The sequence below is a fragment of the Medicago truncatula genome, chromosome 4, assembly GCF_003473485.1.
Source record: "Medicago truncatula cultivar Jemalong A17 chromosome 4, MtrunA17r5.0-ANR, whole genome shotgun sequence".
In the NCBI taxonomy this organism is placed as follows: Eukaryota; Viridiplantae; Streptophyta; class Magnoliopsida; order Fabales; family Fabaceae; genus Medicago; species Medicago truncatula.
In genome coordinates, this window is record NC_053045.1 from 39,380,524 (window position 1) to 39,432,317 (window position 51,794).

The 51,794-nt window shown below is 33.3% G+C and overlaps 6 protein-coding genes and 1 long non-coding RNA gene across 8 annotated transcripts; 5 read left to right on the forward strand and 2 right to left on the reverse strand.

Moving 5' to 3' along the window:
* Positions 1-2,430: 2,430 nt before the first annotated feature.
* Positions 2,431-5,200, forward strand: LOC11441351 (trafficking protein particle complex subunit 3). Its single transcript, XM_003607635.4, has 4 exons — positions 2,431-2,668; positions 2,749-2,848; positions 4,148-4,330; positions 4,851-5,200. The coding sequence occupies exons 1-4, from the start codon at positions 2,514-2,516 to the stop codon at positions 4,971-4,973; spliced, it is 561 nt and encodes a 186-aa protein (XP_003607683.1). The 5' UTR covers positions 2,431-2,513; the 3' UTR covers positions 4,974-5,200.
* Positions 5,201-8,213: 3,013 nt separating this feature from the next.
* Positions 8,214-9,473, reverse strand: LOC11441897 (40S ribosomal protein S28-1). Its single transcript, XM_024781529.2, has 2 exons — positions 9,335-9,473; positions 8,214-8,562 (listed from the first exon to the last, which is right to left on the reverse strand). The coding sequence occupies exon 2, from the start codon at positions 8,559-8,561 to the stop codon at positions 8,364-8,366; it is 198 nt and encodes a 65-aa protein (XP_024637297.1). The 5' UTR covers position 8,562; positions 9,335-9,473; the 3' UTR covers positions 8,214-8,363.
* Positions 9,474-14,300: 4,827 nt separating this feature from the next.
* On the forward strand, positions 14,301-19,865 carry LOC11445674 (putative multidrug resistance protein). Its single transcript, XM_039833910.1, has 7 exons — positions 14,301-14,880; positions 15,021-15,075; positions 15,228-15,415; positions 15,943-16,400; positions 16,554-17,094; positions 17,267-19,227; positions 19,330-19,865. Exons 1-7 carry the CDS (start codon positions 14,701-14,703, stop codon positions 19,700-19,702), a joined length of 3,756 nt encoding a protein of 1,251 aa, XP_039689844.1. The 5' UTR covers positions 14,301-14,700; the 3' UTR covers positions 19,703-19,865.
* Positions 19,866-20,090: 225 nt separating this feature from the next.
* On the reverse strand, positions 20,091-20,765 carry LOC11446148 (protein NDR1). The gene has a single exon (XM_003607638.3). It carries the CDS (start codon positions 20,763-20,765, stop codon positions 20,091-20,093), a length of 675 nt encoding a protein of 224 aa, XP_003607686.1.
* A 2,389-nt stretch (positions 20,766-23,154) lies between these two features.
* Positions 23,155-25,014, forward strand: LOC11446149 (pentatricopeptide repeat-containing protein At4g21880, mitochondrial). The gene is made up of 4 exons (XM_024781656.2): positions 23,155-23,389; positions 23,507-23,530; positions 23,674-24,282; positions 24,767-25,014. The coding sequence occupies exons 1-4, from the start codon at positions 23,239-23,241 to the stop codon at positions 25,012-25,014; spliced, it is 1,032 nt and encodes a 343-aa protein (XP_024637424.2). The 5' UTR covers positions 23,155-23,238.
* Positions 25,015-25,374: 360 nt separating this feature from the next.
* Positions 25,375-31,160, forward strand: LOC120580032 (uncharacterized). Of its 2 annotated transcripts, none has more exons than XR_005645657.1 (4): positions 25,375-26,807; positions 27,205-27,303; positions 27,553-28,760; positions 29,824-31,160. It is a non-coding gene; the product is annotated as an uncharacterized lncRNA (long non-coding RNA). The 2 variants fall into 2 exon arrangements; XR_005645658.1 differs by having other exon boundaries at positions 28,641-28,760.
* A 2,027-nt stretch (positions 31,161-33,187) lies between these two features.
* Positions 33,188-45,503, forward strand: LOC11446150 (pentatricopeptide repeat-containing protein At4g04790, mitochondrial). The gene is made up of 16 exons (XM_003607640.4): positions 33,188-33,571; positions 33,779-33,832; positions 33,970-34,593; positions 35,068-35,247; positions 36,883-36,947; positions 38,710-38,817; positions 39,339-39,452; positions 40,039-40,140; positions 40,449-40,547; positions 41,729-41,848; positions 42,788-42,892; positions 43,730-43,891; positions 43,966-44,096; positions 44,182-44,260; positions 44,483-44,700; positions 44,783-45,503. Exons 1-16 carry the CDS (start codon positions 33,388-33,390, stop codon positions 45,057-45,059), a joined length of 2,622 nt encoding a protein of 873 aa, XP_003607688.2. The 5' UTR covers positions 33,188-33,387; the 3' UTR covers positions 45,060-45,503.
* The last annotated feature ends 6,291 nt before the right edge of the window (positions 45,504-51,794 follow it).

Sequence of the window (51,794 nt, forward strand, 5' to 3'; positions counted from 1 at the left end):
TGGTTTTTCTTTATGTTAAAATATTTTCTTTAAATGTGTGTTTGTTTTTATTATTATATCCACCTCTATATGTGTTTTTTTTTAATTCTTTTTCTTTAGAATTAATTATTTTCTTTAAATGTGTGTTTGTTTTAATTATTATATACACTGTTATATGTTTATTTTTTTAATTCTATTTTTTATGTTTAATTGTTTTGTTTATATGTGTTTTTAATTATTATATACACTGTTATACATTGTTATGTGTTTTTATGTTTAATTATTATATCCATATTTTTTTTTTCTATTATTTCAGGTTCGTAAGACCCGCGTGCTTAAACCGATTAATCATGGGGCGAAGATTCTCACTCTCGGACGCCCTAACGGGAATGAGAATTGGTTTTGGGATGCGCTTCAGCAGAGCGGGCTACATGACTTGGTCTACTTGGGGTACTCCACCGTGCCTCATGCCCTGCTGCTTACTTTATGCGAGAGGTGGCATCCGGAGACCAGCACCTTCCACATGCCGATGGGGGAGATGACTGCGACATTGGATGATGTCGCATGTCTCACGCATCTTCCTATTGAGGGGCGGATGTTGGCCCATGGGAAGAAGATGCCCAAGCATGAGGGAGCGGCACTGCTGATGACGTATCTGGGTGTGGCCCAGCATGAGGCTGAGAAGATCTGCAACCAGGAGTACGGTGGGTACATTAGCTACCCCAGGCTGAGGGACTTCTATACCTCGTACCTTGGTAGGGCCAACTTATTGGCGGGTACGGAGGATCCTGAGGAGGTTGAGGAGCTGGAGAGGGTCAGGACATACTGCGTCCGGTGTTACCTTCTGTACTTGGTCGGATGCTTGTTGTTTGGCGATAGAAGCAACAAGCGCATCGAGCTGATATATTTGACGACCATGGCGGACGGCTACGCAGGGATGCGTAATTATTCCTCGGGAGCTATGACCCTCGCCTACCTATACGGCGAGTTGGCGGATGCATGTAGGCCTGGACACAAAGCGCTTGGGGGGAGCGTGACACTGCTCACTGTAAGAAAACTGAAATTTTATATTTATGTTAACTTTATTTTTTTGTGAACTTTTAATTTTTTGTTATATTTTTCCGTGCGTAATAATTTATAAATGTTATTTGTTTGGTTTGTGCAGACATGGTTTTTGGCGCATTTTCCAGGGTTTTTCAGTGTTGATCTCAACACTGACTACCTAGAAAACTATCCGGTTGCAGCGAGGTGGAAGCTCCAGAAGGGTCATGGGGAGGGGATCACGTATCGGTCACTGCTCGATCGTATACAGTTAGATGATGTATGCTGGAGGCCGTACGAGGAGCACAGAGAGATTCAGGACTTCGAGGAGGTTTTCTGGTATTCTGGATGGATTATGTGCGGCGTCCGTAGGGTGTACCGTCACTTGCCCGAGAGGGTTTTGAGGCAGTACGGATACGTGCAGACCATCCCCAGACATCCGACTGATGTTAAGGACCTCCCCCCGCCTTCCATTGTGCAGATGTTCGTCGACTTCCGCACTCACACGCTTAAGGCGGACGCTCGGGGTGAGCAGGCAGGAGAGGATACATGGCGGGTGGCGGATGGCTATGTCCTGTGGCACACTAGGGTGTCTCACCCTCAGATCTTGCCACCTATTCCAGGAGATCTTCCGAGGCCTGCAAATGAAGAGCAGATCATTGCAGAGCAGTGGCAGCGGTATGAGGCGAGAAGCTCGTCTGACACCTGTGACATGGTTAGTGGCGCTGTTGCCTACGCTGATGCGCAGTTAGGCCAGGAGGAGGTCATGAGCATGACCCCTCAGCAGTGGTATGAGGCCATGACCCATATGAGGGAGCAGATCACGCCGATTTTGACCAGGAGGAGAGCCCAGAGGCCGAGGAGGAGGCACCATCATCAGGATCAGGACCAGTAGTACTATTTTCCTTTTTTAGGACTTATTTTTTAGTTTTAGTCTTTTGATGACATTGAGTTATGTATATTTGTATATTTCTACTTTGATGACATTATTTTTAATTTCATGGGCTTTTTTTACTTTGTTTAATGTACAAAAATGTTGGTTTAATTAAGTTGTGCATTTGCACAAATATTTATTTGTTATTTGAACTGTTATGATGAATTTTAAAACTTTGTGTAAAAATACTGTTAGAATGATTTTGAAATGTTTTATAGATGAAGATTTCCTCGGCAGTTTACTACCGAAATTGTTTAAGTTCAGATTTCCTCGGCAGTTAACTACCGAGGTTTTCCTCGGCAGTTAACTGCCGCCGGTTGCCTAAAAACTTCGGTAGCAAACTGCCGAAGGACATTTTCGTATTTTACTCGTGTGGCACAGCCAAACAACATGTGGGAACAACAATTCTCATTATAAACATGCTTCAGCGCAGTAGAAAAAGCGGAGTAAATAAATAATACAAAAATAGCCCCAAATAATATATCTGAGTGAATCGCGCAAAGCAGAAGCTAACAGTATCATCATCAGTGATCAAAACAAATCTGAGTTCGCTTTAACGATGGCTCCTGTTGCTCCTCGAACTGGCGATGCAATATTTGCTAACATTGAACGCGTTAATGCGGAGCTCTTTACTCTCACATATGGTGCAATTGTTCGTCAATTGCTCACAGATCTCGAAGAGGTTGATGAAGTCAACAAGCAGCTAGATCAAATGTACAATTCTCAATTCTCAATTTCTATTTCCATTTCAGATTTTTACTTTTTACCGATCTGGATTTGATTTGTATTTTCAGGGGTTATAATATTGGAATCCGTTTGATTGATGAGTTTTTGGCTAAATCTAATGTCTCAAGGTGTGTTGATTTCAGAGAGACTGCTGATGTCATTGCAAAGGTATTGTATTGTTGTTTTCTTTTCTTTATGATGTGTGTATGCTTAAGAAGAAGGGATTAGAGTGATGCACATGGTCAATTTATAGAGCCGTGGTCTCTGTGAATCGGCGCTTATCGTCAAGTCTTCTAATAAAGATATAATTTCTCATCAAAATGATTGATAGGTTACCCCCTTAGTCAGTTGGGTTAGATTGTAATGTGAATATACACAAGAGATAGGGATTAGATAGAATCATCTTGTCAATTGAGAGAGTGAAGGGTCTTTGGGCATTGCAGCGGACTAACTGTCAAAGTTCTGCAATCTATCTGTAATATGGGAAATTTTCCTTAGATCTAGGATCAATGGCGATGATGATAATGATAATGGATGGCAGATTAGTAGAATCAATGGATTGAGAAGTATAGTGTCCTGGAATCAAGACAGAGAAGGAGACGTAGACACTTCAAATTCTGCATAAGCCAAATTCAGATTAACAAGTATGTTTGTAGATTTATTAATTTTATTGAAATGAATGTTGTCGATATATACTATTCGAAAACATTAGACTAGATGCAATAGAGGGGCACCTGCCACATAAATTGTCATTATCATTATTTTCCTCTTATGAGTTTGTAGTTGCTTTGCATTCATTCAAATCGGCAAAATGTGTTGGACTTGGGGGGCAGTCAACTGATTTCAGAACAAGGATGAAATACAGTCTGGTTTTGAGAGTGTTGTTAGTTGTTACTTGTATATGAAGATAGAATTCCCAAAACTAAACTATTCTGGTTTGAGCCCGACATAATGGTCAGTAAACATAAAAAGCTATCATTATGGAGTGCGTTGTATATCCCATTATAAGTTATGCCGTCCAAAGAAATGTGACTTAGATATATAATGACATTTGCTAATCACAAAATAAGACATTTGCTTTCATTAAGAATGCTGTTTGGCTTTTTGTTTCCTTTCTAATCTTGCCACAAGTCCAAAGTTTGTTTTCATGAACTATCTTTATAATCTCGTCTTGGCTCATTGTTGTTGGACGACCCTAAATTCGTATATGTGTTAATTAGATTTTCTTGCCTTTTGTTTCACGTTGTAGTTGGTTTGTGCTACTTGTGTTTAATTTCAGTATGTAATAATTGGATGACTGTGAGCACATTTTGATTGGTATATATTTACAAGAGGGATCTATGTGCTGCTACTTGGTTTTGCGACCAACATTTTTTGTTTTTTTACGAATTTAATTATATTACATAAAACATATTTAAAGCAGAAGGTGTCTTTATTTTTATCAACCTTAATTGTTCGTTTATACAGGTTGGTTTTAAAATGTTCCTCGGTGTTACCGCATCCGTGACCAATTGGGATGCTGAAGGGACTACTTGTAGTATTATTTTGGAGGATAATCCTTTGGTAGACTTTGTTGAGCTTCCTGACAACTATCAAGGTCTATACTACTGCAACATATTAAGTGGAGTCATTAGAGGAGCCTTAGATATGGTTAGCTTTTATTTCTTATTTAATTTTACATATTATACTTTATAAATCTCCCATTCACCAGCTTTTTAATCAGATTTTATGTCGTTGCTTTCAAAACTTGAAATATAATAGTTTGATTGCCGTTCTTCTGAAATTTGAGTGTTTTCTCAAATATGCAATAGATTACTCATGATTTTATATAGTTTATATTTTATCCTTGTTTGGAAAGAGACAAAGTTTTCAAAAATTTTGCTTCCTTAGCCGCTATTTCTCATCAGAACAAACCATTCTTTATTTTCTGAAAGCAAGTTTCTTTACCTCCTCTTTCTTAGCAATGAAAGATGCCATGTTTAACTTTGAAAATCAATAATGTAATTGGGAAAACAAGTTAACAACTTTATCATAGTCATTTTTCCTAGTGGAAAAAGTGACATGACATGCAATGTTAATCGGGTGACATGATGAAGTGCAATACTAGTTGTCTTCAGCATATGCTTCACTCGTTTTTTACTTGTTCTGATTCTTCTACATTCATACTCAGGTGTCAATGAAGGCTGAGGTCACTTGGCTACGAGATGCGCTTCGAGGTGATGATGTGTTTGAGTTGCAAGTAAAACTTCTCAAGCAAGTTCCAGAAGAGTATCCATATAAGGATGATGAGTAATATGTTTTGTAATGTTGTACTTCATAATTTCCCAAGTATTAGATTATCATCTTTCTGCCTTTGAAACTATAAATACAACAGAAAATCTTTAATTAACTCATTATGATATTGCCTTTGACAGCCGGTTAGGATCTGTACTTATTTTCGAAAAGCCCTTTAAATGCTTAAAACTGTTCTTTGTTCTCTTCATCCTTGTTATGTCATAGACTTGAGGCGTTTCACACCTATTATTGGATATATTGTATGATTAGCCAACACTTTTCACAGTTGAAATTGATTTGTAAAGTTTAGAGCCCTTTGGCTTGAGAAAATGTTTTCTATTTTTTATCCAAACATTTACAATTTAATTGTTTCCATCTCAAAATAAAATAAAATAGTTATACTATCTATCCACTTATTTTTACACTTCAATATTAGCTTCCATTCATAAAAAAAATATTGGTGAATGTATGTTTACTTTGCTTGTGAAGAATATTTTTCTTCAGTATATTACTTATCGCGGAAAATGTACTTTAATTGCACCTTATCAAGTGATAATATTTCAATAGTATACCACATTTTTATATGATTAGTGCTAATAAAATACCCCTTTATAACTAAGTGGTTCTACTAAAAAAAATTCTAAGTGCTAGTTTGGAGAGGAAGGGAGGGAAGGGGGTTGAAAAAAAGAAAGGAGCAAATAGAAAAAATAGATGATATTGAGAGGGGAAAGCTTTTGGGAGTTTATTTTTATTCGTAATACAAAACCCTCTTCATTTGGGGGAATTAAAAAATTGTATTGGAAGATGGTTTTGGAGGATTTACATGAATTCTTTTAATTTAATCTATGTTGTTATAATATTCTTAAAATTATAAATATATTAACCATAAACGTTAATTTATCTTTCTCTAAAAATTACTCTTTCAAAAAATATGATTTTTCTTTTTTCTACTTTTCCCTATGATTGGGGAAACCTTATCGTACTGGTCTATTTTGCGACACCTTTTCCTAAATGCACAAGTGCGAAAAATTGAAACTTTAAATAATAATTCATTCGCCATTCAAAAAATAATAATTATAATTATTAAAACAATAAGAGGTTATACATTTTATTTGGAAAAAAAAAATGTTATACATATTTGAAAGAGAATCACACCTAAAATGCGATTCTACTTATTTATTTACAATAATATAATTTATTACAAAGAGTTTTGTTAACGAGTGCCCCCGAAAAAGCATTCCATATTTAAAAATTATTCTTTTAAAAAATCAACTATTACAATTTCCAATGCATTCAATACACAACTTTTCATTTAAAACTTACTAATTAAAGTGCTTAAAAAATGTCATGGAAGCACTCGATAACATTTCTCTATTACAAAAATCAATACCTATGCAATATGGTCACAACTTATACAACAGAGGACTTAAAACAAGCAGGTCATAATTTGAAGGAGGGAGCCCCTCTTTGGAAAAAGAAGCTAAACTACAGCAACAGCTGCTTCTGTCATCCTTTCAAACTCCCATCCACACATAATTGATGAAAACAACAATCCTTGTCAATTATCCTTAAACATTTGTTACTTAGTTGTCATCATGTATTGGTTTATTCTTCCCAGTGAATGCTTTTCATTCTTAGGTTGCGTTTGGCCCTACTTTTTTAAGGTTTAAAAGTTACTTTTAGAATAAAGTTGAAAATTAAAACTTTTAAATTAAAGTTAAAGTTGTTTGGTAATTATTGTTTTTTGCAACTTAATTAGTATTTTTAAGTTTATTTTTTGACAAAAATTAGTATTTTTAAGTTGAAATTTGTTTGTTAAAATACTTTTTATAAATCTTTGAGATTTTATTATAAATTATCATAAATGAAATAAAAGAATTTTCTTTATATAAAACTAAATTATGTAAAGACCTGATTATATAAAACATTGTTATAAAATAAATTGAAAGATTCTGTCAAAAAAAAAATGAAAGAGTTTGGAAAATAATCCATTGTTAGAAACATAATTCATCATCTATTAAAAAAAATACACAAGAACAGGTTTGATTAATTGAGGATCATTTGTTTTTCTATTTGTACCAGTTTTTCTTTTCGTACTGGTTTGGTAATGATCCAATAAAATATGAGCAATCGCAAGGTACTAAAGAAAATGCAACGAATAGGATCCAGTAAAATAAAGTTTTGGTAAGTTTCCTTAAAAAAAAATAGTGGGAATAATAAAATAAAATAAAAAATGGTTTATGTGGGAATCGATGGGTGGGAGCCCAACAGTAGCTCCGAAGAAGTTATGCAAAAGTTCAATTTTATATCTTATTTTGGAAGTCACTTTTATTTGATTTCATTCTTTAAAAAAAAAAGATACTTCTATTATTAAGAACTTTATTAAAATTATGTTTGGCCCTACTTCTCGGGTAGCACTTGGGTGACATAGAGTTGGGTGACATTGACCAATCACAATGTCACAATGCTTATGAAAGAGAGAGAAACACAAACGTGGCATTGTAATTGGCCAATGTCACCCAACTCTATGTCACCCAAGTATTTTCCCTTCTCCTTAGAAGTAGAAGAGAAGTGGAAAATAAGGAGGGCCAAACATGCTCTTAGTGCATGCTTATTATGTATATCACATTCTTGGATTAGATTGACTTCCCAAAACTAATCCTCAAATCCTATTGCAAATTAATTAAGCAGTGTAATAATTCAATTTTTGCTTGTCTTTAGTTCTTAATGTTATATCCATTTTGCGTAAATTGGGAGATTTGGACAAGGCTAACTATGGGATGGGATGAATTCCACCTTTTCATACTAAGTGTGTGTTTGGTTCTGAGGTGTGTAGAATTGATTCTGACAGAATTGATTCTGAAAGAATTGATTTTGACAGAATTGATTCTGACGAACGCGATCCATCTCTGACGACGAAACTACATTTAATAAGACTGCAGAAAGAAAAAATTCGGTTGGAGAAGGGTTAGAAAAATTAATGAGGGCAGGGATGGAATTAATAGAATTGAGGGTGTAGAATTGATTCTAGGAAAGTAAGAAGCTAGGAATTGTAGCTTCAACTAGAATTGCTTTTGGAGGATAAAAGCTATTTTGAAAAGCCAAACCAAACATGTTAAATATTGCAGAATTGCTTTTGAAATGCTCCAGAATTGATTCTGGCTTTGCAAAAGCCAAACCAAACAGAGGCTAATACTTGGGTAGATAGTCTTTTATGAGATTTAAGCCAGCACATATTTTAGAGTATAAAGAAGTTGCATATCAAATAAAAGTAAAATTTTATTAAAAATTCAAGCAAATAAAAGGTGCAAAATTGAAGTGTTTGACAATAACATTTGACATCTACTAAATAATCCCCAAAAAACAAATGTTTATTGAATCCTGCACCAGACCAAACCGCTGAGTTTCTCTAGCGCAACCTTCTTGCTTCTCTTTCAGACTCAAGCAGGGTGAGGGTGTCTCCTTCTCTAACTGGTCCCTTCACGTTCCTCATGATGTGACGGTTCGAATCATCATTAAACTTGACCCTAACTTGAGTCACCTGTCCTCTAGAACCAGTACGACCTATTACCTTGACAACAACAGCATTCTTGATTTGAGAATCCATTCTGCTCAAACACAAAGCACATTTACAATGTCAATAAATGGGAACAATAGCATAACAATATGAAATGAGTTACACATGAACTTTTTTAGTACAAACTACGATTAATTATTGACAAGAATCAATTCCAACATATTCAGAACAAAATTCAAAAACAACATAAAAGATCATGCAATCAATTTCAAGTTCTTCTACCGAGGTCATTCAATTCAGAATACAACTAAACCAAAACCAAATTACTAGTCATCTAGATCAAAAATAGATAATAAAACTATTTAACCTTTTGAAAAACAATAACAATAGAACAATTCATTTCAAAATTTGTTAAGTAAATTAAAATTAGTTGGCTACCACATTTCATTTGGGAATCCAAACAAAGCCCACAACACTGAAGAAATATCACAAACAAACAAATTCAACATGGGTCAACAATTTTGAACTAAAAAAAAAAAAAAAGACTTTCAAACAGGTTAAACATAAAATAAAGGTTTAGCAGAGAAAAACACAATGATCACTCCAATTTCCGGTTCATGATCACTAGAATCGTAATTGCAACATGAAATAATAATACTTGATAAAAATTCGGTGCAATCACATAAATTTAAACATAATTCTCTCAGAATCACATAACGTTCAACAGGATCAGATAATCAAAAACAATTATTTAAAAAAAAAGAAAAAAAAGGAAAAGCAAGACGTAGGTAAATGAGAAATTGAGCAATGAGAATGAATGAAATTGAAAAAAATGAAGAGATAGAGATGAAGGAGAAAACTACCTTTGGTTGCGGTGGACAGAGAAAGAGAAGATCTCAATCAAGCTCTGCGGCGAAAAGACAAGACACTGAAACCCTACTTTTCGCTTTATGCTTTCTCTTATTTATTTATTTATTTATTTTATTAAAACCCTAAACAAATTCATGGGTTGGCCCAATAATGTCGTCAATTATCTACCACAACCTTAAAAGAAAATTGCTTTTTTGACATAAAAAAAAGATCACATTGACACCAAAATACAAGAAGTAGTTAACTGCTGCTGGTCCCAAAGATAGTTAATTGCAACTTTACTCCACTTAAATGCAGTTTTAGTTGTGATTTTACGTATTTCGGTCGAAAAATTAAAATAAATTAAAATTTATTCAGAATTCTACGAAACTTTACAGACCATCTATATATATTTTTTTAAAGTTGTCTGTAAAAATTCATACTTAATCTAGATTGACGTTTTGATGTTTATTTTCTTGAGTTATTGGCGCGTTAAAAATTCATACTTAATCTATCCGTTGTCGAAAAATTCTAATTTTTTGCGGGAATTTTTTTTTATGTTCTTAATATGTGTGCAAAAAATAATGAAAAAATTCAACCTCCATATAACTTTTCTGGACGCACGGTTGGAAAAATATTGCAATTTTACATTTTTCAGTAAAAAATTCAAAATAAATTGAGGATTAGTCTAAATACTACGAAAATTTTCAGATCCTCTATATGTATTTTTATAGAGGTGTCTGCAAAAAACATCTCAAAATTTAATTTTTAAGTTGATGTTTTCGTGTCTTAAATTTTAGGCACGTTAAAAAATCTTATTTAATCCGTACCTTGTCGAAAAATTTAATTTTTTTGTGGGAGATGCTATTTTTTTGTTATAAACATGAGTGCAAAAAATCGTGAAAAAATTCAACCTCTAGGACACTTTTTCGGACTCGCACTTGAAAAAAAATTGTGATTTTGCATGGTTCGGTCGAAAAATCAAAATAAACCGAGACTTGGTCGAAGTGCTACGAAACTTTAGAGACACCTCTATAAAAATACATATAGATGATGTGAAAAGTTTCGTATCATTTCAAATAAGTGGCGATTTTTCTTATTTTTTCAATTGCGATTTTGCGCGTTTTGGTCGAAAAAATAACAAAAATCGAGACTTATTCGGAATGTTACGAAACTTTTCACATCATCTATATGTATTTTTATGGAGGTGTGTGTAAAATTTCATAGAATTCTGAATGAGTTTCGATTTATTTTGATTTTTTGATCGAAACGCGTAAAATCACAACTGGAACTTAAGTGCAGCAAAGCCAGAGGCAGTTAACTACCTCTGGGGCCAGCGACACTTATATTTGTCATTTAATTGTGTCAATGTGAACTTTTTTATGTCAGAAAAGCAATTTTCACCTGAAAATTATACTCATACCCTGACTTCCCTAAATACCCTTTAAATCCAACAAATTTTAAAAAATATTCAAAAACTATATGCCACAAATGAACCTAAAAAACATTTTTATTGGATTACACACGCTTGTGTTTATGTTTGGGAAGAGACAAGGAAGTAATTTTATTGCTCAACTTTTTTTTAGATCATATTGTTAAATTATAATTGTAGCAACAAGAAGAGGTTATGTAACCTGTTATACTACTTGGGTTTTTTGGTACTTATATATTATGTTGGTTGGATAAAAGATAGTACTATTTTAATCAAGTTTTTTTTAAAGAAAAAATGGCTTGCTTGCGTGCATGCATGCAAGTGGAAGACAATCCTTTTTTTTTTTTTGTTTATTTTTTTTATAAGCAAGGAGAGAGGACAGACATCAGTAGGCATCATCGACATCCTAACTAGGCTGCCACTCCGAAATACCTCAATCCTATGCCACCAAACTCGTAAATTTATTAAAAAGGGGGGGGGGGGGGGGGGGGGGAATATTTACAAAAGGAGGGGGGACTATACCAAAACCCTAAAAATAAAAAGAAGTTAGAAATAGAAAAACAAGAAAACAGCCCAAAAATATATTAAGGGAATCTATAATTAGGTAACCCACTTCTGGCCCTAAAAAAAAAAAAAAAAATCAATCTTCACCTCATCTGGAAGAAGAGTTCGAGAGAAAATTCATTGAGTAGGCAGTTGAGTGTCACCCCGTGCACGAGATTTGGATGGCTTCTTTGATAAGATGTATTGTACCTTAAGCTTATGTTTCTGATTTCGTGTAAGAACAGGCATGAAACCATCAGTTGCTTCAGCTGCTGATCTTGCATCATAAGCACGGACTCGTTCCCATAAAATCTAAACCATGCTGGATATTCTTGCTGGGATGAACCTCTTGTCTTTGCAAAATGACCACATTTTGTTCCTTTGCCGTGGACATACCCCCATCAACCACACTTGATTCTTCGGTAACCACAGGTGATTTCAAGGCTTGTGAAACAGCAAGAACATCATCTATACCATCCAGAGACCCATCAGAGTTCTCAAGGGTATAATTAGGAAGACAATCCTTGCTAGAACCAAGAAACAAAAAGAAGCTTTATGTCTTTCCCCATTCTTCCACAACTACGGCAAGGCCAAAAAATGAGTTTATAGTTTATAGCGAATGACTTATAAGCTTGTCTGACAAAAAAAGTTATGTTTGGTAACAGCTTTTACAACGAGCTTATAGCTTATTTCACGAGTTTATAAGTTATTTTTCATACGCTATTCCAAGTAGCGTTTGAGGTTATAACTTATCATCTTTTATTCCATTTTTACCTTTATTAGTTTAATTAAATTCCATTTTTTACCCTTTAACATACATTATATTATAAATTAAAATACATATGGTTTAAACATGCATATATGAATGATTTTTTTTTTTAATGAAAGATATTTTTTTACTGTTATGTTTATGTTTTTTTTTTACAATTGTTACGTTTTTTTTATAACCATTTCAATATTTATTGTCATTGTATTGTTACGACAGAACATTATTTTTACGCTTTACTTTTTTTTTTTTTTTTTTTTTGAGTACAAACTACTATTACGTTTAAAATATGTAATTGTTTAAAAGGATGTAATTTTATTTACTGTTAATATATTTTTTAACACTTTATATGTAATTTTTCTAGACAAATGAAAATAAATATAAATTAATATTTAGGGATTAAAAATTAATTTAATAGTAATATTAAACTAATAAATTTAAATTATTAAATTTTAAGTACTTAAATATTAGTTGATATAAACTTTATTATGAATTAAAAATGTTCTTTTATGTCATTTTACATTTATCAGCTAGTTGAACTGTTAATTTTACCAAACGCTTCAAGTAGCTTATCAGCTATAAGCTATCAGCTATAAGTCATCATCTATCAATTATAATTTTAGGGGCTAAAATTGTAACTATTGCAAAGGGGCTAAATCTAAGGGGGGTTAAAGTTTTCATTTTTTTTAATAGGGGGTCAAAATCGCAACATTGGCAAACATAAGGGCCAAAACTGTAGTTTAGCCTTTTTTTTTTAGATAGACGGAATGACAAAACCATTATAAACTCACACACACAAGTGGAGGTACCGGGGTTCGAACCCCAATCATGACATCCGGCCTAACAATTTCGGCATTTTACCAGTTGAACTAGGACTTGTGGATAATAAACATGTACATCTGAGAGCAAATGAAATCTCTATTAGAGTTTTAAAATCGTTGGTGATTTTTTATATTTAATTTTAAAGAACAATCATACTTATTATGAAAGTTAGACGCCACGTCAATAAATGATGTTAACTCAGCGTAAAATTGAGGAGAAGTTGAAAGGATAAGTTAAATGTTTTTGAGTCCAAATATCTTCCATGCCTTAAATAAAGTATCACCTCTCAACCTAAATTTGTATTAGAAAAAAAAAAACTACCTATTCACAAAAGTGAAAAAGATAAGAGGCTAAAATCGCTAAAAAAGGGTGAAAGGTGAAATTTAATCTAATTTATTTATTTGAATTTTATGAACAAGCATGTATATGTTAGATTAAACTTTATTTTCAAAGAATAAATATTTTCAATAATAATTGTTATATATATATTTTTTTAAAACTTCAATTGTTTTTACAATTTTTTTTTCCAATAGACTAATTGTTTGTTATTGTTGACTCTTTTAATATATGAAGTTAATCTTTATAGATTTATGTTCTTAATTAGTCATTGGTCTAGTGACCAACACATATTCAAATAAACATACATAAAAGGGAAGAAGTATCAAGACTTCAAATCTAACCTGAACACTCACATAAAATATCATCACAGTTAAATTACAGTCAAATTACTTGGTTGTAACAACAAAGAAAATCATCATACATTTTAATAATAACATATTAAATATTTTTTTTTTATAAACTTTTGATCCAACGATCAATTTTGTAAAATATTTATGTAAAAGAAAAACATTATTAAATAATGTAATATTACATCGGTGTAATTCAATGTCTTTGATGTATAATATGGTTAATGTTGATGTCAAATGAAGGGGAATCTCCAATGGCAAAGTTGCTTTATACTAAACACAAAACCTTGTGTAATATAATAACAGTCGAAAAAACATACGACTAATATAACCTTTCTAGGAAGGACGGCAGCATATTTTAATGTGACACAAGATTATATTCCTTCGTTACAAATGGCACAAAAGTAGAGACAATTGGATCATCCTAGAACAAAGTATGTACTTTCATAATATTTTATATACATATTATTATATAATATATTTGATTGAATAATTGATAATATCTTTGTAGATTTTTTGGCAAGAATGATACTCGAGTGAAGTACAAAGTTTGCACATCTTATGTCACAATGTCCCTACATAACAATGCAAAGGTAGAAAGACACTTCCAACAAACATGCCTAAGAAATATCAAATAATTGCCTTATTAAGTTGTCAATTGTACATGACTAGGTCCAATTGGTTACATTATAAATCTCATCCATCATCAAAGATAATAACAGGTGAATGATTCTTTGCAGGTATTTAGAATTGTAATAAAACAAATTAAAATGTGACCAAATGGAATCATTTGCCGAACTAAGTAACTAAGAAGAACATAACCACAATAACAAACAAATTAAAACAGCATATTATTATGTCACACAAACAAAGTTCAAGTTGAACAATATCTTAGGAATGTCAATTCATGAATCTTCTATATAGTAGTATATATATTGAGAACGGCTTTGTTTGTAAAAAGACAATAGTAAGAGTCACATGCTGGCTGCTGATTTTCCTACTTGTCTAAGAGCATCTTAATAAGTTTATATAAGTCTTTTCAAGTTGTTTTTTGTACTGAGATTGTTGATCAAGCTTAGTGAACCTTTCTAAGAAAAGGTATCTCTCCAAAAGGGAGAGTCTATAGGGAAAATGGGGAGCAATAGCATGTTTCGTTATGCAGATGGATTCGATAAATTGTTGATGTTCTTCGGGACTCTTGGAAGTCTTGGTGATGGTCTGCAGAATCCTCTCATGATGTACATTCTTAGTGATGTGATCAATGCTTATGGAGATAAGAATAGCCGTTTAAATCAACATGATGTGAACAAGGTGAGCTTGTTCAATAAAATTACTACTCTTTTTTCATTTATGTCTAAGGAGTCGTGAAACTTTATTTATGTCACAATTTTATTTTCCGGACATGATTAATCAACAGTTTTTGATATAACATTTTACTTTCCTTTTTTCAGTTTGCATTGAAGCTATTATGTGTTGCAATTGGAGTTGGAATTTCAGCTTTTATTGGTAAGCTGCACACTTCATAGCTCAGATCAATTTTCTTCCTTGTAGAACTCAATTAAACTTTGAATTAATGCAAACATCATTATGGCTAGAATTTAGAAAAATAAACTAACTAGTTTTCTTGATTGATACCAATTTGATAATGGCTACTACAGAAGGAATATGTTGGAATAGAACAGCAGAGAGACAGGCTTCAAGAATGAGAGTGGAATACCTAAAATCAGTCTTAAGACAAGAAGTTGGTTTCTTTGACACACAAACTGCTGGTTCTTCAACAACATACCAAGTTGTCTCACTCATCTCCTCTGATGCAAATACAGTCCAATCTGCCTTGTGTGAGAAGGTTTGTCACAAACTTCTCAAAATCCAAAAAATCATGTACGTTTGAACACAATCGGGATGATTATAATATATATCACGTATATTTGCACACTTAAAAATCATGATTACTGACGTTCAAATCGAGGTTGATTACGTTAAGTGTATGGTTAAGAAGTTTTGACACCTTGTAATTTTTATCAACTATACACCGAACATAATTAGCCATATATTTTTTTTTTGAAAGGAAAATTGGCCATATATTTAAACGGCCTCAACCATCCAAGTTGTTGTCGATTTTCACAGTCAAATTTGTGTGTCAAAATATCTTTTCTGAAAGTAGATAGACCTTCTGATCATAAACGATAAGTTCAAGTGCATCAGTGACATACTTCTTAGTATATACTATATACGCATTTGTTTGGAAGAAACCAATAAATCTAACCTTCACATGTATTGTGGAATCTAATTAATTTTATAACTTCACAATATGATCAAGTAAAATTCTTTATCTTTTTGCTTTATTAATTTTTACTTTTTGGCTGAGTGTAGATACCAGACTGCTTGACTTACATGTCAACATTCTTTTTCTGCCACATCTTTGCATTTGTACTTTCATGGAGACTGGCATTAGCAGCTATACCACTCTCCATCATGTTCATTGTCCCGGCGCTTGTATTTGGAAAGATCATGTTGGATGTCACAATGAAAATGATAGAGTCTTATGGTGTTGCTGGTGGGATTGCAGAGCAAGCAATATCTTCAATAAGAACTGTTTTCTCTTATGTTGGGGAGAATCAAACACTAAAAAGATTTAGCACTGCACTTGAAAAAACTATGGAGTTTGGAATAAAGCAAGGTTTTGCAAAAGGGTTGATGTTAGGAAGTATGGGAGTTATTTATGTAAGTTGGGGTTTTCAAGCTTGGGTTGGAACTTTTTTGATATCCGATAAAGGAGAGAAAGGTGGCCATGTATTTGTAGCTGGCTTTAACATCTTAATGGGAGGACTGTAAGTGATTTTATCATTACTTATATTCTAGTTTTATAATCACTTTTTTAATATTGCATGTTATACTATTATGTTTAACTTCAAAACGCGCCTGTAACAAGATCGGAGGGTTAAGAGAAAAAATAATATGTTTAACTTTGATGAATTTTTCAGGAGCATTTTAAGTGCACTTCCAAATTTAACTGCCATCATGGAGGCAAGTTCCGCGGTCACTCGCCTTTATGAAATGATTGATAGGGTGCCAGTTATAGATTCTGAAGAGAAGAAAGGAAAGGCTTTATCACATGTGAGAGGAGAAATTGAATTTAAAGACATATACTTCTGTTATCCATCTAGGCCAGATTCACCAGTCTTGCAGGAATTCAATCTCATTATTCCAGCAGGTAAGAGGATAGGTCTTGTTGGGGGTAGTGGTTCAGGAAAATCCACTATAATTGCACTGCTTGAAAGGTTTTATGACCCTGTCGAGGGAGAAATATTATTGGACGGTCACAAGATTAATAGACTTCAATTGAAATGGTTGAGATCTAACCTTGGCTTAGTGAATCAAGAGCCTGTTCTTTTTGCCACATCCATAAAAGAGAATATATTGTTTGGAAAAGAAGGTGCTTCAATGGAAAGTGTGATAAGTGCAGCTAAATCAGCAAATGCACATGATTTCATTGTCAAATTACCAGATGGATATGAAACTCAAGTAAGTTGGAAAAAGAAAACTATTATATAAACTTGTTTTAATTGGAGTCAAATTTCTAAGTAGCTTCATATTTAAAAGTTTCAAATAATTAGTATAAGCTGAGTATATCTATCAAATAGTTTGACCTTTAACTTAAGCCTTATTATTGAAAACTACTATGATTTTCCTATAGGTTGGACAGTTTGGATTTCAACTGTCTGGTGGACAGAAGCAGCGAATCGCCATAGCTAGAGCTTTACTTAGGGATCCAAAGGTTCTCCTGCTTGATGAAGCAACAAGTGCACTGGATTCTCAATCCGAAAGAGTGGTACAGGCAGCGATCGATCAAGCTTCAAAAGGAAGAACAACAATCATTATTGCTCATCGACTGTCCACAATAAGAACAGCCGACACTATTGCAGTGCTTCAAGCAGGGAAAGTGATTGAAACAGGTAGTCATAATGTGCTCATGGAAATCAATGGTGGAGAAGGAGGAGAGTACGCTCGTATGGTCAAGTTGCAACAAGTAACAGCTCAGAATGATGAAATCAAGCATTCCAATCTTCAATTAGAAGGAAAGAGCTCTCACAGGATGAGCATTCCACAAAGTCCAGGAATGAGTTTCAAATCAAGCACACCGGGCACTCCAATGTTGTATCCCTTCAGCCAGGGATTTTCCATTGGCACGCCTTACTCATATTCTATCCAGTATGATCATGATGATGATAGTTATGAAGATGATTTTAAAAGATCAAACCATCCAGCTCCTTCACAGTGGCGCTTGCTGAAAATGAATGCGCCCGAGTGGGGAAGAGGAGTGTTGGGAGTATTGGGAGCAATAGGCTCAGGAGCAGTACAACCTATAAATGCATATTGTGTTGGATTACTTATATCAGTTTATTTTGAACCTGATACCTCTAAGATGAAGTCTAAAGCTAGAGCCCTTGCCCTCGTTTTCTTAGGAATTGGTGTTTTTAACTTCTTCACAAGTATTCTCCAACACTACAATTTTGCTGTCATGGGAGAGAGGTTGACTAAAAGAATTCGGGAGAAAATACTAGAAAAATTGATGAGTTTTGAGATAGGATGGTTTGATCATGAAGACAACACAAGTGCAGCTATTTGTGCAAGATTAGCCTCTGAAGCCAACTTGGTCCGTTCACTCGTTGGCGACCGGATGTCTCTTCTGGCTCAAGCAATCTTTGGATCCATCTTTGCTTACACTGTAGGACTTGTGCTCACATGGAGGCTTTCTCTTGTGATGATTGCAGTACAGCCATTAGTCATTGGAAGCTTTTATGCAAGAAGTGTTTTGATGAAGACTATGGCGGAAAAAACCCGTAAAGCACAACGGGAAGGAAGCCAACTTGCAAGTGAAGCTGTTATAAACCACAGAACCATAACTGCATTCAGTTCTCAGAAAAGAATGTTGGCACTCTTCAAAGCTACAATGACAGGACCTAAACAGGAGAGTATTAGGCAGTCATGGATTTCAGGTTTTGGTCTTTTCAGCTCACAATTTTTCAACACTTCATCAACAGCATTGGCATATTGGTATGGTGGGAGTCTCCTAATAAAAGGCCAAATAGAACCGACGGAACTCTTCCAAGCATTTTTAATATTGCTCTTCACTGCATACATCATTGCAGAAGCTGGAAGCATGACTTCTGACATATCTAAAGGAAGCAATGCAGTTGGATCAGTTTTCGCTATCCTAGACAGGAAAAGTGAGATTGATCCTGAAACCTTATGGGGAGCAGATAAAAAAAGGAAAATAAGGGGCAGGGTGGAGCTTAAAAATGTATTCTTTGCTTATCCCTCTAGACCTGAGCAAATGGTATTCCAGGGTTTGAATCTCAAAGTTGAGGCTGGACGAACGGTGGCACTTGTAGGGCACAGTGGTTGCGGTAAATCCACTATCATTGGTCTGATTGAAAGGTTTTATGATCCAATCAAGGGAACTGTATGCATAGATGAACAAGACATCAAGACCTATAACTTAAGAATGTTGAGGTCACATATCGCTTTAGTAAGCCAGGAACCAACCCTTTTTAGTGGAACCATTCGGGAAAACATCGCATATGGAAAAGAAAACGCAACTGAATCTGAGATAAGAAGGGCTGCTACCGTTGCTAATGCTCATGAATTCATAAGGTACAAAAATAAAAACAAAATTTTTCTTCCTGAATCATTTTTTCTTCTTCTTTCATCTTAGTACTAACATTTTAATTGTGTTATTGGTGCTTGTCTTGACAGTGGAATGAATGAAGGGTATGAAACACACTGTGGAGAAAGAGGAGTTCAGCTATCAGGAGGACAGAAACAAAGAATAGCCTTAGCCAGAGCTATACTAAAGAATCCAGCAATTCTTCTTCTGGATGAAGCTACAAGTGCACTTGATAGTGCATCAGAGGTTTTAGTCCAAGAAGCACTTGAGAAAATAATGGTTGGAAGAACATGTATAGCAGTGGCACATAGGCTATCAACAATACAGAATTCAAACTCCATTGCTGTGATTAAGAATGGGAAAGTTGTGGAACAAGGTTCACATAATGAATTGATTTCACTTGGAAGAAATGGAGCTTATCATTCTCTTGTTAAACTTCAACATGGTAGCTCCCCTAGGTGAATCCAATTAGAACTAGTAAATGTAAAATAGCCTTTTTTGTTTTTCTTGTTTTCTTTATCAGCATAATAATCTACATGTAATCATAAAATATAGGATTACTCTATGAAATTCAAGCATGCAAATTATGCACCATCTAAAAATATATTGAATTTTTGTTTCTTAACCCACCGGTTTGTAAAAGAAGGAATCGTGGTAATCCGGAGATCGGCTTTATGTTTGGTTCAAGATTGTTCCAACCAAAATTCAATCTCAGATTCTTCTTATGATCTGTCTTTAACCGGAGCTCATTTTTTCACTTGATTATAATCAATCGGATAAAAATATATTGAAAATAAAATATTTTTTTAACAAAATAATTAAAAAATTAAAATAAAGCACATTAGTCAAGTCAAGTAAAAGCACTAAGAACTAAGAGAGAAACAAAAGTTCCAGAAAGAGCAACCCATAATCCACGAACCGGTGCAGCTTCAGACCCGACCCGAACTGGATCATTACCAAGCCTGATCCCTTTAGGATTCACCTTCTGCCCTGAACTAACATTAACTTCCACATTTGCCCCTCCAGACAAACGGTGTCGTTTAGTATATACAAACAGAATCTTATACTTAACGCGTGTGACAAACTCCACCCTTAAGAAAACACTTCCTTGCACTGTACGGTTCACTCCACCACCACCACCACGCGCCTCGGCAGAACTCCATTTCTCAGCGGTTTTACCATGTCCTTGGTAGAAACCGTCGAGAGTGGAGTTGGCTAGTGGACGCGTGGTGTTGACGTCGAGGAAGAGAGCGAATGTAAGACAAATGGCGTCGTAGTATACACCTTTGTCTTCGTTTTGGTTTGCGAGTTTGAGGTTGAAGATGATAGTGTTGTTGATGGAGTGTTTGTGATTGGAAGTGATAGTTTTGTTGAGAGAAGGAAGGTAGAGTGATTGAATGAAGCATTTTGGTTGTTGAGTTCTTAGTGTGAGCCAGAGGAAGAGGATGGTGAGGCCTGTGCTGGTGATGAAGCTTGTGCAGCAGGTGCAGCAGTTGATGCGGGGTTCCCGCGCGGGCCGCGCCATCTACGGTGGTTGGTTTGTTAGTGGTGATAGAGGATGAATGATGAAGAAGAATAATAACAAGAAGTGAACAATTATTTATGCTTTTGCTTTTGCTTTTTTGTTTGTCTTTTTCTCTTGTGATGGTTTTGGAATATGAAATTATGTGTCCTTTACAAGATTGTTGATTTTTCTTTTCTTCTTTTGAGGGTAAAACCAATCTATGTCATACATGTATTACATGATGGATGGATGGATTCATTCTTAAACATAATGATTAGATCAATCATTTTTGTTATATGAAACTACACGGGTCAGTCTCAACATTCGGTTGAGGCTTAAGTAAGAAATATTAAATTGAACTTAGCGTATGATTCGAGATTATAGAATTAATTGAACATGTCAGAATCAATTTTGCAGAAACTACAAAATATAGCTTTTAAAAATTCTCACAGTGATTTTGACATATCTAATAATTATTCGAGATTTCATTATTTAAAAGTTGGTCATACCTCTATAATTGTTTCCTCGAAAAACAATTATAGACGTGTGACCAACTTAAATAATGAAACACGTCTACAATTGTTTAGTAACTTATAACTTCTTTTTTTTTCTTTCTACAACATAGTTTAGTAGCTAGAAATTTATCCTTACATTCTTTTTTGTTTTGTTTCTGTTAGCTTAACTATTTGTATTTGTAAAAAGGAAAACATGTCTTTGAATATTTATTAATGTATCGAAGATAGAAATTTTTATAATTTCACAGTGTGTCCGTCTACCATTTTTATTTTGCTAACGTTTGTAAATTATGAATGATGTTTTTTTTTTATGAAATTTTAATTTTGATAAAAAAATATTTTTTTTGAGGTGATTAAAAGTATTCATATAGTTTTTTTTACAAAAATAAACGATATTCATTCAAATTGATATAGTGCATCAATACAATACAAATTCAAAGTCACTAAAACACAAAAAGATGAACCTGCAACAAATTCACATCATCCATATAATTCACATCATCCATATAAAAGTATAAATATAAATGTTTGCGACTTTCAAATTATAACAAACCCAATAAACCACGGTGTTTATTTATTTTAATGACACAAACAATATAACAAATATAATATAAATTCTTATATTTTTTATTCACTCCAACCATAAATTCAGTTTACGTATGTATATAAGAGGTTTATTTACTCCAACTGAATTTACACTAACCTCTTATAAGAGGTTTATTTTTTAGGTTTATTCACCTCAAAAAAACTATATGAATACTCCAAACAATATTTTTTTACGTATGTATATGAAAGGTTAGTGGAAATTCAGTTTACGTATGTATATAAGAGGTTAATGTAAACTCAGTTCACGTATGTATATGAGAGGTTAATGTAAATTCCGTTTACGTAATGTATATAAGAGGTTATTGTAAACTCAGTATACATAGTTAATATAAATTCAGTTTACATATGTATATAGGAGGTTAGTGTAAATTCAGTTTACGTAGTTAATGTAAATTCAGTTTACGTATGTATATAAAAGGTTAGTGTAAACTCAGTTTATGTAGTCATGTAAATTCAGTTTACATATATAGTTAAAGGGTATATTAGTCATTTTGGGGTGTAATTTGGATTTTTCGGGGTGTGAGTAGTATCTGTCTAAACAATATTATATGCCTCTAAAAAAACACAATCAACATTTTTAAAAAATTATTATAAAATAGTTTGTTTAAGAATATAATTTGGATAATGAAAAAGTCATTCGAAAATCCCTTATCTTCTTTATATATAGTATAAATATAATTGAAATAATGAGAAAATCATCCCAAAATCTCTTATTTTTGTTAGACTTTACTTACCTTTCGATCAAATTATAATTAATATGATTGATTCCCTTAAAAACCATGTGTGTTTGATATGCTAAAAAATGAAGGACATGACATGACAACTCTAGTTGTACAATGTCTTTGATTTGTAAAACTGTTTTTGAGATATGACAAACGGGAGGCAAAGGACAACACAAAAACATAAACCTTTGTCCCCACTAAACAACATCACAACTTTTTGCCACACGTACAAATTATCTAAAATACAAAAATAACTTTTTGTTCACAAAAAATCGTACAAGATAAAAAATTATCCAATACCATAAAAGTTTGTCATGTGTTTTTCTACTTTGTGTTGTGTTGTTCTGTTTTATGTTGTTACGTCTAGTACATCATGTTTAACAAATTAAACGAACACCAAATAAAACATTATATTAAAATTTGTGCATTCTCTTTTTAAAAAAGTTTTTTTTGAAGGAGAGGTATTTTAAAAAGAAAAGTAATTTTTTTTTGTTAAGACATAATTATGAGTATTTATGAATTTCTTGGGGCACAAGTTAACCAGCTCGAGTCATACATATACCTTGAGGTTGGGTTGACCTATTCCTACAAAATCGCATTCTCAGAACGAGTTCATCATCATCTTCTTCTTCACTTCGTTGTATAGTTAAGATGCGCGCCACTACCACCAGAAAACTATGTACACTCAGCTACCATTTCCGTTCACATTTACACAACAATCCCACAAAAAACTTTTCCTCACTTTCATATCAACAAATTCAACAACACCATTTAGATTCTATTTTCAACCCTTCTCCCCAAGGTACCTAAAACACATAGTTTCAATTTTTATCCGTACCCACTTTTTCATTTTTGCTTAGTTTTATATCAGTTGTTAATGTTATTGTGTTAATGGGTTTTTGTTTACCTTTTGTTGCAGAGGATTTATCTGATATATTGCTTGGTAAGTGTTTGTGAAATTCACTGTGAGACTGAAAGCCTTGTTTTTTTTACTGTCGGATGTGAGGAGAGTGGAGTGTTCGAATCACTATGTGTTTTTGTTTTTTGTTGTTTTCTTATGTTAGTTATTGCTGTTTCTCTCTGTAGGCAAAACTCATCCGGTAAAGAAGCTTGGTTATGACGAAGTTGATCTTGAAGAAAAAGAGAGGAGAATACCAGAGGTACTTGATTCTCATAATTTTGCTTCGTTAGGGAATGGGAAAGCACTTGAGAGGAAACAAATGTTCGAAGACACTCGTAGGGTACGAGCTGATAGGATATTCAAAATGGTTGCGAGAAATCTAGGAACAACTGCTACGGATTATGTGCTTGACTGCTTGAGTCCAAAACAAGGTCTGAAAGAGTACAATGAATCGATCCAATCGTGCATAAAGAAGTTTAGGGAGACTGATGATGAAAACGTTTCTGCAGAAGAAATGAGTATGACTTATCACCTTTTAAAATCAATGAGCGAAAATGGGTTTCAGCTAGAAGAGCAAACTTGTCGTCCAATTCTTGAGTATATAATTGACATGGGCCTTGTTCAGGAATTTCAACTTTTTTATGATTTTATCAAAGCTTGTAACCCCAGTTCAATTTCACGATTGTGTTATTATGAAATGTTGTTGTGGATAAGGGTTAACAACGAAGAAAAGATCCGGGATATTTGTCAATACATTACAGTTGAACATAGTAAAGACACTTATGCTCTACAAGGTAGGCAAATCTGTTTTTCACGTCAATTCATTTTTATGATTTTGTTTCAATGAACCTATGTATGAACATCCACTGCATAGTTTTAGCAGTATCATTATTAACATGTGACCATTCCATGGGTTCCTATAATTTTTTGTGCACCCATACATGATGGTTTTCATTTGATGTGCTACATAGCATGTAGTGGGAATACTAAGTGAGGCGTTCTATGTGGTTAGATAAATACATCAGATACGAAAGTTCTATGGCATTGCAGTGCAATTAACTTTTTTTGTTCTTCTACTTTTACTTGACGTCTTGGATTTATTAGAAACATGATAAGAAAACAGAATTCATACTAAATTGTATTCCAAGTACGTTGCTGGCATCATGCTCTTCAGTAATAGAAATTATTGTGCCGGGCTTTGGAGTTTACAAATCACTGCATGTGGTAGTTCTGAACAAAATTCTTCTGGAAACTTAGATGTATTCAATCTTGTTGCAGAAAGTTACTTATTAGCTCTTTGTCAAAGCGGTCGCATTTTGGACGTGTTGAAAAATATAGACATGGAAAAGCTTACATCGGCAAAACCTATATCAAATATATTCCAATTGTTAGGAAGGTTACTGCTGGAATCAGATGCGGAGAATTTACTTTTGGATTTGACAGTAAGCGGTATGTTTGTGATATTGTTTTCTTATTTAAGCTACTCTGTAGATTGTTATAGAGGTGGTAAACTGCTCTGTTTTTGAAAAAAAACACATTTTTTATGTCTTTCTTTTATCCCTAAAATTATGTTTCCTTTATGTTTATAATTTACTAGACCATTGACCCATGCTAACGCACGGGTCATTTTAAGAAGTAAATATTCATGTAAAAATAAAACAATGTAGTTCGCTTGAATGTAAAAATTGTCGTGAAGCAAAACATAATGTCAATTACGATAGACTTTGTTATTGTTCCATAATTCTAAGACGCAGTTTCTATTACTTTAACATAACATATAATTTTTTAAAAGGGAAACTGAAGTTCGTTGACATGCAAATAATTTCAATAAGTAAGAAAATGAATAGTACACAAAAAAAGCTCCTACACATTACGGAAAACTTCTTTGTAGACCACATTTGATGCAACATCGGTATAATCGCCGTCCTCGTCATTAATCAATATTTTTAAATCACCCCTCAAACAATAAGTGTGAGTAAGATAGGATGGTTGAACAATAATATACATATTTACCTTATTTGATTCTGTGGGTTCTATCAATGGCTCGACCTGCTGGATTATCGAGAGGAGCTAGCGGAGTTGCAATCTCGCTCATGACACTGGAGATGTTTGAACTGAACGGTTGGATATGTTGGATGTGAGAATCACTGCAGTGGAGGACTCCTTGCGACAAACAATGGATGAATTCTGTCAAATCATAACAACGGAGTTTGCAAAACTGTTGGATCGACGCTCTTCGGGAGGTGTTCACTCATCCTCATACACCGAGGATTCGGTTTGAGTACAAGTTGATTATGAGAAGGAAGTAGATCCAGAGGGAAATGAGTCTGAGGCTCAAATTATCGTAACATGTATCGTAGCTATAGAAGAAGTGGTACCGTTTGGTGCATGCATCGCAAGGAGAAGAATGAAGGGAAAACGAAGGTTACAAGTTTAAGGGTCGAAGACTGAGAAGATGCAGGAACAACCATAATCAATGGCGACAACCCTGTGTATTGCGAGATGCAACGCAGTGAGAGAATTTGAGGTGTGCGTCGAATCGAGGAAGTCAGAGAAAATGAAAGTACCAGGCATGTTGATGGAGGGACAATGTGCGCATAGATCCTGTGGCAACACTACCATGGCGAGTCCCGCACCCAAACCACTGAATCTAGAAGATTCTGTGAACAGGGAGGGACATGAGAAAATGAATATGTAGGAGAGGGAAGTTGCAAGTGGGTCGGACCAAGCCATTGTCAACCTCGAAGCTTCCAGGCGCCGTTACGACAACCAGGGAGTGGCTGAGTCTGACGTCATTGTCACTGGTGCAAACAGAGGCATACACTGCTTGCGAGGAAGAAGACAGATTGACGGAGAAAGGAGAAAGGAGTGTGTTCTGTGAGTTAGGTCCAAATCTTGACCTAATGAGCCGAGCCCGTATTTAGTTTAACTTCTTGAGGATGGTATCTAGTATTTGGGCTGGAGTTAAGCTACTGGTTTTGGCCTGCTAGTAGCCCAAGTTTTGTGATAAGCCTACTATCCTTTTACAAGAGAATAAAAAAGAATGCTTATTGCCTCTGATGTATCTCCAGTTTCTCAGAAGACAAGGTCGGTTCTTGAGGGCAAGGTTGTTTATAAGACGGTGGCATTGATAGATAGGACATTTATGCATATTCTAGAAGAAAGTGGCACCATGGTGGGGGTGGGGGGAGTGAGTTTGTTAGTAAGGTTTCATAAGAGGTATGTGATTCTATTAGATAGAGGGTAATATATATGGATAGGCTCATGTGTAAGGGTATTCAGACTTGTATAAGGAATTGGTTAGGAGAATTATTCTCTGGTAAGAACCCTAGAGCTCTGCTAGGAATTTTTTACTTTGGTTTAACTTTTCATTTGCCGTTCCTTCGTTGTAGAGCCTCTGAGCTCATCTTTACCATTCAATAATATACAAATTTACCTTATTTAAATTTGTAATTGAAGACATCACCGCACTAGTGCACTACTGTCATACATTTAAATTTTACTAGGACCCCACCCTACATAAGTGCATTATTGTGATGCTTGATTTATTTGCAATAAGTATTTTTTGTTTATGTTTTCGCAGGCCTTTGGGCTCTGACTAGACTGGAAACTACATTTCATTTTTTAAAAAACTTATAATGCAAGTGGATGTGGCTCTTGATATTTGTTAATAAAATCTGTGAAACTTTTCACTAAATGAATATTTCATAATGCAGTTTGTACGTGCATACATGATGGTTAATGAATTGCAGAAAATGAATTTAGAACCTACGACAGCCATGTACAATGCAATACTGGCAGGATATTTCCACGAGGTATCATTGTTGGATTTTGTAGACGCCTATTCTTGCTCAGATTTTCAACTATTTCTCAAACTAGATGATAATGCTTTGCTTTAACTTCGAATATAATGTGACAAGTTTTGACATTTCCAACATCAAGTTCAAATAACTTCTCGACTTGCATGTCTAGACTCTAGAGACTTCCTAAAGTAGATTGCATAGACATTTTTTCTCTCATAAGCATGATATTTGTATAGATGGATTAATAAATAGTACATACAGGTATGAATAAACCAAGCTTCTGTCTTAACACCAAACTTGAAAATTGGAGATATCGGTTGTTTGTTGAACAAGGGAATAAGCTTGTCATCCTTTTGCAGCGCTTTGATCTGACTTGAATGTAATTTCTTCATCTGGTCTGATTGCTATTTTGGGAAGTGCTTATTCTAAATTGGTTCTGAAAATAAGACCACTGCCTGAAACACCAGGGCTATTACTGTTGTGAAGATAGACAGTGACACAGTGTTCCTATCATTGCTCTTAAATAGAAGCCAAAATTTAGATGAATTTCATAAGAATTGGATCAAATCAAACCATGACTTACAAAGAAATGAGTTGTCCAATTAAGACATGAAACTGAACTTCTTCCCACACTCCTTCAACAAAAAGGACATACCATATGTAGTGAGGATGGATTTTTTCTTCATATTACTTAATTACGCATATATGTCAGGTGAGGACCTGCAGTGCAAATTACGATACTCTTTTGAAGAACAGGGAATGCTTGACAACTTTCCTGCATTTAGGAAGTAACAAGATCACGATCTTAGTACAGTTTTCATATATGCTAATAATAAAATGGATAGGTTCTATACAATATGATGCAAGTCATAAATAAATAACATAGGTGATTACATCTTAAGCTTGGAAGGTAGCAGTCAGCAAGTTCTTGCTCAATGTTGACTCTAGTGGCTGCTTGTGTAAATGTACATTTAACACCTTGTATTGTATTTGTACAAATTAGGCAAGGTCATTTTTCACAACATATCTTGTTCTATAGGATTATTCATTTCGAAATCATATTAATAGTTTCTACATCTGATGTCTTAGTAAGAATATGGCTGTCAACAATGGTTCAATTATCATTAGGGTGTTTTAAATTGGGGATCTGCAAAAGGATGACATTGTTCTTCTGAATATATTTACTTCTGTCCCTCCATTTTTAGTTGGACTGTGGGGATTGTTTATTTAATTATCTTATGTACTTCTTTCTCTTAATGATTTTTCGGTTAATAAAAAGGCATTTAAATGAATATTTGGAATCTGTGTAAAACTATTCATTCATTTTCTCACCTTTTCCGAAAGTGTAGAAAGGCCTCAGTGGTGGATTGAGGGTCATCAAAAACATGCAAGATGCCAACGTAATGCCTGATTCACAGACTTTTCGCTATTTGGTTGGCATTTGTGAAACAGAAGACGATATAAATAAGGTAAGTTGAGTTGAATAATTCCATATATCCAGACTTTTAACTATTTGGTTCTGTAGGTTTGAATCAAGTACTCCTTTCCCTTTGTAATCTGTAAATTTTAATGTCGACGTAGTCTACACGATTATACTTCTTGAAAATGGGTGGTTCGTGTTCGTAAGTCTGTGAGTAGCGTGTATATCCATCGTGTAGGTTAGTCAAATCATTTTATTTCAACAATTGAGAAATTTTAATTATTACTCTTATATATTGAGCTTTAATTCAATCCAAAAGCTAGCTGAAGGGGCAATGATTTCCCAAACTTTATAAGGATTAATTTTTCCACATCCCTAGTTGATATGGATTTCAATTCTAGGTCTCCAAATGCTCATGAAAGGAATTTGAAGAATGGGCAATGTGGGGTAATAATATGGATCTCAACACACCCACTCATATGGAATAACAGAAATCTTGACCCAATATCAGATTTATAATAGATTTGGTTTTAATCTTAAAATTTGAGTTTTAGGCCTAACTCAACCCTAAAATCTAGCTCATTATTTTTAATTCTATCATGTCTTGTCTTACAATACATCCAATGCAACATCTTCATCTCCACTACGATGTTTTATCTCTAACGTTAATATTTGAGACATGCATTTCATAAAGTATCTTTTATTTATCTTCCTTTTACATGGTTTCCATGGCTTGATGGGAGGCAAGGCAACCTTATTGACTGTCTGCCCAACTGGCCCACTGCAAGTGCTGCCATTTACTGCCTCCACATCGGCCACTTCAAAATGCTTTGTGATGACAATGAATAGATATTGGCCTAAGACCACTCCACGATTCTCTTTTTGTGGTATTTGATTTGTAGGGTACTTCTGAGTTCGGACAATGTGCATGCCAACAAATATTAATATGATTAACTGTTAAAATTGCTTATTTGATACATACGTTCTAGTAGGCTGCATTAATGCTGTGTTGATGAAATGATTAAGTAATGATAATTTCTGTAAATAGAAATTTCGAGTGTAAGATTTGATGTGTCAATAATTGAGTTGCTAATTGGATTATTTTCTTGTAGTATTATGAAGAACTGATGCAATCTGGAATCCGCCCTTATTATATGTCCCTTATTAGAGATGCAGCAGCTTGCTGGGAATTGGAGAAGGCAAAACAGGTATAGGTTCGAGAAGCAAGATGCATTTTGTAAGCTTTGAATTGCTAGCTGATCGAACTTGCGTATTGATATTGATGAGTAGCTAGATGTAGATGTTTACAATGACTTCCATCAATTTTTATATGACTGAGTTTGTGTAACCATAACTAACTTCTGAACTGGACGGCCCTAGGATCAACTTTTGAAGTCCTTTTTGGGATGAAATGTGAAAATTTTATGCGAAAGTTTGAAGCCATAACAAGATTTCTCTTCCATTGTAAATAAATCTGGGAACATTTGTACTCTGCTTTAAGTTCTGCTTCAGTTTTCTAACACCAGCTGCAGCTACGTACTGTACTAGGTCATAATTAGCTATCTCTTCTAACCATAAATATTCTGTCTTTTTTATTCTAGATAACTAATGTTCGTGCCTTCCTTTCTCAGACTATATTTTATAAAACTAGACATCATCACCAGTCCAATTTCACATATTCATCAAAAGATTTAATTTATTTACCAAAAACATGAAAAGAAAGATAGAAATATGACAGGCTATTCATTCTAGTTTGGACAATATATATTTACGATGGACTATCTGTTTAGACAAAACCTGTTTTTTTTCTCCTATCCTTAATCAGCTTAGGTATTGTGAAATGGGAATATTCTAATGCTCAACATGGAGGAAATTGTTAATGCCAATGTGTAACTGACTTTGTGTTATTAAGACCATGTTTAGTATTTTGGTACATTTGATGGTCTGTAATAATATTTTAAATGTTGTGTTGTGATGGGTTGATTTTGTTTTTTTGTTTTGACTAATGTGATGTGTATTGATTAAAATACTATTATTGTTTTTGCTGTTTTGTGTGTTATTTTCTTTTTTGACAAGGTTGTGTGTTATGTTTATGATTGTTAATATTTGTAATATATTGAATGTTAAGTTATACTATACTATTATTTTATTGATATTTCTATGAAGTTTTCCAGTCATGAAGCTTGACTCTACAACAGTAGATGAAGCACGTAGACGATTTTGTATAGACGACTCTTTGATGGATGAAGAACTGCATCGTAGCTTCGAAGGACATTCTTGTTCAAAAGATTTCATCTTGAGTTTATTTACTTTTTGATGAATATGAATGTACTCAGATCAAGGGAGCTTCTTTCTACTGTGATATTTTGTAACCAGCCAAATTTGCTTCATTGATCCATTCAACTTATTGCTTCTTGCCTTTAAATTGCACCTTGTAACAAAATATAAGCAGGAATAAGTACATCTGTTTTTACATATTATGATTTTTGGTTTTGTAGTTCAAAAGTAAGAAATACATATAACATGTAGTTGGTATTTTTTTTTCCTTCATATTTTGATCTTGTAATGTTATTTTCTTATAATTAATTACTGATAGTGTGATTTTTTTTCATGAAGACCAAATAAAATTGCTAGGTTGGGATGCAACGTAAGTTACAGTCAAAATACAAAGAAACAAATCAAACACTAGCTAGAATTAAACGAATATAACTAGCTAGATAGATAGCAACGTAAAACACTGAATTGGATAAGTCCACCATTGATGAAAGTCAAAAGCTAGATTACTATTGTTGCTTTGCTTGTATCCGCTTAAAAGAAAAGGACTTCATGTTGTCCTTGTCCACCAGATGCTGCTGTAACGATTGATCTTTGTGCCCTAAAATATGCCTATTGATTTCCTTCCAATATTACTCATAGTATGTAATGTAAATGCATACAAATATTTATAAAATTTATTTCATTTTATTATTAATTTTTTAAAACTGAAAAACAAACTTTGATTGTTATGAAATGCATTTTATATTTTTATATTTTGTAATTTTCATTGATCGTAATAAAATACATACTTTAATATACTATTATCCATATAAAGTTTTTGTTTACGGATATTATGTCATTTTATTTACTTTGGTAATATTTTATTCATTTTATAAATTCACATATTTATTTTCGATCACAAGTTCTTTTCATTTTCTCTCATTTCAAACTACTAAACAATCTCTTATTTTCTCTATCTTTCCTGCAACTACCGAACAAAGTATAAAGAGTATAAAACTTGTCTTGGTTTATTTTTCTCAGAAATTAAAAATTATTTTTATTTTTTCTTGGTTTAAACTGAGTCTTGAGAACTAAAATAGATCTTCACTTTAACTAACAAGTATAAGACAAATTAATAGAAAGTTAATACACCATTTCATATTAATAGTAAAATAAATAAGTTTGTACAAAAAAAAAATAAAGTAAAATAAATAAGTGTTAAAATTTGATTATACACTCGAGTTTGATATGGTTCAATTCCAAGAAAATAATTTGAAAGTTAATTCAACTCGAACAATTTTTACAAAAGGATATAAAAAACATAAATTTAATTGGTTTTGGAAGGACACAGACATTTCTAAAGAAAATTTTATAAGGATGCAAACATTTAAATATTTTTATAAGGACGAAAAAACGAAAGTTGATAATTTTGTATGGATGAAAAATATATTTAACTCTTTATATTATATATGTTTAATTATAATTTTGGTCCTATTATTTTAAAATCATGAGTTTAAGTCCTTTCATCAGATTTTTGTACTTAAAATTGGTAATTTGACATAATTTAAATAATGTAACATAGGAAGTGATGACATGAAGTAGTGAAAATAAAAAAAATATAAACTATGTAAAAACTTTAGTTTCACCATTTTAAAGTATAAAAATATGATAAATAAATCAAAACTGAGTGATTTTAAAATGGATAATCAATTTTGTGAATGTGTAAAAATAAGGAAAAGTTGTCATTTTTATCAATTTAGATATAAACACCGAGAGAAAATAGGGATTTTAATTGAGTGACATAGTTTTAGTAACATTAGTGTACTTTAGATGAAAGAGAATGAAGAATGAATGATTAAAATAAATTATTTAGATGAGAGAGATTAATTGATTAAAAAAGATAGACACAATATTACCAAAAACTATGTCACCCACTTTTTTCTTCTTCTTTTGTCTCGTTACATTATAACACTATCAATTTTTTTTAAAAAAAAAAAAACGTTGAACAAGAAAAACTAAATTATTTCATTACAAATTCATTAAAATAAATTATTGAACAATTATAAAAAAAAAAACTTATTGAACAAGTTGGTAAAAAAATTTGTCCAAAAAAAAGTTGGTAAAAAAAAAAAACTTACTGAACAAGAAATATTTCAAAATTATTTCATTACACAATTAAACTAAGATTATTATAGTTCCATAATTTGATTACCTAGTTCATTCACTAATCACACTCTTTGCGAGAGAATTTTGATACACCTTTCTTCTCCATCATACTCTTCACGTTTCATTCTTTTTCTCAATAGTTGAACTCTCTGGTGAGTGTGAATGTTCTCCGCATTTCTCACTTCAACACAATCACCAACTTCACAAACCGCACAGATTCATCATCTTCTTCTTCTTCTTCACATTGTTCTTAGATGCGTGCCCCTATTTCTAGAAAACTATGCACTCTCAGCTCCAATATTCTTTCACATTTACAAAACAATGCAAAGAAAAACCTTTCATCTATCAAAATTTCACCTCATTATGAAGAAACCCATCACCATTTTCATTCTGACCTGAACCTATCAACCCTCAAACACAATCATGTTCCACCCCCAGGTACTAAAAACACATAAAGTTTCAATTTTTATACCGACCCACATTTTCATTTCTGGTTATTTTTGTATTTTGTTGTTTGAGTTAATGGGTTTTGTTTTTTGAGGCGAAATGTGCAAAAAAAAAAGTATTTCTTTTTTTGTTTTGTTTTGTTTATTTCTGTGTTTTTATGTATTTTTAGTGTGTTAATGTTGTTTTTGTTTACTTTAGATGAAGAGGAGGATTTGTCTGGCTCTGATTTTCAGCTTTCTGGCATATTGACCTGTAAGTGTTTGTGAAATTTACTGTGAGAGTGGAAGTCTTGTTTTTTTAGTGTACCATGATGAGAAGAGTGGAGAATTTGAATGTGTTTTAGATTTTTGTTGTTATCTTATGTTAGTTAGTGTTGTTTCTTTCTGTAGCCTCTTCGGCAGAGAAGGTTGACTGTGAGGGAGTTGATGATGAAGAAAAGGAGAAAAGGGTTGTGGAGATACCGCTGATACGGGACATTCATCATTGTGATTTATCAAAGAAACGGAATGAATCGTCTCGTGAGAGGAAACACAAATGGATTTTCAAAGACACTGGTGGTGAACGATCTGACCGGTTACTCAAAATATGTGCAAAAAAACTAGGAACGACTACTACTGTTGATGTGTTTGGCTACTTGGGCCGAGAAACTGGTGTGAAAGAGTATAATGGATTGATCAAGTTGTGCATAAAGAAGGTCAGGGAGACTAATGATGAAAACGTCTGTATAGAAGAAATGAATAAGATTTACAACCTTTTAAAATTAATGAGGGAATGTGGGTTTCAGATAGAAGAGCAAACATATCGTCCACTTTTTGAGTATATAATTGACATGGGCTTTGTTCAAGAATTTGAACTTTTCTATGATGTTATCAAAGCCGGTAATCCCAGTTCAATTTCACGATTGGGTTACTATGAAATGTTGCTGTGGATGAGGGTTAACAATGAAGAAATGATCCGGGATATTTGCGAATACATTACTGTGGAAGAGAGTAAAGACACTTCTGCTTTACGAGGTAGGTGAATCTATTTTTCATGTCAGGTTATTTTTGAATTTGTTTCATTTAACTTATTTCTGAAAATTCAGTGCACAGTTTTAGCAGTATCATTACTAACATGTGGCAATTTCATGGATTCCAATACTTTTGTACACCTACACATGATGCTTTTGATGAAATATTCTTCATTTGATGTGCCACCCATATAGCATGTAGTGGGAATACTAAATGGCAGGTTCTAAAGGGCTCAATAAATACATCAGATACAAAAGTTTTATGGCATTATACTGCAATTAGCATTTTCTTCTTCTTTTACTTGATGTCTTAGTTATATAAGAACCATGATTGCATTCCAAGCACATTGCTGGCATCTAGCTTTTTAGTAATTAAAGTGATTGTTCTAGGCCTTGGTGGTTCAAAATTAGTGCATGTGGTAACATAATTATCAGAACAATTCTGCTGGAAACTTAGCTATATTCAATCTTGTTGCAGAAAGTTACTTATTGGCTCTCTGTGAAAGTGACCGCAAGACACAGATTTTGGACGTGTTGAAAAATATAGACATAACAAAGCTTAAATCTGCAAAATCTATATCAAATATATTCCAATCATTGGGAAGGCTACTGCTGGAATCAGAAGCGGAGAGTTTACTTTTGGATTTGAGAGCATGTGGTATGATTATAGTGTTGTTTTCGTATCTTAGCTTCTCTGTTAATAATAATGGAGGAGGTAAACTGCTCTGTTTTTTAAAAGAAAATTCTGATATGTCTTTCTCTTAACTCTCAAATTCTGTTTTGTTTTTGGTGTATTTGCTGACTGTCTAGATTTGAAATTTACATTATTTTATAAAATTTTAAATGCAATTTTAGTTCGATTGTTTGGGCTACATAATAAAATGGTAGCACTTTATTTTAATTTTCATAATTCAGAACTTATAATTTTTATTGATCTTAATGGGAAGTTATTTTGTCCTGTTCTTTTATTTATCAATAAATTTTTATTTATCCTCTTAAATGTGGCAAGCACACTGCAGGAATCTGACGCCAATACGTTGTAGCAAAATTTATTATTCATCTAGTGTCTTCTTTTTCCATTTGAGATCTAATAAAAACATTTAGACAACCTTTTACCTGTATCTCCTATAAAACTTTTGTAAAATCTCTTGATTTCTCCATTCTAGAAATAAGTGCTGTCAGACCGGCGATGTTTTATGGTACGGAGTGTTGGGCAGTTAAGAACCAACACGAAAATAAAGTAAGTGTAGCACAGATGAGGATGTTGCGTTGGTTGAGTGGTAAGACTAGACATGATAGGATTAGGAATGATACCATTAGAGAGACAGAGTCGAGGTAGCACCTATAGTAGAAAAGATGGTAGAAAATAGGCTTAGGTGGTTTGGGCATGTAAAGAGAAGAGTAGATCATATGTAGGAGAGTCAGATCAAAAGAGGTAAAGGAAGACCTAGAAAAACTATTAGGAAAGATTTAGAGATTAATGAGTTGGATCCCAATATGGTGTGTGATTGAACATTATGGCGGAACTTGATCCATGTACCCGACCCCACTTAGTGGGATAAGGCTTGGTTGTTGTCGTTGTTCTTGTGGAGTTTCTTGCAAGCCATAACTACCTAGAACTAAAAATCCTTGAGAATGGGGAAGAGGAAAGATGGATACTGCTTACTCAACAACAGTGCAGTTCAGAATTAAGTTCATAAAAGAGTGGTGGAGGAAAAAGTGATGGTAAATGTTGATATGGTAGGGAACAGAGGAAACACCTGGAGGGGAGGCAAGGCGGATATGTGCAAATGAGTAGGGTTCAAATGATAAGGAGTGGTCAGGGGGATAATCCAATTTATTCCATAGCCAAAAAGTAATTGATTTTCTACTTAGAAGAAAATATTTAAGTTTGTGAATCAGCTAGAAAGAAGAATCAAGATAGAAAACAAAGTCAAGGGAGATGGAAGTGTATATCAACAATTAACTGATCTATTTTGTAATTCCTACTCAGTATTGGCATTAGAAGCTCAATTCAATTTCCATGTTCAATTCTAATCGCCAAATGAAGTCTGATGTAAATTATGACTACAAAAATCTCTTTTGTAGCCATACTGAATAAGGTGGTGTTGAATATGTTGTATCATGTTCCAAAGTTTTATTGTGGTTGCAAATGCACTAATTTAGGTTCTTTTACTGCTTTTCACATATTTAAGTGATGGTGCTAACCTGTTATCCTCCAGAAGGCCTAAGTATTACCTTCTATCAATTTATTCCCTGTATGCATATTAACGATGATTCTTATGCAATGCAGATTACGGTGCAGATAAAATTTCAAACTTCATTGCTAGTTATGCAGTTAGCATTCCAAATTTAGAGGTGAGGAACTTTTCATGAATGCTGATGGTAAACAACCCATGATGACACTGGGTGGCAATTCTGCCTGTCAACAGTTTGCAAGTGTTTTATGGATAATTGCTTTATAATTTATTTTTAATATAAAAGACAAAGAAAGCCGATCCAGTGGTGGGCTCTCTTTATAAAACAACTTCCAAAGTATTTGAAGCTGTTGCAAAAAGAACAGGCAAAGGCAAATGAGATTGTCCAAACAGGGAATGCACTTAAACATGGGTTGATATTTTTGACACTGAATTAAATCAAAATGACTCTTACACCCATGAGTGCTGTTGGATTGAAAGTATGCATCTTGCATGTCATATTTATAAAATTTCACATTTATCCTAGATTGTAATCGATAATTAACTATCCTAAAAGCCTAAGGTATTTGGTTTTAGCACATGAGTGGTTTTATATCTTCAACTTCGCATAATAATGATTTAAGTTTTTATGCATGCATGAAGAATATATTTTTATTACTATTACTTATTATACTCTTTTATACCTGTATCATATAACTAATTTGGCCATTGCCTGTACAAAATTATTATTTTGACTTTACAAGTTAAATTTCATAAAAATTGGACAGCTATAAGTATGTATGTGAAAGGTGGTACATATTTTATATTCGAAGAGCCCCCTTACATTAGTTTTAGTATACATGGATGGAGCAGAAAATACTTGTTACCTTCATGATGGCATCTAATAGCTTAATCTTTTATTTAATGAGTGTTCATTGACATGCTACCAAATTCTCTATAACCAAATAAGTTTGACACCCCTGATGCCTTGAGTATCCCAGCACAAGCAGGTTGAAGACCGGGAATGGTTTTATATCTCTAATATTATGCAATATCTTTCTTTCTTGTACAGAACAATTTTTTTGCAAATCTAAAGGTTTTAAGAATTTCAGACATGCTTTAGTCAATTGAGCATTTCCATCTTAAAACAAATTTTGCAATGTAAGCCTTTAAAATATTTCAATATTAATTTTTCCCTATATGACTGCCGGCAAGAAAGTGATACTAAAGCAAGGCATAGTTGCCTAGTTAGATAGTATTCTCTTTAAATATGATAGCTTAATAGGGCAAGAAAAAAATATATGCTGCATATCTTATTGACTGCATGATTTTGTAGAACTATTTACTGAAAGTGTTGGGAGATACACTGCTCTGTATCTCGAAATAGTGGGCATGCTGGAAAGGATGGAGTGTAGTTGGGAGATACACTAGCTAATTGAAAAATGTAGAAAAGTATTCGATTTGTTTCACCATATTTTCGATTAAATGTATGAAATTGCCCTGAAATTTTTGAATTTTTCCATGAGACTTGTGGCCTATTTTGTCAATGATCGGTATATATTTTCTTATATAAATTGTAATTTAATGTTCGTGACTTGCTTTTTATCGGTATTATTGATTGTGGAAGGCCAAAAATCCACCATTTCCGACATAAAACCCCAAAGCACTGCCATCCTTCAAGAATTGGTCAAGCACTTGTAAAATAATCTGCCACTGTAACCTTCCATGGCTCCGACATGGCCTCTTTTTAACAACAGCACTTATATAATAGTAACACACGGTGAAACTATTTTTATTTCTTGTGAAGTTTGATCACAGTTATGAGATGTCGGCAAGTTTTGTTTTTGGTACATTCTATTGGAAATAATCTTTACCCACAGTAGTTGTATGTTGCAATTTTTTTTCTTTGGTGTTTTCTTATATGCACTGTTGATAATGTGAAGGTTGAGGATATGGTCTTAAAAATCGAGAATTTGCATGATGTGTTGGAAGTTTTGCTATCATCATCGGCGTATGAAAAGCTCATTCTGTATTGCTGTGGTATGCACAAGGTATAATTTTCTCCTTTATCCATTCTTATAATTTGTGGTTATCAAAAAATTGGCATAAACTCATCTATGAGAAGGAAAACGATAACAAGATGAGCGCTCCCGCCAGAGCCCCCACAGAACAATCCAACTCTGCTTCAGGGCTTTGCGCATCACTTACTTGCCTTAACACAGTCCAAAAAAATTAACTTTGTACAATTGGAAACAGTAATCTATTTATTATTTGATAAAATAAATGTAATCAAAAGAATTTATTATTTCCAGATTACAGTAGTTTTTTCTTCTCCTTTTTTTTATGCATTTAAATTTTACAATAACCCCACCTTACATGGCACTTCTCTAGTGCATTATTGTAATGCATTTAAATTTTATAATAACTCCACCTTACATAAATGCATTATTGCGATGCTTGATTTTTATGCAATTAGTATTTTTTTTTTCTCTTAGTGTTTTCATATGCCTTTGGGCACTGACTAGATTGGAAACTGCATTTAATTTTTTATTATTTTTTAAATTTAATGCAGGTGGATGTAGCTCTTGATATTGTTGATAAAATGTGTCAAGCAGGCTTTGAGCTGTCTACTCATGTGTTACAATCCATATTACAGATTTGCGAGGAAGCTTATGATTATATTTTGGTAAGCTCCCCCACCCCCTCCCTTCCTTCCTGCGTGTGTGTGTGTATTATATTCTAATCTGTTCCTTTCTTCACACAATATGTCATAGAAATTTGCGATGAAACTGCATTTAATATTTTCCTTTAAACCATTGTAGCAATGAAGCATTACTGTTTGAGTTGTATTGTATCACAGGAGTGTGATAGGGACTTGGGTATTATGGCGTGCCCAAGTCCAAATTGATTAGTGCCGGATGCTTGCTAGAGTATTTAAATGGTTTGGTATTTCCCCTTGCTTTTAAGGGAGGGATCTCCATTTGCTACAACATGTGAAAGAAAAATGCTAAAATATAATTAAGATATGAATTGGGTATTCAGATCTTAATCTAATGTAAACTAGTTCAAGTTATTCTTTCCCAACAAACTTTTACAATTACATTATGGAATTTATGCTTCCTTTTCCCATTTCTGCAGTTTCATGAAATAGCATAAGTAATGAAGAAGTAAGCATGGGTTAACATTTAATTGAAGCCTTTTTTCTTATTCATCGTATTTTACTAATATCCGTTTCTTCATTTTCTATTTCCCTTGCCATACTGAAAATGTAGGTCCATCGAATCTGTTCCATCATAAGGTGCCATCATCACTATTTGCAATTAAATGGCGACATATGCAGGTGTTTGGTGCACTTCTGTGTAAGGTTAAAAGATGTAAGTTTTACCTATTTTATATGGAAAATGCTAAAGAGTGCCCTTGGGGCATTGGATAAAGGAACAAAAATAGAAATTTTGTGTTGGAAAGTGGTAAAAAGTGGTCAAGTCAACTTGTAAAAAGTTTACAAATTGTTGTTTCCAACGTAAAACTACTAATTTTGGTTACCTCAACCATTGCCCTGAGGGCATTGGTTAGCAAGACCCATTTTATATTCATGGTTGTGTATACACATGTTTTCTACAATGCTATCTTTTGAAGGAAAGCTCTTCACTAAATGAATATTGTATTTACTTTCATAATGCAGTTTGAACGTGCATACAAGATGGTTAATGAATTGCATGAATTGGGTTTCAAACCTACGACAGCCATGTACAATGCCATAATGGCAGGATATTTTCGTGAGGTATCATTGTTGGATTTTGTAGAAATCTATGTTCTCGCTCAGATTTTCAACTATTTCTCAAACTCGATAATAATGCTTGTCATTTCCAACATTAAGTTCAAATAACCTCTTGACTTGCATGTCTAGACTCTAGAGACTTTCTGAAGCAGATTGCATATACATTTTTTTTCTTCTCATTAACATGATATTTACATAGATGGATTAATAAATAGTACATGCAGTTGTGGATAAACCAAGCTTCTGTCTAAACACCAAACTTGAAAATGGAGATAATGGTTGTTTGTTGAACAAGGGGTTAAGCTTCTGTCTAAGTGCTTTGATCTGACTTGAATGTAATTTCTTATTCTGGTCTGAAAATAAGACCACGGCCTGAAATACCAGGGCTATTACTGTTGTGAAGAAAGATAGTATTCTGGTCACTGTTCTTCTTAAATAGAAGTCAAAATTTGATCACCCAAAAAAAAGTCAAAATTAATATGAATTTCATAAGAATTGGATCAAGTCAAACCATGACATAAAAAAAACGAGTTTTCGAATCAAGACATGAAACCGAACTTCTACCCCTGCTCCTTCAACAAAAAGGTCATGCTGTAAGTGGCCCTACTTATTGAGGATGGATTTTTTTTCCTTCAAATTAATTTTTTTTTTTGAAGAGGTTTCCTTCAAATTACTTAATTACGCATATGTGGGGTGAGGACCTACACTGCAAATTATGATACTCTTTTGAAGAACAGTGAAGGCTTGGCCACTTTCCTGCATTTAGGAAGCAATAAGATCGCAATCTTAATATAGTTTTCATATGCACTAATAGTAAAAAGGATGGGTTCTATATAACATGATGCAAATTATAAATAAAGTCTCTTTCTATAGGATTGTTCGCTTCAAAATCATATTAATAGTTTCTATAGATGAGGTCTTAATAAGAATATGGCTGTCAATAATGGTTCAATTATCATTAGGGGGTTTTCAATTGCGGATCTGCAGAAGGATCACATAGTTCTTTTGAGTTTATTTACTTTTCCCCCCTCCATTTTTAGTTTGTATGGGGGGATTGTTTATTTAATTATTTCATTTACTTCTTTCTCTTGATGAATTCTCATTCAATTAAAAAGCATTTAAATGAATATATGGAACATGTTTAAAATAATTCATTCATTTTCTCACCTTTTCCGAAATTGTAGAAAAACATCAGTGGTGCCTTAAGGGTCCTCAAACACATGCAAGAGGCCAATGTAAAGCCTGATTCACAGACTTTCAGCTATTTGATTGGCAATTGTGAAACAAAAGATGATATAAATATGGTAAGTTGAGTTTAATAATTCCATATATTCTGAGACTTTTGCCAGTTTTTCCGTGTAATTTAAAATCAAGTATTCTTGTCACATTGTTATTTCTAACTTTTCATGGCGACGTGGTCTTCAAAGTGATACTTTTAAAAAATAGGTGGTACTTGTTAATCCTGTGAGTAGTGTCTATATTCATTGTATAGGTTAGTCAAATCATATAATTACAGCAATTGGGATTGTTAAATCATTACTCTTATATTTTGAGCTTTAATTCCAACCGAAAGCTAGCTGAAAGGGTGATGATTGTCCAAACTTCATAAGGATTAATTTTGCCACATATCTAGTTGATATGGGATCTCAACTCTCCTCCAAATGCTCAAGAAAGGACATTTGAAGTGGGGACAATGTGGTGGAATAACATGGATCTCAACGCACTCGCTCATATAGTGTGGACAATGTGTGGACAACAGAAATCCCAACCCAATATCAGATTATTTCATAGATTTGGATATAATCTCAAAATTTGAGTTTTAGGTGTAACTCAACCCTAAAATGTAGCTCCCCAGGTGGGGGTTGCCCAAACATTAGAAGGATTAATTTAGCTTTTATTAGATGTGGGATCTCAATAGTTACTTTTTGTCTACATGCAATTCGGCCTCTATTGTACAGTTGAGACAGTGATTTAATCAAAAGTCTCCGCTCTCCTGTTTTCTCTTTCTTTAATACCCTGTGTTGTATTTGAGACATGTATTTCATCAAATATGTTTTCTCTTCCTTTTATATGGTTTCCATTTCTTGATGGGAGGCAACCCTATTCAGTGCCTGCCCAATTGGCCTACCGCAAGTGCTGCTATTCACAGCCTCCACTGCGTTGTTAATGCAGTGTTGATGAACTGATTAACTAGTGTTTGATGTATCAATAATTGAGTTGCTAATTTGAATATTTTCTTGTAGTATCGTGATGAAATGACGAAATCTGAAATCAAACTTACAAAACAAATTTATATGGCCCTTGTTAATGCATATGCAGCTTGTGGCGAATTCGAGGAGGCAAAAAAGGTATGGGTGCAAGTAGCAAGACATGTTATACTAGCTTTGAATAACTATCTGATTGAATTTACATACTGATATTGATGAGCAGCTGCATGTAAACTTCCATGTTGGCGGTCACTTATGACAATTTTTTTATGACTGAATTTGTGTAACTAACCATAGCTAACTTCGGAACTAGACGGCGCTAGGATCGACTTTTGAAGTCCTTTTTTGGATAAAATGTGAAAATAATTCTGCAAAAGTTTGAATTCTGCAAATTTAGGCAACTTAAGTTCTGCTAATAGGCCATAACAAGCTTTCTGTTCTACTGTAAATAAATCTGGGAATGTTTGTACTCTGCTAATTTAACCAACTTAAGTTTAGTTTTCTAATGCTAAGTGCTACTAACGCATAACAAGTTTTCTATTCTAAATGTAAATATTCTTCGTCTGTTTTATTCTAGATAAGTCCTGTTTGTGCCTGCTATTGTCAGATTACATTTCTTAAAATGAGATATTATCACCAGTCCAATTTCACATATTCATCAAAAGATCTAATTTTATTTACCCAAAACATGAAAATAAAGATAGAAATAAGCTTGGACGAGCTATACATTCTAGTTTTGACAATATATATTTACGATAAACTATCCTATTTGGATAAAAATCATTTTTTTCCTCCTGCCCTTAATCAGCTTAGTTATTGTGAACTGTGGATGCAGCAGGGTTTGGTTATACACGATTTAATTTTACGAAGTAGATAATGAAATTCAGTCAAAAAATTAATTTTTCATTGTGTACTTGTGAAGGACATAGCATATTGTAATTTTTTTTTAATTATTGTAAGTTATGTTTCACATTGCAGGTAGTTGATGATCAAAGCACATCGAAGAGCTTGAATGAAATCAAGAGTGTCCTTGTCTCAGCTCTTGCATCTCATGGGCGATTGTCTGAGGCACTTGTTATCTATAAGGAGATCAAGAAAGCTGGTCACAACTTGGAGCCAAAAGCTGTTATAAGTCTCATTGTAAGGTTTTGTGTTATTAGTAATTTGTATATCTTCCACTTTCAACCTTATACCTTGTCACCACACTCTCTCAGGATGCGATGCGTTATCGAAGTGGAGAGTTGGACAGGTTGCTTCTTCTACTCATGGATTTAAGTGATCAAAACTACTGGGTTGACGGTTGTTTCAGGGTTATTCAGTACTGTGTTCAGAACAATCATTTAAGGTTTGATTTCTATTTTCCTCCTATATCGAATTGAAATTGTATTATGCTATTTGTTTTTGTTCATATTTCATTGTATCTGGGTCAGTACCACTGTTGACCTGTTGAAGCAACTCAAGGATACTTTCGAAAGTGATGAAACAATGACAGAAGTTCTTTTCGATGCAGTAAGTTCTAGTTCCCTCCCGACTTAATGTGTATAATAAGAATAAGAATTCACTGTTAAAGTAATGAATATGCTGGGTTATTATCACTGTTTGTATATGAGTTTGAAACTCTTTCTGGCTGCTGTTTGTTATGAACCATGGCATATTGTCAAACAGAGATTATCTACAGGTGTATTACTGGATAACTTATTATTGATAGAAACGTTGTTCATGTATGTATAGGCGTATTCTCTAATTGCGGGATGCGAGTCCACACGTTTGCAGTTTGGCCTGGATTTGCTTTGGGCAATCAAGGATGAGCTTGGCCTTGTTCCGTCAAGGCAGTGTCTTGATTTTCTCCTAAGAGCTTGTGCCATTTCAGGAGATTTGAATAATGCTCGTTTGATTTGGAGAGAATATGAGGTTGCTGGATTTCCTTACAATGTATTAAGTTATTTGAGGTGAGTTGTAACATTCATAGTATTTTTCTCTTTTTGAAATAGTATTTTTCTTATCCCTTATTGATTATTTGTATGGTTGTAGGATGTATCAAGCACTTTTGGCATCAGGAGATCACAGATCTGCTGACTTTATACTCAAGAAAATTCCAAGAGATGACGCTGATGTTTGTTCTATCATCTTAGAATGTCAAAAAACTTACGGCGATAATGTTAAATCAGGTGAAAATGTTAAATCAGTAGAAGGGGATAAGAAGAAAAAGAGTCCTAAATCTGTAGGAGAGGACAAGAAGAAGAAAGAGAAGAAGAAAAAGAAAAAGAAAAAGAAAGAAACAGGAAAGAAAGAAAATAGTAAGGTTTGAGTAGAAGTTCAATTGGTGGTAGGGTAGAGATATTTATCCCACAAATTTTTAATTGGCTTAAGAAATGCTTTACAAAGGGTGATGCATTTCACATTCTGTACAAATTTTAGTTACTAGTGTGGTGGCACTCGATGCTACCCCTATTTTTTTGTTATTTTGTGACTACTAGCTTGACATAGTTTATAATTTAACACTCAAGATTCCGTGCTATTACACGGATATGTAGGGGAAAAAAAGAAAAGAAAAGGACCGAAAATAGAGTAGTAAAATTCTATCATGTGATCTTGAGAGATGTTAAGTTTAGTGGAAGGTGTTAGACTTTTACGTCGTCACAAACTAACATTCGAATCTCGAATGTGATAGGTATCCACATTTTAGTGATTAATGTGCCTAGATTAGGATTAACTCAAGCGGATAAAACATATGGAAAAAAAATTCCTATCATGTGTGTGTGTATGTTAGAGAGGAGACTTTTCTTTATAATATATCTATATTTTTTTGGTACAAAAATATAAAGGATTTTTAGTGTTTATAAAAATAATATATACGAAAGGAATAATATTTTAAGTACCATGTATGATCTCCTAAAAAAAAATCTAAGTACTATGATATATGATATATCTGTAAAAGTGCTATAAAATGCACTTCGTAGTTTGTAATTCTCAACAGAATTCTTTTAATAATGCATTACTACATAAAATCCGTTGAGCAATGTTATTTGAATATCAATGTGATTGACAACCATATAGACAATCATCTTTTTACAAAGAAAATCATGTATTGACACGAAAACTAAAGTAATAGAGAAATAAAGTAAAAATATAATGTGAGCATAAGAGAGAAAATTGTCACAAAAATTGTTAGAAAATGGTTGTACATATATCATTTCTCAAATCCGTTTGAGGATTTAAAAACTGAAAGATGTTGGAAGTATTTAGCACGTAATCTAACAAAGTATAGTTTAACTCCAACTTGACTTTACTAACACTGGTCGTAGATATCACAATCAGAGTCCTACATTAATCAATGATTGCTTATCTTATATCTTAATCTTAATGGGGGAGTACTACTATTTTCCTATAAGAATCCCTAAATGTGGAGTATTTGTTTTTGTTTTTGAGTCTCTTCTTTTGACTACAAACTCTAATATATCAGGTAGCTAACCGAAAATATGAGGACAATTCCCGATCCAAACATAGTCAATGGAAGAAACAGTAAACTAAAATAAATGGCTGAGTGCATTAACGCTACATATCACATGATTAAACATAAATAACTGAAACAAATTATTAACAACGTGTTTGGTTTTATTAAGAAGTTGTGAAAAGAGAAATTGATGAGAGAGATAGTGTGAGAAGAGAGAAAATTGTAAAATGAATAAAGGATAATATGCCTTGTGTTCATGAAGAAAACTCACTTCAAAGTATGATTAATCCATATTTGATTTTTTTTTTCTAACACTAAAAGGACAATTCTAGTGCACTAAAGTTTCCGCATACACATCAGAAAAGGGTTCTCATCATTTATTGTATTGTACGCAATCTTACCTTATTTTATAGAAGAGATTGTTACCAAAATAGAAGAGATGCAATACAAAAATTTCTTAAAAGGTCACTTATTGTAATACTCCTCTCGTCATCGAATACTAACCTTTGTTCAATTCACATAACACTGTCTCTTTGTTTAAACTTCTAATTTCCCACCAAGTTCCAACAATTATCACTAAAGTATGATTTAACAAAAAAAAAAAAAAAAAGAATTACACTAAAGCATCATGGCCCACCGGGAAGCAACGTCTGAATCGCAAAGCTTTACACTTACAAATCGTTGAAATTTCAGCACCGAAAGTTTTCCATAAAGTTTGTTGTTATCATTACTACCCACTTTGTTTTTTTTTTTTTTAAAGAATTACTACTCACTTTGTTATTCATCATACATAGAACATAATGTCCCATCTTATCTTGATAAATAGTAGGATGTAACATGTTGGGTTTGTCTCGAAATATTTTTAGAATATTAAATTTTATAATTTTATTAATACATTTTTTTTTGGAAGATAATTTTTTTTTTGGTTCAAGAAAGATAATTTTATTAATACATAAAAATATTAAAAATAAAAGATGTGTATTGACACATGTGCAATAACCAACGATATCACTTGCTTTGGGACGGAGAGAATATATGCAAAGAGAATATATAGGTTTGACATCACTTTTTCACCTTAATCATACTCTTGGTGCTTCAAATAATAATGTTATATTGTTGGTATTATTTTATTTTTTTTCCTTTCAACAAAGTCTAGAAGAATGATCAAATATTGTTGGTATTATTAAAAGGATAAGAATTTATATCATAGTTGCTATATTATTGATGTCATTGTATTTTTTTATTTTATTTTTTATAATTAGTTCAATATAAAAGTGCAAAATATATACACCTATAATTTAATCAAAATTAAAATTTAACAAAAACTATTATTTATAATTTAGGGTTAATTATGTTTTAGGTCCTTATAAATAGGCATGTTTTCAACATTAGTCCCTACTTAAATTTTATTAAATTTTTGGTCTCCGACATTTTTTTCCGTTAGCAAAATAGGTCCTCGCTGTTAATTGTTGCTGATTGAGCAAACGGAAGCACACATAGATGCCACATCTGACTTTTTTTTGTTGGATTAAATATGTTTTTAGTCCCTATAAAATTGAGACATTTTAAGTTTAGTCATTACTTAATTTTAATAGTTGTTTTAGTCCTTACAAAAATACTATACATTCAATATTAGTCCCTGCTCAATTCAAATTTGTTTAATTTATTTTTAAACTCGTAAGTTTTTTAACAATTTTTTTTAGACTAATACTGTTTTTAGCTAAACAATGTTGAGAAGGATTGATTTGCGTTCTTGAAGATACTCATGATTTTCATATATGATTTTCTATTTTGATTTTATGTGCTTCTGTTGGAGGATTGAAAAGGAAGGATTGATTTGTCTGCCATGTGCTTTTGTCACGATTGTGGAGCATCTATAATTCTTTCGTGCACTTGCTTTGATGAGGTTTATGTTTAAGATTTGTTCTTGGTGTGGTTCTATTTTCATATAGTACTTTTATGTGTTTGTGTCTTTAGGTTTGTAAATTGGAGAAAAAAGTCAAACTTTAGGTTTGTCATCGTTTATATATACGTACTATAAATAGATTTTGCATTTTTATGCAAGTGTACATTAGATGTCATTTGTAATTAAGTTTGTGATCAACACATTATTGTTGTTAATTTCTATTAATGGATCACTAGAGTTTCTAGTATGTATATATATTTTTTGTCAAGTTAGCATCTTATTATGAAGCTTTTGGTTGTAGATTTTATTTTTAAAATAAAAAAATTGGGACTTTTATTATCGCTTTTCTGAAAGCGCTAATAAAGGGGGTAGTTAAGATAGCGGTTTCTAGAAAACGCTAAGAAATATCTGTTTAAAAATAGCATAAAAGTAAGGCTTTATTAGCGCTTTTTTGAAAGCGCTATTGAAATATTGTTATTTAATAGCGTTTTAAAAGAGCTATTATAGGATTCTGATCTATAATAGCGGGGGCTTTCTTAGCACTTCACAAGCGCTATTAAACGTTAAAATGAATGCTATTAAAGGGAGTATTTTGTAGTAGTGTACTAATTCTCCTGGTATTAATTTTTTCTCTTAGAAATATAAACAAATTAGAAACAAAACAAAGTAATGTCTCTATTTTTGTTGATTTTTCATGTCACAGTATCTGCCCAATTTGAGAAATTTGGATCTAAGCTACTCCCAAAATTTCATAAAGATGCCGCATTTTGGAGAGTTCCCAAATCTTGAGCGGCTAGATCTGGAAGGATGTATAAAACTTGTGCAGTTGGATTCGTCTATTAGGCTTCTTACAAAGCTTGTATACTTGAATTTGAATGATTGCAAAAGTATAATAAGCTTAATCAGCAACATATTTGGTCTGGGCTGTCTTGATGATCTAAATATGTCTTACAATCCAAGGCATTTGAATATAAGTGCATCACATTCCCAATCAAGGACGTCCTCCATCTTCAGATGGATCACATTGCCTTACCAGTACTTGTTTCCCACTCCCACGACCCACACAAATCTGTTTCCTTCGTGGCATGGTTTGCGTGAACTTGATATTAGCTTTTGCGGTCTATGTCAAATCCCCAATTCAATTGGATGTCTATACTGGTTAGTAGGATTAAATGTAGGAGGGAATAATTTTGTGACAGTACCTAGCCCGAGGGAGCTTTCCAAACTTGTATATTTAAACTTAGAACATCGCCCGCAGTTGAAATCTTTGCCTAAACTTCCTTCTCATACTGCTTTTGAGCACGATTATTTTAGTAACAGTCTTGGTGTAACTCAGTGGCTTACAGGATTGCTCATTTTCAACTGTCCTAATTTGGGTGAGAGGGAACATTGTTGCACTAACATGACATTTTCATGGATGATACAACTCATTCAGGCAAATCCACAATCCTTCCCTGACTGTTATGATATAATTCAGATTGTTACTCCAGGAAGTGAAATACCAAGTTGGTTCAACAATCAGAACAAGGGTGATTCGATACGATTAGACTCATCTCCCATTATGCATGACAATAACAATAATATCATTGGTTGTATATGTTGTGTAGTATTTTCTATAGCACCTCATCATCCAACAATGATAAGGAGTTCTCCGTCAAGAGGCCAGGCATATATGGGACTGAGATTTACTGATATTCATGGCCAAGAGAGGGTAAGATGTCAAACCGAAATTCCAGTAATTCTCAACGAAAGCCTTATTACGATCAAATTAAACCACATCTGGTTAACCTATTTCCCCTGGTTAACATATATTTCCCCTTGAAGTCGGCCTGGGATGTTTTGAATGAAACTCTCTACGTTGAAACTGAAAATTGTGAAGATTTGGGTATAGAGGTGAAGAATTGTGGGTACCATTGGGTATATGAAGAGGATCTACAAGAGTCCAAACTTAACAAAGATGAATCACAAAAATTCCTTAACTCGAAAGCTAAAGTCTTTGGGAATTGAAGATGAGGTACAACAATAACCGCAACCATTATTCATTTATAGTTTCTTTTGTTTCCGAGAGTATCCTCCACGGTTGCAGAGACATATTAAGGTGATGAATATTAATGTAACACTACAGTCCACTATATATGGAAAATAAACACACATCATTCTCTTATTTATTCTTGTTTCTTTTGTTCTAAGAATATTAACTTTCAAGGAGTTATATCTTCCAAAATGAAGCATATAATTTCAAGGAAATGGTACTATAATAAATGTGACCGGAGATTCAATGAATTAAGTAACAGTAGCATAATGATCAAAGTATCCAAGAGTTCACTTGATTCACCTGACATTTTTCCTAGCTTTCCAAAAAATATTGAGTATTAACCTTTCATTGAACACAGATTTTTTTACTTTTTTTAATTAGCACCGGTGTTGTGAAATTCTGGATTTGGATTCACTAGATAAATATTTTATTAGCAAGCTGTTGTATTGCGACTCAAAATTGAGTCTTTGGGTTTGTGAAGAATCCTGACACGATTTTGACAGTAGCGAGGCACTATATAAGTATTTTAGTTCATTTTTGAGTAAGAGCTTCAAGAGATAAAAATTTGAGAAATCAAAGGAGGTAACTTTAGAGTGTGTTTGGATGGGGGAATGTTTTGAGGGAATGTAATGTTATGAGGGAATTCAAATACTTTGAGGTGAATTTTATTGTTTGGATGAGAGAATGTAATGTAATGTTGAGGAAATGTAATGTTATGACGGAATTCAAATAATTTGAGGTAAATTGTCTAGAATTTTAAATTCTTTAAAATTTCCAAATTACCTCATCCAAACACACTCTTAGGGTTGAGGGTCTTTGATTAAGGTTCTCTTGGAGTGGGAAACATTGTAAACACTTTGGGTGAGTGAAAATCATTGAGTGTCTTGTTCATTGGTGAGATTGAGAAAATGGGTAGAAATTAGGTCTTGTTCTTTTTGAGTTTGTTGAAGCTAATTTCTTGTAACTCATTTGTATCTCTTTGTAAGAACTCATTGATAGTTGATTGGAGAGATAAATCTCTCCACCAGAGTAGATCAAGTTGGACCGAACTGGGTAAACATATCTTGGTGTGTTTGTTTCTCTTCTCCCTTTATCTTTAGCTTTTGATTTTGTGCTTTTCACTTTAATTCCTAGATTAGATCTAGGTGTTGTTATTGTTGTTGTTGTTTGTGTTTACTTTGATATTGATTACTACTTTCATTTGCTACACACATCATTGTTTGTATTGGTGTGATTGAGTCCGAATTCACAACACAAGCAATTAAATGTAGCGGTTTAAGATCGAACTACTCAACTTTAAACAATCTCTATTATTAGTTTAAATCGTACTATGATAATGATCGATAGCTGCATTGCCACTTGCTACATAGAATTCGTTGCAGAAGTTATGAGCATTGAAAAACTGACATATTTGATTGAAAAAGTTTCAAGATGAGCTGTCAAGAAGCAATGCTTGAATTAACTACACAATCAGGGTCCTACAATTATCAATGAGTGGTTGAGTGCTCATCTTATCTCGAAGGGTTTTCCGAAATAATGCAGGGTCTCTTGACTCAACAGATACATTTACTTAATCATAAGTTTAAATAAAATTATGTATGGAAAAAACTTAAGAACATCATTGGCATGAAAATTTCTCCTGTATATT

Excerpts from the sequence above, each read along its gene's own strand:
- LOC11445674 (XM_039833910.1), top strand. The coding sequence starts at position 14,701 with ATGGGGAGCAATAGCATGTTTCGTTATGCAGATGGATTCGATAAATTG. Across the intron at positions 14,881-15,020 it reads ATCAACATGATGTGAACAAG|TTTGCATTGAAGCTATTATG; the intron begins GTGAGCTTGTTC and ends TCCTTTTTTCAG. Across the intron at positions 16,401-16,553 it reads AACATCTTAATGGGAGGACT|GAGCATTTTAAGTGCACTTC; the intron begins GTAAGTGATTTT and ends TGAATTTTTCAG.
- LOC11446149 (XM_024781656.2), top strand. The coding sequence starts at position 23,239 with ATGCGCGCCACTACCACCAGAAAACTATGTACACTCAGCTACCATTTC. Across the intron at positions 23,390-23,506 it reads TTTCAACCCTTCTCCCCAAG|AGGATTTATCTGATATATTG; the intron begins GTACCTAAAACA and ends CTTTTGTTGCAG. Across the intron at positions 23,531-23,673 it reads TTTATCTGATATATTGCTTG|GCAAAACTCATCCGGTAAAG; the intron begins GTAAGTGTTTGT and ends TTCTCTCTGTAG.
- LOC11441351 (XM_003607635.4), top strand. The coding sequence starts at position 2,514 with ATGGCTCCTGTTGCTCCTCGAACTGGCGATGCAATATTTGCTAACATT. Across the intron at positions 2,669-2,748 it reads AACAAGCAGCTAGATCAAAT|GGGTTATAATATTGGAATCC; the intron begins GTACAATTCTCA and ends TTGTATTTTCAG. Across the intron at positions 4,331-4,850 it reads TTAGAGGAGCCTTAGATATG|GTGTCAATGAAGGCTGAGGT; the intron begins GTTAGCTTTTAT and ends ATTCATACTCAG.
- LOC11446150 (XM_003607640.4), top strand. The coding sequence starts at position 33,388 with ATGCGTGCCCCTATTTCTAGAAAACTATGCACTCTCAGCTCCAATATT. Across the intron at positions 33,572-33,778 it reads CAATCATGTTCCACCCCCAG|ATGAAGAGGAGGATTTGTCT; the intron begins GTACTAAAAACA and ends TGTTTACTTTAG. Across the intron at positions 44,097-44,181 it reads GTTCAGAACAATCATTTAAG|TACCACTGTTGACCTGTTGA; the intron begins GTTTGATTTCTA and ends TATCTGGGTCAG.
- LOC11446148 (XM_003607638.3), bottom strand. The coding sequence starts at position 20,765 with ATGGCGCGGCCCGCGCGGGAACCCCGCATCAACTGCTGCACCTGCTGC.
- LOC11441897 (XM_024781529.2), bottom strand. The coding sequence starts at position 8,561 with ATGGATTCTCAAATCAAGAATGCTGTTGTTGTCAAGGTAATAGGTCGT.